Source organism: Salarias fasciatus, chromosome 18, assembly GCF_902148845.1.
Source record: "Salarias fasciatus chromosome 18, fSalaFa1.1, whole genome shotgun sequence".
Lineage (NCBI taxonomy): Eukaryota > Metazoa > Chordata > Actinopteri > Blenniiformes > Blenniidae > Salarias > Salarias fasciatus.
The window spans coordinates 12518298-12589499 of NC_043762.1; the positions used below are offsets into that span (position 1 = coordinate 12518298).

Below are 71202 nucleotides of genomic sequence, written 5' to 3' on the forward strand. Positions count from 1 at the left end.
AATTAGCTGAAAAATACAGTGCGTATGTAGATGTCCATATATAGGGAAAACTTTAAAACAAAATGTAGGGAGATACATTTGAAATGAGTTGAAAATTGTACAAAATGTGCACAGAATACTTGTTCAAATGCAGAAAGTTGTGCTTTGTGTGCACAGATGAGCAATAAGCTGCTTTAAATGTGTAGAAGCTCACAAAAATAAGCAATGTTACAACTGAATTAACAGAATGAGCATTAACAGCAAATTGGTGCACTAAATCTGCAAAAAGTCACACATAATACTCAGGAAGTTGCACAAAATTTGCATATAATACACAAAATGAGCTTCAAGTTGCGTAAGACATTCTCATAAGAAGAAATTTGAGAAGAAATTGGATATATACTTTGTTAAATGTGCGTAACAAAGTTTAAGTATAAGCCTACACAAAATACTGTGGAAAGTTTAATAAATGTCCAGAAATATTCAGAAATTGAGCAGAACATTGCTCTCAATATGCAGAAATAAAACTAAAATGCACTGAATCTGCAGAAAGCTCTTATAATTTAGATAAATGTGTATATAATGTGCATGTTGGAAGAAACTTTCACGCAAAACAGTAATTTCAGGCTGTAAAATCGTCTTTCAGTTCCTTCATCCATTTGCACTCTTAGCAGTCATTTGCAGTTATTTGACTCTTTTAGCTGCATTTGTTGTTCAGTCATTATTGCTCTTTTAGTTATTTTATTTTATTTATTTATTTTGCAGTTTAAGCTCCTTTTGTCCGATTAGATATTGGAGCTTTCAGCCATTTATTTAAGCTCTTTTAGAAGTTTTAGCAGTTTATAGTCATTCTTTTTTTGCTACTTTTTGCTCTTTTATTAGTTTTATCCATTTGAGGATGTGCACTTCTTTTAGCTGTGTTAGTGTTATGTGTTTACATTCAACCTCTTTTACTTCTTTTTGCCATTGGAGCCCTATTGGTTATTTTTACGTTTTCGCAGTTTTAGCTTAACACTTTCCGTCTTTAATTGCTTGGCTTCATGTTATTAGGAGGTGAATATTTTACTTGACTACTGAATCCTTCTTTTAAGATTAACATTCATCAAAACGTGGGTTAAGAGATCAGAACAACTTTAAGATGAGTCCAAAATAATTACATTCGTTTAATTTAGTGATAGCTGGATATTTTTCCGCCGCCGGTGTGCGACAGCGCTCCATGTGGAGAGTGTGAGGTACTGCTCCACAACACGCTGCACTCCCCATTGTTTATTTATCAGTCAGGCCTTGAATTATGGTGCGCTTGCAGTGAAGAATTTTAGACCGGACTACGGTGGCTGCAGGCCCCTTGGCATACACTGTACACTGAGAGGGAATCATTTATATTCTACTCCAGAGGTAACAGAAGAACATGAGATTGGGAAACAGCTCAAACACCACTCTGCTTGTGAGGCTCAAGGCGGAGAAAAGTCAAGCTGTTTCTCTCTCTTTTTCCTTTTTTTTTTTTTTTTCTTACTGGGGCAACTTCTGTTTTTCTTTTTCGATTTTTGAAAATAGTTCCTCCCGAAAAAAAAACAGAAAGAAAAACTAATACATATGTATATGTGTGTGTGGACAGTTGCAGGTTCGTGATTTACACTGAGGTGTGGAGGAATTTGGGGGAAAATCTGACCTGCGAAGCTGAGTGAAAAATGCTAAAGGTGCCACATTTAAACCTGGAGGCCGTTTCAAACCGCTGAGATAATTCAAATGTATTCTCTGGTAAAGTTAAAAAAAAAAAAAAAAAAAAAACCATCAGCAAATTTTTTCGCTCGCTCCTACAGTGGAGAATTAATAAGAGAGCGCTAGCCTTGATTAAAAAGGTTTTAACAGTACAGTATGGCGGCGGCACACCTCTGCATCAGCCTCTTGCTCTAATGATTGTTGAGCTCGCCATTCGAGGGCCACCCATCCATCATCGCGGTGAGGCCGGCGGCTTTATTATAATACAGAGGACAGACATGCTCCCGGGCTATGTGGGACACAATAGAGGTCTTTCAACAGACCTATAAATACATGATCTGTCAGAGTTGCTGTCCTGAGGGCGCTCTCAGCCGGGCTCCAGCCCTCCGGTCGCCCATCACTTATGCTAAGATATGCGCCGAGCCCCCCCCCGGGCTAAGGCTAAGGCTCAGTTCATTCCAGCCCCTCATCAACCACCACATTCCTCCTCCAGCCATGAGAATAAATAAGAACAAGATGAAAAAAAAAAAAAAAAAAGAGTGATTCATTATGATGGAGAGCAAAACCTTAACAAAACAAACAAATGGAGGGAGTGAAAATAAACAGCGATAGCCTGATATTGACTCTCTTCTGAGAAGCTGCTGCATGCTGCAATAACACAGGCGGGGTTGGGGGCGGGGGGGCGGGAGGGGGGATTCGATCCCACCACAACACTTCGATACGAGGGGGTCCAAAGCTGATCATTTGTGGATTAAAATTCAGGAAAACAACTCGCAGGAGTCTCACTAATGACAGGAAAGCGTCAAACCCCGATATTCCGTTGTGTGAGTGTATTTAAGAGTTGTACGCGGCTCTTCTCCTCCACTTATCTAAGGTGAGAATCTCTTTTCCTCCGTCGCCTCCGAGCCAAGATCAGCAATCTGGGAGCTGGGGGTGTGTTCTTTTAGAGATTAGTGTGGATGGAGGCTGTTGCATGTTCGAATAATAAACAGGTGAACACTTTCACTCTGCATAATTCTCTATCTCTGCGCCACCTTAATGTATTAAAATCGTATTCTTCCTCGGGGCAGAAAACCAGCAGCAGATTATGTCCAGGGCACGGTGAGTGGAAACCCAATGACAAATCCCACCGCACTCACAACAATGATCACCTGGGCAGGAGGTGGCTATTTAGCATGCTTTTCACCCCCATTCCCGGTGTTTAAGGGCAGGACTGGGGCTGTTTGAGGGCCCCAGTGAGGCTGTGTTTACATGTCACTGCATCCGAAAGCCTCCCTACAAACACCTGATAACACCTGATTGCTCATTATTTCTGTGAAAAGTCACTTTATGAGTTAAAAGTTAGTTGGGAAAGTCAATTTTGACCAAGGCTGGAGCCCCGGCGGGGTCCCGAACAGCTCCGATCATTTGGTTAAACCAAACAGATTAATGCTAATGCTGTGTACATTGGGGGCAGCGTTTATTTCAAAGGGTTCCTTCCTCCTCCAGTCAACAGGAATTGTGCGCAACAGCAACTGTTTTGTCTCATTAAGAGAACAGCTCACGAGCAGAAATGACAAAATTCAGCTCTGAAAGTACAGATGCAGGTACAGAAAACAGAAGTTTCCAAATGCTCACCTGCACAACCTCCTGGATGTTAAGGTCAACTCACATGTGAAACAGAAGAAACTCAAACAAAATGCACAGACAGTGTGAGTTAAGATGTTCCAATTGTGGAAAAATGCAGATGAAAACAGAAAGACACGTGCTTCATCAAAATATGCTAAGTTGAAAGTTAGAGAAATAAACATAAAATGTGACAAAAGGATCAACTAAAAATATGCAGAAATATACTTAAACCGAGCAAAATGTGCCAAATGTGCAGAAATGTGCAAGTGGATACTCTAAATTGGCAGAAATTTCAATAAAGAAGCCAAAGATCAAACAAAATGTGCTGAAACAGAAATTAATTTCAGCTGAAATGACACCATTTAGACATTGGATGATACCTCTGCTGAAGCTCAAACTATTACAATACAGTTTTGAAGATAATTATGTTTTACAGCTCCAAATGAACTAAAATGCATCTCAAAGATGTTTTGATTCAAGTCCTCTGAAACATGAGAAACTTTAAGTAACTCTAACTAATACAGACAATGTTTAAAGTGAAAACAATTGTGTTTTTGTTAAGAAAAGGTTTCACGCTTACATGGCAATGTTTAAAAAAAAAACGATGTCTGATTATACAGAAACTGCTAAAACCCAAAACATTAACAATGGAAAGTATCCAGAAGAATGGAATGGTTGGATTGCTGTCACAGTGGCTGTCAACTCTAAAACTACCCAGTCCAGGAGCGTTTGGACTGGGAGTCGCACACTCTGAAGGCCGATGTTGTTGCTACTGTCCATTTACGTTTTCGGAGTTGGAGCTTTTTCAAAAAATTTCCACCTTGGGAGCCATTTTCAAAAAGTTCCGTTTTCAGTAGCTTCGAGCAACGTTGTTGAATAAACGGACGCTTAGACACGGAATGAAAATTTGGAAACGTTTTCATGTAAACAGAGCCTGAGGTAACTTATAGTTCAGGCCAGTTGAAAATACTACAAAGAGATACTATTAGCGCCGACTAAATGACGGGATTCACCTGTTTAAAGGAGATGTGGGAGATCTTCGGAGATCTCGTGAACGCTTTGATCCAAACACATGGAATTCTTCACCCTCCCTCCCCGTCCAGGTACGGGTGGGGGGTCGTCTTTATACTGGTGTAAACGTCTGTGTTTGACACACACACATGCACACCAGCCTCATCCACCCCCCCTCCAGCACTCCCTCCCCATCTCCTTCTTCTCCTTCTCCTTCTCCTTCTTCTCCTTCTTCCCCCAGATCTCTCTTTGCCACAGCTGCTGCCCCCCGGCCTCACCGCCGGCCTGCAGGAGGCTTCCCAGCTCCCTCTCCTCCCCCCTGCAGCCAAGAAGGAAAAGCAGGCAGCGGAGGAAAATAAAACTTCAGGCGCACCACGCAAGGCCATCTGGGTAATCTTGTTCAAAAGGCTCGAGGTGATAGCTGCAATTTACACAGGCGAAAAAATAAGAGAGGGAGAGAGAGAGAAAGGAGGAGAGAGAGAGAGAGAGAGAGAGAGAGAGAGAAAAAAAAGAAAAAAGAACAGACCTCATTTCCATACCTACCAGCCTCAAGGAGATGAAATTGAATAAACTAAGAATTAGAAAAGAATTACAGTAAAACCAATACGGAATATTCAACATTAGTTCATTTTGTCCTTGTAACACCCCCCTCCTCACACACACACGCACACATACACACACACACACACACACACACATCCTCTGATTTCCAAAGAAAGAAACAGTTGGGCTGACATGAAGGTGCCGTGGACACACACACTCACACACACTCACACACACACACACACACCAGCCGCTCTGAGACACGTGCAGACACACACACAGCCGAGGGGAGAAACAATATTTGTGATGAAAGCAAATCAAACTGAAATCCAACATGTTAAAGTCAACTTGATTAGTGTGAAAATGTAAAAGCATCCTCAACTGGCATATCCCACAGTCATAAAGATATGTTAATTTGCAACTTAATGGCTGAGAGCATAATTTTGCTTATATAAACCTTGAAACACGCTGCGTTTCTGAAATGTGCCTTAATTTAATGGAGTAAACACCACCACAAAACAATAAATGCCCCAATTAAAGAACAGGCATGAAGAGAAGTGTCTATTTCCCCTCGGTTTTTTTTTTCTTTTTCTTTTTTTTTTTTTTCCTCCCTCTCTCGGCCCTCCGGACATATGTACCCGAGCGTGTCTGTACATTTACCCACACGCACGAGCATATGCATCGTGTGCAGCTCGTAAACATCATGCCTCGGCATTAGCATATGCGTTGTTTAAGATGTGGGTTATCTGGTGTGAGATCCAGGCTGCGCGGTTACCGCGGCGTGGTGTTGCACTGTAATCGGTACATCGTGCAGTCCGGGGTTACCGCTGATAATTGCATGCATGTTACTGGAACATATTGTGTGCATCGCAGGCAGGATGTGCCATCTTCTATTCTTCCTTCCTTGCTTTTTTTTTTTTTTCCTGCCCCTGCGTCTGCACGTCATCTGGCCTGCTTCGCACCCCTGGGGGGCATTTCCCATCAGGCTGCTGTGCTCCGATGTGTCCCGACAGACCTGATGTGATCTGAGTGGCTGACGGGTTTTGTCCCCGCTGCCCGCTGTGGAGCTGGGAGACGCCGGCCGACTGGAGTTTGCACCTTTGCATGTGCATGTGAGGGATGTGCAGCCGTCCACCGTGGGCGGCGGCGGGCTTCACTTCCACTTTTAGCATCTATTTGAATGTGTGCATAAATGTGAACGTTCAATTATGAAACCCCGCTGGAGAGAAACAATGCCCTCTTGGTTCAGTAGCCATCTTACACACACACACACACACATACACACAAACATACACACACACACACAGAAGCCTGAGGGGATGCAGAAAAGAGTGGGGGGTTGGATACCATGAGACGAGGGCATCAAACTGGGGCTTAGAGACAGAGATATACCAACTGGAACCTTATACCTACAGGGTGTGTGTGTGTGTGTGTGTGTGTGTGTGTGTGTGTGTGTGTGTGTGTGTGTGTGTGTGTGTGTGTGTGTGTTGACACAAACACACATATGGAGAAAGCAAGTGTCATACTGAGGAAGGGAGACTGCTACATAGTGGAGAATACAGTTAATGCAGGCTGTGTTTGTGTGTGTGTGTGTGTGTGTGTGTGTGTGTGTGTGTGTGTGTGTGTGTGTGTGTGTGTGTGTGTGTGTGTTTGAATATAATCTAATTGCTTACTAGTGGAGGACAAAATTGTTTTGCCTGCAGGTGGGAGTATGGGTGGTGCTGATGAGAACTGGTCTGATATCTCAATCCACCAATCAGCTGTGCAGAGCCGCCCACAGCTCACCTCTTTGGGCCCTTTGTGTGGAAACAAGGAAATGCTCACGACGCTCAGGTATTCAGTCACTGTTTTCCCACATATATTGGAGATGACGCCAGTTTAAAGTGCATCTGACAGGTTAGTGACTTCATGATTTAATACAGAAGATGAGAAAGAATCGACAGTTTGTGGACATACAGATGTAGATAAATGTAGTCAAAACTCCAGCTGACACGTGTTTTTAATAACATTTCTGTCCTGATAGTGTTGAAGGAAGATGCAGTGCCTGGGGTCTTCATGGGGGTGGGTGCTATAGGGGGCCCTCTGACTCCAGGGTGTGTTTTGGCCTCCCCCTCAGAGTCTGGGTGCGCCCCTCATTCTAGCCCGAGGGTGTGTGTGTGTCCTGCCCACTCCTGGCTGGAGGCTCATGGCCCGAGGGCTTCGTATCTCCACTGCCTCTCCCGTAGTTCTCCCTCTGGGTGGGGGTGGTCTTTTCTGCCTCCTCCCTCTGGGGCCCCCTTGGGTCAGACTGGGTGCGTGGGTGTTTCTGAGGGTCCCGGGAACCATGTGCCCGGGTGGAGTCCCCTGCTTGAACTTGGGAATGGGGGGGTGGTGGTGTTACTGGGAACCCAATACATTCTCATTTATTCACGTGAACTAAAACAGACCACTGTCAAGTCTGCGTCCTGCCATATTGTCTCTCTGAATTCTCTACGATATATCTCAACTTGATCTGAAATAAAGCTTCTGCATCCTCACAGCTCCGCTCCAGAAATCCCGGAGAAAAGCAGAGACACGAGCTAATGCTTCATGCTGTAGTTTGTGTGGATGAACAGGAAATGATCCAACATCCAACACAAGCTGAAGGAGTGCATGTTGTCAATACTAAATCAATTATATTACAATACATGCATACCGAGACAAAGCCATTGAAAGGTTTAGTTGAGTAACAGCTGTAACCAAATTAAGGTTAGTGATGAGCCTCTTTTTGTTGGAGCCGACCTACGTCTGTTATTACACACATTACCAGAGACAGCGCAGTCTGACAGTATCGTCCCTGCTTGGATATTTTCTTCAACCTGTGTATGATTGTTGGTGCTCAGTCAAAAATCCCACAGTACAAGAAGCATTTGTGGCTCCTTAGCGCAGAGACTCACTTCTCAAACTGTATTTCCACCTAAACGTCCAATAAAACAATTAAAATTCTGAAATAAGTTTTAAAAAAGTTAAAAAAAAAAAAAACAAACAAAAATAAAGTCTATTCAACATTGGCTATGATTTTTGTAGAAATTCTCATCTGTACGTTGCTCTTTAAAGCCTGCAGTCAACAAAAACAGAAAGCATTGAGCTTTTAGCATTCAATTAAAAAAAGATCAAGGGGACTTTTATTGATATTCCTCTGCACACTTCAGGCTCAGTACAATAATGCCCCAAGTCCACAGTAATGTTTTTTTTTCCTGTCTTTTTTTTTTTTCTGATCAGTGATTAACTGCCTCGGTCGGGATGTGAAATCACCTGAAGGTGCTCGACACAGCCCAGAGTGTCTGGCGGCTAAAAATGAGCCCCGACATGAAGGAAATGGCTGCGGAGTGGGCTCGGGGAGCACGGTGATGAAGCTCTGTTATTATCATGCTTGTACCCGCTCAGGCAGCACCGCTCACCACGCGCCCGCACCGAAAGGTAAAGGTTCAGCGGGACACCGGCTCTCCATCACCGGGCTGCTCTCAGTGACTGCGAGAGATGGATCGAATCTCTGCCGAGCTCAAACTTTCTCCGTTTGGACGAAGAGCTGCTGGTATTAGAAAGAGTGCGACGGAGCGGTGGTAGAAAGAATAGAAGTAAAAGAAAGGGGCAGTATTACCTATTGTAGAGGCTGTAGATGCTGTAAAATGAATCAAATATGAGTAGTGATAAAAGGTGTGACAGCATTACAAAGAGTCATATAGGTTCATTGTGAGCAGCAGCAGGAGCTGTATCGTAGTTGTGATGGGAGTAATGACAGTAATTATGATAGTTAACGGTTGTACTAGTCATAATCAAGAAAGTAAGACTGGAAGCAATAGTGGTAAAAGTAGCAATCATATTATCTGTTTGAGAGGAATCGTAGCAACATTGGCATCACAGAGTTATCACGGAATTATTTTACCAGTTTGAACCGCTCAAGATGAAATGTTAGCTGTATGAGACCGGTGAGATAAAATTGGAACGCCTCTGATCCGGACCATGTAGAGGAGTGGTAATGGTTGCATTGAGATTAATGCTGTTAGAAGAGCCTTCTTGAGAAGGTAATTTCTGAAGAACCGGTTTCCTGAAGGTCATCAATAGCCTCAAGGTCATAAGCCTTAAGGTCATAGTAGCTTCAACTTGAATACAAGTGTTATAAAATGTCTAGCAGTCAGACTAGAAGTGGGACTGGTGAGTCACTCAGATAGTCATGAGCAGGTTTGCTTTCAGATGAAACTGAAAGTTTGAAGATGGCCGCTTCTGATTCATGTTTCAGTTCTATAAACTTGTAAAAATGTTTAGGGGCATGTGTCACACCGTTTTGGTGATCACTATCACTGTCGGGAGGTCAGAAGTCACTGGAGTCACCCGAGTCACCTGACAAGCCCAGGGCGTTGTTGGGAGTGACGGTGGGAGCGGTGGAGTCAGGCGGAGGGGTTTGGTCGAGGGGGGGTGGGGGCGGTCACAGAATCAGAGCCAGCCGCAGAGCAGAGCCGCGAGCCCACGGGTGAAAAGGAGGTCAGTGGCCACAGGAAGCGGAGCACAAGCGCCCCGGGCCGCCGGCCCTTAATGAGAGCACATCCCCCGGGGTGAGTATCCCAGCAGCACTAACTGCCACATGAAAAAGTCCAATCTATACCCAGCGCTGCAGGCGCAGGGGAGCAGCCATTTTCATGGTCCATTCCCCGAGCCAGGAGCCATCTTGTGAGGTAAACAAACCCAAGTACAAAGATGTTCACCTCAGCATGGGGCCCGTGTTGTCCCATCATTCAACGCAGCGCTGCGTGGGCTCACATTTTGTCGGGTTCAATCAAACTTTATGTGTACAGCTCCTGAAGTTGCAGGTTTCGAACGATCAAAGTGCCTCACAAGACAAGGGTGAAGAAGGACGCTTTAAAACGATCAACAGAGTAGAAAACACAGAAATTAAAGGAGGAGGACTATTAGCTGAAGTATGAGTGGTGCAGTTAGTAGTTCTGAGGATCTGTTCTTCAACTTTTAGCCCACGATTAACCTTTTTAGTTTTGTTCATCACAGAAACAGTTTGTCTTTACAGCAGTCCCTCACAACTTTCTCACAGTGAACTCGTTTTGCTGCTCTCTTTCTGTTTTCTGCTGTGGAAGGTTTTCTTTTCAGAGCCTTGTTTCTTGTTCTGTCAGTCAGGAAGTTTTTCTGTGGCTGTAGCAGCTTTCTACTGTCATACAGTGACATCTAGTGGTAACAGGTGGTGTGTTCAGGTTCATTTGAGGCATTGCCTTTGCAGTTACCTTTCCATATAAGTTTCTTAATCAGCTAAACTACTTTTTGAACAGTGTGACTTATATTACAGAAAATTTGCTAATTAGTAGTAGTAGTAGTTCTGTCAGGTCAGTTCGATGTGGTTATATGAGTTTGAGTTTCCTGTTTTATCCTGAAGTCGCCTGTTTCCTTCTCTTCCCCTCCCTGTCTGATTGCTGACCGTGGTGAAAGCAGAATACATCGGTCTTCAGTTCTGTGTCTTGTTGCCATTTAGTTTGTTTTCTTTGTGCATCCCTGTGTCATTCCAGCGTTCCGTTCCGAGTTCCACGTTTCTGACCTGCTTTCTGTTCGACTACGATTCTGCCCAGCCCTGGAGTGATGACTGAATCTTATCCTTGCGCTTTGCCTCCCATTCCCTGTTCATCTTTGGCCCCGCCTCCTGCTGTGTCCGTCGTTTTAAGTCCACCCCTCCCTGCTGACTGGTCCAAGCTGCCAACAACAGCATTTCCATGACATATATTATTCTGTTACATTTCCATTTACCCAGTATGCATGTTGGTCTTCAAACTCAGGGCAAGCCTGATGAAGAGGATAATCCTGGTACAACGTGTTGATGAGCCGTCAAAGTTGAGCTGCAGAGCTGAAAACTACGACTGTAGTTTCTGCATAACTTCTTGTAGTCCTTGAAACAGAAAGATGAATTATAGTTTCTGTCTTTGACTGCTCGGTTTGCATTCAGGGTCTCCTCCAAAGCATTGTAAATTGATTTATTAATAAATGGTGAGTGTGTGTGTGTGTGTGTGTGTGTGTGTGTGTGTGTGTGTGTGTGTGTGTTTGTGTGTGTGTGTGTGTGTGTGTGTGTGTGTGTGTGTGTGTGTGTGTGTGTGTGTGCGTGCTGCAGAGGAACAAAGGCTAATAAAACAGGGCCCTACAGGGTAAGAGAGGGGGGAAATACATTTGAAAATAAACTTGGAGTAACTCATTAGATTAAGAAAATTATAAGAATAATAACCCCAAGCGAAGCCCGAGGAGGGAAATCTCATTAACAGGTTTTTCGATTCCTCCCTTTCAATACATTTGTTAAAAGTGCCAGAGAGTGTTCAATTATCACCCGCCCTCTCACCTCGCAGACACACAGGGTGACAAGAAGAGCCCGGAGAGACCTGCAGGGCCAGGGCCATGTCAGCACACAGACAGACACACACACACACACACACACACACACACACACACACACACACACACACACACACACACACACACACACACACACACACACACACTCACATACACACACACATCCCTGATGTGTGATGGACTTTCTTTGATGGACTTTCTGACCATTTGTTAAATACAGACAACAAACAAGACAAAAGCTGGAGGGTGCCTCAAACAATTTGATCCCACTACCAATAAATGAACACATGAAACACATATTATGTCATTTTTTTTAAGTGCTGTGAGTCCTCCATCCAACCCACAAAATCATAAAAGAGACGTCCATACGTTTTTTTTTTAATAATATTTCTTAAAAGGTTGTTAAAAAAAAAAAACAAAAAGACACATATATATAAAACAAAAGTATTTTTCAAGAAGAGTCACTGAAATCTAATCTTTGTGAACTCAACTCCCAATGTAGAACTTTTAAAAAACTGTCCGACTTCGTCTCCATGTAGATGGAGGAAAACGCAGCTTCCTGAAACGCTGCGACTGCAGGAGGAAATGGACAATAACAGTGTTTTCCTCCGAGTGTCATGACTCCCAATGCATATTCTCCCGGGACTCGGTCATTTAGAGTTGACCGTCAGTCCAACTTTACCGTCTGTCTAAATCAACGTCTGTGCACTCCATTGTGAATGTTTATAACTTATTTTTCTGTGTCTGGTTTCATTACAAAAGAAAACTGCAGCACCAACTTCTAGTCAAACATGCAAACTACATCATCATCATTGTTTCTGCCATTTCTGGGTAAATCGGCATCATTTTCAAACGTGAAACTTTTCAGAAATGCAAAAAACTATTTTCACTCGAACCACTGTCCTGTAATAGGGGTTTAAAGTTTTTATTTAAAAGAAACAAAAGAAAGGAACACTTTTTTTATCCTTTAAAGTCTTGAAGAAAGGCAGGAAAACAAAACACGTGTACTGAATGATATTTCTTGTTTACAAAAAAGAAACATGAGAAACATGAACAAAAAGAAGAAACTGTTTAAAAAAGAGAGAAAAGAACATTAAATATTAAAACTGACATCTTTAAAAACCCTCAAGAATCAAAATAGAGTAGTATAATAGTGAGTAAAAGAAAATCTCTTTTTCAAACCTTTTGTGTTTTACAGTCTTTTCAATAAAAAGAAGATCGTATTTTCAACAATTCAATACTACAACTACTAATAATAGTAATGTTTTTCAGGTTTACATATTTTAAGTATTAATATTAGGGCAAAAAGGAAAAGAATACGTATGATTCAAATGTTTGAAAGTTTTTGTTAACTCAGAAAAAATATTTTTATTCTTTCTATTTTATTCTCAACTATTAATTTTTATTCGTATGTATTTCTTGAAATCTTAAAAAAGAACTCCTAAAATAAACTTTTTCAGATTTTTTTTTTTTTTTTTTTGAAGTCATAAAGAAAGCAGGATCGTGCTTGAATCCTCTCAGGTCTGTACATGTCCGTGCACTAATAAAGAAGCCTTTTAACCTCCTGAAAGTCTAAAACGTGCCTTTCAGAGAAAGAAAGAAAGAAAAAAAAAAGCTCTCCTCTTTTCTCTCTGCCCGGTTTTCATGAGAACAAACTCTACGAGCCCCACCTAAGTTTCTTTTCTTTCATGTGTTTCCAATCTTGCCTCTGGCCTCGGGGCTCCATCCTGCAGGCGAGAGGCTTGGAAGGCTATATTTGCTCTGGAACCATTTACCGTGCCCTCCTCCTCCTTCTCCCCCCCACCCTCCTCCCCCCCCCTCCCCCTCCTGCAGACATGGCGGAGCGCCTCAGGCGGCCTGCGGCTCGGCCTACCTGGAGTCCCGTCTCCACCCAGCCCCCCTCTGGCGGTCGTCACCGACACTGTGCCGCATTAGCCGGAGCCTCGCAGGCCTCCGACTACAGCAAACACATTGCGATCCGGAGATCAAGAAGGAACAATAATGCCGGCATTGTGCTGAGAATGGATTCCCGACATATGGTGCCAATTGAGAGCTTGACCGCAGCTATGTTGGAAGGGCAGCTCCCAGCTTTATTTACAAGTCTTTCAAAGGCGGGGAGAGACGGAGGTGCCGCACCGAAAGACAAAAATGCTCCGAGTGCACACTGTAATTCTCAGGTTTATTTCGGGTATCAACTGGCTAACAGTTAGCGTAGCTGCAGCAGCACCTGGAGGTAACACCTCTTGCCAGCTAATATTCCTCAAAATAACCTCCGAGATCCATGCGGAGAAGCCATAAAAATGACTTGAAATCATAATGAATGAGGCCGCTAAGTAGGCTCCCAATTAGAAAAATAAGATTTAGGAAGTGAGGCTGTCTTTATGTGCCAAAATTCTGAAGATTATGCACGAACTCCACACCTTTAAGGGTGTACCAAAGGTTCAATATAGACCAAAGTGTTTATTTGAGCACACGTCGAACTTTTGATACAAATATAAATCATTTGATGAGAACTTTCTCAGCCCCGTGGAGATGTGTTCAATCCTTTGACCTCAAACGTTGCCAGTTTCAACCGCAGGTCCTCACACTGAGAATTGAGGGCATGCAGATCTTTTCTATTCGTGCTCCGGCTCTTTGGAAAAACCTCCCCGAGGAGATCGCACTGATTAACTGCCTATCTGCTCTCAAATCACTCTCAAAAACACACTGTTATCAGAAAGGCGCTCCAAAATGCCTTTTTTTTATGTCACATTTTACACGTCTTTATTTTCTCATCTGTTTTTATTTGTAATTATTTTGTTTATTCTGCAAAAACAACTTGTGTTCCGCATGAATAAAACTATTATGAGTTTGATTATTATCGATAGCAGTATTTGCTGTGGGTGCTGCAGTAGTTAAAATGAGTAATCTGCAGTCATGATAGTAGAAGTTGAAAGAATTGTATTTGCAATAGTGAGTGTAATAACTCAGTAGTTAGAATAGTAATAGTAGCGATAGTTGTATGATAAAGAGTAGTAGTACTAGTAACAGCACTAAACAAATGTTTCAGGGGTAATAGTGGTTGTCAATGGATTAGTAATAGTATTATTCATATTACTGATTCAGGAAACTACTTCAGTGACCATGTGAGTAAGACTAGTACATGTAATGATGGTAACTACACTAGAAGTAGCCTTCATAAAACTTACTATTAGTACTACTAATAGCAATAGTTGTGTTTATAGTGGTTTATAGTTTATAGTAGTTTATAGTACCAGATGTACTAATATTTATAGTACAGTAATAGGTAAAGTGGTAGCAGTATTAGTAATAGTCACAAAAATACCAAAAAACAGGAGTAGTACTAGTTGTAGTATAGTAATAGAAATAGTAGTAGTAGTGATAGGATGTGTAATTGCAAAATGAGTAGAGGGACTTGTATCAGCAGCATTGATAAACAGTCAAATTACTAATTGCAAAAGTATCAGCAATTAAAAACAAGTTTCAGTGGTGGTGGTGATAGTTCTAATAGTCACAGCAGTGATACAACTACTAGTACTGTTACTATTGCTCCAACTAAAATCTACTGCTAGAATAACTCTAACCACAACCATAATAAGTATCACTACTATTACTACTACTATTACTCATGTGAATACTCACACTGCTCCTCCTTTTACCATTATGGAGACTATTTTATGACTACAACAACTACTGGTAATCATACTACCACAACTATTATCAGTATTACTATTATGACTAATACTGCTGCTCTCACAACTATAATAAATACAAATGTTCCGTTTGAAATTCACTGCTGGTACTACTTTTATTATAAACACTACTTCTTCTATTACTACTTGTAATAATACTCTATCTCAAACCGCCACTGATGCAGTTTCCTCAGTCATTATCATTAAAATACTACTATTACTATTAATAATCCTCCAATTCTATAGTACCATTACTATTACTTATACAACTTCTGTTACTACTGTTATTAATTCTTATACAGCTTCAAGTTACGAGTAGTCACAGGTGTCATATTTTTAATAGTATTCACAGTAGTAATGGTCACAATAATAGTAAAATGATTGGTACTGATTGCAGTATGAGACACTACATTAGTAAATGTGATGTGAAAAGCAGGAGGAGAAATGGTAGTAGTAATTGTAATGGTACTAGTTGTAGAGTGAGAATAAGCACTAATAGTAATTGAATTAGTAATAGGTGCTGGAGTAATAACACTAGTGTAGTATAGCATGAATTACAATAGTATTAATGGTAATGCTACGAGTAGAATTAATAGTTCAGTATGAATTAATAGCATGAATAATGATTGTTGCACTCAGAGGAGTCGTAGTACTAGTAGTCACAATAAAGAAATGAGTAGCAGTATGAGTGATAATAGAATGAGTATTGGTTGTGGTAGCAGTTAGGGGAGTCGCAGAACTAGTCATAGTAACATTAGTAGTCTTATGGTTGTATCTTTGTGTTTTCAGTGGCAAAATGAGCGAAAACAGCATCTGGTCTGTTTTCTTTGGCGTTTGAGATCCTCGGAGAGAAAGAAGCAGCCTCCTGTCCTCAGGTGAGATATGAAATGTGACAAATGGATGCAAACTAAATCAAAAACCTCTGGAAGAAGAAGAAGAAGAAGAGGAAAAAAAGAAGAATCAAAGAGCCTGAGTGTCCCCGTACAGCGCAATGTGATTAAATGACAAATTGAAACGTGGACACAGATGTATAATGACTGCTCGCTGAGCGGCTCGTATACACATCTGTCCATCCGTAAAGACCAGAGATGATTTGCAGATAGTAAATATATACACATGTATATAGATATATATGTATGAAAACAGCAGAAAAGACAGGCTCTTAGTTGGAGGCGAGAGAGAAGTCATTTCTTTTCTCGCCCTCTAGCAGCAAACCTGGCATCATTCATTTCCATTTCTGTTGCCTACGCAACTGTTGAAACTGCGGCACATGCTTGGCTTGCCTCGTGGTTTCGTTTCATTTCCAATGGATTGACACTTGGCGTGACAGAGGAAAAGAGAATAAGTTAAAAAATCAATCCTTTGAAAATGGCTTTTCATCAGGACCCACAGTGTCTGCTGTTGTGCTATGTCAAAGAACAACAGCTCGCGTTTGGCAGAGCGCCGCTGATGCAAAGAAAACCCACCGCGACCAGAGCCGCTGACGACAGCTTCGGGCCCGCGGTGCCAGCCCGGCCTCGCAGCCAGAACACCAACATCAATTTTTAACCCGCACATGGAGATGATGTGCACAATGGAGACGTTTGTAGTCGTCAATGCAGCGAAGGCATGAAGATCGATCCTCACGGCCAAGGCTGAGTAGCCAGCGATCACTGAAAGTTTTTAGAGCTGCTCTTCTCACAGATGTTTACATCTAGATGTTTTGATGGCAGGTAAATGGCCACAAGCAAAGAAGATAATAGCTGTTGTCAGGTTGATGTTAAAACAACCTGCAGGCAACAAGCGCTATGACACTGTTTAGCTATAAAAGTATTTTAGCCTAAATTACAAATTAAAGTTATTCAGAGCTTGGCGTTGGTATATTAAAGGTATTTTTCTTTTTTGAGGTCATTGTTGTACATTCATACAGCTAGGAACTTTTCTTGGAACGTTATTGAGAAAGTCCCAATTCCAGGGTTGGAAGTGTGCTTAAATCTGCAGATAAATGAAAAATAGTGTTGCCTTCAAGCATAAACTAGAAGTTAGATAAAACCCTGTGAGGAACTTCAACTTTTTTTTTTTTGCAGCTGGCTAGCTTCATATGCTAGGCTAAATAAGTCTGTAGAGTTTCACATCATCCACATAAATGTTTATTTCAGATTATACCATTAAGACATAGACTGTTCAATATAGCTCCAGAAATGTGGCCGTGGTGTTGTTTTTTACCTTCTTATAGCACTTTTAAACATCCCACTTCATCAGTAGGAAATGAGATTTTTTCGACTCAACATCGATCAAGGAAATAACTGTATAACTCTGAAGGTACACTTCATAGATGTGAATTTGCAGGCTAGCTCACTCAGTCATTTTAAAGATGAAAGCCAACCAAATGTCTTTATTCCATAATAACAATGTGAATCTAACTCAATCGTATAATATATGTCGCTGTCTGCGTTTTAGTTTTTTTTTATTCTACTTCTTATTGTTGTCATTAGCGCCTAAATATGTTTATTTGAGGAAGCTCAGAGATTATAGAGCATCTTCCTCCCACTAATTGATGTGACTTCACATGACTTCATCTATAGCATCGACTATCAATTTCTAATTTTCGATATTTTGCACAACGCTGTTCACTGTGTATCTTTATCTGCCTGTGGGTAAAGCGAGGATCCCTGTGCCTCCTACACTGGAGAGTTTTGCTTCTTGCCATGTGCATGTTTGCGGGTGAGGTTCGTGTTTTTATACTTGCTCGACATATAAAACATGTGTGACATTGTCAGGCTACTGCACTTATATCAGATTTACAAAATACAGATGTGATGCATGCAAAGGAATAACAGCATACAGACCTTCAACTCAAATGTGAAATGATGCATTCCTATTAGACTGTAAAATCAGAAGGAATAGAGGCGCATGTGCGTACACACACACACACACACACACACACACACACACACACACACACACACACACACACACGCTTGCACAGTCAAAGTTTTAGTGCTTAGTTTTGATTCAGCTCTTTATTAGCCACAGGGCCCAACTCTGGTTAGCTCCAGTATTAGGCTCAATTAGAACAAGATCCAATTAGAGGGCTCCTTTCCCCTGGGGCAAGGAGAGGCAGGAAATGGAGACTGAGAAATGTATAAGTCGACAACATGCGGACACAGCCAACATAAACAAACTTACTTTGTTGATCTCTGCTGTTGCTACGCAGGAGTCCTCTGGGAGTTAAAGCCCTGCTAGTCTAAGCTATGAGATAAAACAAAATAAAAAAAAGCCCCGCAGCAAAACATGAACTCTGTGAACACAAGGGCTCCGACACCATGAAGGGAACGTCTGGGCCCAGAAAATGAAAAGCCCACAGGCGTTTTCCATTTACAGCTAAAAATCCAGCACTAGCTTCTAGCCAGGGTTAGTATCAGACTCTCAAAATGAACACTTACACTACGGGGGGAACAAATGAGTAGCTTTCTATTGTCGCTCTATTAAATCTGCCGGTTAATAGACATATACCTTACTACTGACAGAAATCAATAATGTGCAATGAGATAAAGGAGGGGAGGAATAAAAGGGGAAAGAAAAAGGGGACAAGGATGCGAGTGTGCGGTGGAGAGGCCGGGTGTTTCTGTCGGAGGTGGTGATGGCGGCGGTGTTGTGCGAGCTGTTTGGGCTTGCCCTTGCCTCGGGGCTCGAGTGTTCCTCCCCCGGGCGGCGTGTGAGGGAAATGGTGTGTGGTGCGAGGGTAAACCTTGACCTGCCTGCCAGGAGGCTGCACACGGAATGAAATGAGCACAAACAAAGCAGGGGAGGAGGAAGAGGAGGAGGAGGAGGAGGAGGAAGAGGAGGGGGGGTGTCAGGCAGCGGTGGAGAAGGAGAAGGAAGCTTATGGCTTGTATCATCGCTACTCCCTTTCTTTTTTTTTTTTTCCTTCTTCTTCTTCTTCCTGGTTGTTGTTTGATATGAGTCTAAGTGGCAGGATGCACATCCATGACAGGACACATGACTTGCTGATCGGGGGTGCTCAGGTGTTGTGGGTGGGATGCGAAATGTTTTCCCTTCATGCGCTGCCAACTTGCGTTTGGGGTGGGGGGAAAAAGCTGGAAATCCCATTATGTCACATGCCTAACTTGGCCCCGTCCAAACTCCGAAACTCATTTGCGTTCAGATCTTAATGAGTTGCAAAGTGGTTTTTGGTCTTATGAGTGTGTGTCGAGTACATTTGTTGGGTTGAAAATGCGGCTATGCATCATCCGCAATTTAAAGTACACTTGCAAACAACCTGCAGCCTGAAAAAAGTTACAGGCCTTTTTTTTTTCTTTTTGTTATCCTGAGAGGATGTAATATATTTAAGGATGGCTCCGGAGCAGTGTGTTAACTTAAGTGTGTATATGTTTGTGTGTGTGTGTGTGTGCCATATCACCCTGCTTACCTGCGAAAGAAAGCCCAGTGAAATCCATTACATACTTTAGAGACGACTCGTGAATGGAATAATTAGCACAGCATGCTTTCCGCCCGGCTGGAAGTCTCTCTCGATAATGAACAAAGGAAAGGAAATTAGCTTTTGTCTCATAAAGTCACAACTTCAAAGATCCCTGCCATTGCATTAATACAGCCATAGCCTGCAGCAGCATGGGAGAGAATAAAATAAGCACTCAGACCCTCATTCCTATCAAGGTCCTTCTCAGGACAAATACCAAGAGTTTGTGTCTCTGGCAGACCACACACACCAGAGAGCAGGAGCGGAGGGTGTGAGATCTTTAGTGTGGCAGTGTTTCTGGTTCCTTCATGCAGCTGGGTGTTCCCATGGCCACATCAGGTGGATGCTGTGACCCCGAGCTTCTGGAGGCTGTGACCCCGGGTTTCCCGCGGCTGCAGCCCCGGTGACCTGCGATGGCAGCCTCGCCTAAATGCAGCTTCAGTCAGCTGCCCTCCGGAGGGTGAGCCATGCACTGATCTGGTGCTGGGTCACCCGGCCTGGCGGTACTACTTTAAGGGAGGGGTGGTGGGGGGGGGGGGGGATCATGGTTTGTAGCAGATTTCATGTGATTAAAGGTGACAGATATAGTCTATGTCGCAGGCAAAATCAATGCAGATTTGTTTTTCTGCTGTGAGACCAATCTGTGCAGGGGTGGGGGCCAGAACATTATGACTGCTGACAGGTGCAGTGAATCTCATCAGTTATGTCTTCATCATAGAACCAATCAGGCAACAAGTGAAACCTTAAAAAGTGTCCTAAAAGTGTTTGAAGGAGAAAAAAATGGGAATATTTGAGCAAGTTGATGGTTGGATGAGTGGGTCACAACTTTTTTTCTTGAGAAACCCTCTTGGGCCTGAGGATTACAGAATCCAGTAATCTCAGTTCAAGTCTCAGTGGAGCCTGCTTTGCTATAATAGATTAGTGATTTAGAAAAGACAAAGCCTCTGGTACTTACTGTGTGGTTGACAATTGCAATGAGCTGGTCAATACAAGCAGGTGTGTTGAAGCAGGAAGACAACTAAAACACGCTGGATATAAGCTCTCTAGCATCAGGGTCAGTCACCACTGCAGAACCTCCAGATTGCCTGGACCACCTTCTTCTCCTTGTAATGACTTCTACGCACCCTGAAGAAAGGCTGCAGCTACTGTCTCATAATTGGTGGTTCCATGGTGCAATGGTTCGCACTCTGGACTTTGAATCTAGTGGTTGGAGTTTAACTCTCAGTGGAGCCATTGTTCCTTCTTCCCAGACATTGACCAAGAAAAGAAAATCCATCAAATCACAGTTAAGACACCTGAAGGTCAGTCCATCTAGTCTTTTATACATATGGAAAAAGCAAGAGTTGGTCACAAAATTATTGAAAGGGTCTTCTTTGGCTCAACCCATAGAACAGGCAAATCCTTGAACCCTCTTTGAGTGGTTCCCAACACAACCTCCAACACGATGACGCTAAGAAATACTGCAGACACTTATTATTACTTCACACTTGGACCAATGTACGTCGGCATTGACCATTCTGAACTCAACCATCCCCCAGATTATTCATCCGACCTTGTTAAGGTCCATCAGCCCTCCAGAGCCTTGAGGTCAGCTGACCCTTGATAGTCCTTGATCCCTCTTAAAAACCAGAAAGGATCGAGCCTTTGCAGTCGTGGCTCCCAGAATGTGAAATGCTTTGCCCTTCTTGGTGCAGTGCGCAAGTCACCTCTTGATTTTTAAAACCTGATGAAAACCTTGTTCACACTGGCCTTTGGCTGTGCAGATCACCTCTGGATGTTGCAATTTTGTATGTCATTGTTCGACTGCTTTGCTTGTTACTGTTCCTGGTTTTGTTTTTCTTTTGTTTCTGACTGTTTTTGACTGTTCCTGTCTTGGTGTTTTTACTGTCCTGTTGAGCTCTTTGGCTGGACAATTGCCTCGCTTACATGTGCTCTATGAATAAAGATGAGATACATGTGGAGTTCATGCTGTTTATGTGGTTCCATGGTGTAATGGTTAGCACTCTGGACTTTGAATCCAGTAATCTGAGTTCAAATCTCAGTGGAGCCTTTCTTTCTTCAGTAGTGTCCAAGGAAGGGTCTTCTTTGGTTCTGTCAATAAAATCCATGTTACTCTTTGGGCCTCCCCTGAGCAGTTCCCAGCACCTGGTCCAGATGATGATCTGCCGGACCATCATGTGGTTCCATGGTGTAATGGGTAGCACTCTGGACTTTGAATCCAGAAATCTGAGTTCAACTCTCAGTGGAACCTTCAACAACAGCTACCTCTCCTTCAAATCTTCAGGTGGTAACAGCTTCAGTCATAGGCAAGCCTGTACAAATTCTGAGGTCTAGACCACCTTATAAGTTCACAACTTGCCACACTGTACTACATTGATCTGAAAGTCTTTCCCATGATGTGAAGTTTGTTCTCTGTAGGCTATATAATGAAATAGAAAGATGAGTGCAGGTGGATGATGTGATGTTGACATGAAGAAGTGTGTATGCTCTCCAAGCCAACCAAAGCATCAAGAGTGCCAACATTCACATGAATGGAGCTCTAGTTTACGCCAGCCAAGATATCGCCATGATTCTCTCAAGACTGCTACCTTTCATCTGGGCCTTCCAAAAATCGCAGAGTCATTCAGGCCTTTACACAAAAGGAGATTCTAGGTGGTGTTTTATGTGGCAAATGCAGATTTTTCCCAAATGATGATGAAGAAATGATGTCCTTCAAATGTTATAATTTCAACTGCAAGTAGAAATACACATACAGAAGTATGCAGCATTCTTCCAAAGTAGAAGTGCCGGACAGTAACCACAGCCAGGTCTAGAACCCTAAATAACCATGAACGGATAAAGCCTTGGACCCTTCCTGAGTGGTTGACACCCCTTTTCTATTTTCAACTCCACAATGGTCTATAAGACGGTGATGTGGTTCCATGGTGTAATGGTTAGCGTTCTAGACTTTGAATCCAGTGATCTGCATTCAAATCTCAGTGGAACATCTTTTTACTCGGGGTTGAAGCGAACGATTGATCATTCAATTATCACAAGAAAGGTGACTGAAAGTCAGCAAACCTACACCTTCCAATGTGCATTTTTGCAACCAATGCACAGAGGTGGATACTGTATTTGAATATTGCAACGGATTTAGTATCTCTGCTTTGCTGAAGTTCTGCATGAGTGAAAGCAAAAGCACCCATCTACAAATCTATTCACATTAAAGTAAGAAACAGTAGTTTATTTAAAATGTACTTGTAGTAAAAGTTACTTGTGTAAAATTTCCATCTTGATGGAGGTCACTCCTTGTATAAAAAAGGATGAGTGGTAAATCCAACCCAACACAACTTTTAAATCAACTTTTAGTCCACATAAATATTAGGACCGTTCAGGAGGTATAATGTGCAGACTTTGTTCAGACCATTCCATAAAAAATTTTCAAGTTGTGAATTCTATGACGCACTGATTTTCTTCACTGACAAATGCTACAGTTACACTGAGAATGAAAGCCACTGAAGAAGTATTCTAAACGACAGAAGTTAAATCAATCAAGCTCAAAGTGTCCAAGACCCTCACAAAGTTAGAAATACAACTGCGCCATCTCTTTTTTTTTCAAAGAAAACACAAATGAACTACTTAATGTTACTGGCCTTTCATCAGGTATAATGTGCAAACTTTATTCATATCATTCATTGATCCCTCGTATTTCTGGGATGTGGCAGTCCAGCCACATTACAGGGAGCTGATGGTGATCAACGAAAGGAATCTCTGATTGTGATAAAATGTCACATGTCAACAAACACATTGTTTTTAGACAGAGTGTGACATACTTTGAATATGTATTAGCAGTAGTACTTTGTTTTGGCCGCCTGTCATCTTTCTGAATGTTTGACCTCTTCATCCTCGGCAGCGTTTTGTCCCAACTGTGGTTGTTGTTATCTGAGAACTAAAAAGAAACAGCAGCGACGACTCGGGCAAGGCCAGTATTGTCCAAGGCACTGAGTGCTCGCCTATCTGCTCCTTTATCTGCCAGGATCAGTTGTTAGTGCTGGCAGTTTTCCTCTCCTGTCCTCTGGAGAGAGGTGGCTCTCAGCTGGAGAGAGGCGCCAGAGGCGATGCACTGTCTCCATTGTGTGGAGAGACACACGGAGGCATTGAGAGACTCGGTGCAGGTGCAGAGAGGAGGAGGACGACGGAGAGGGAACACACCTGAGGGGGCAGCTCTTTTTTTTTTTTTTATCCTCACAAAAGTCAGACTTGTTTTTTGAGGGGCCTTTTTAGTGCAGGGACATTTGTTGTTGGGAGGACTTATTTACTGGAGGTACACTACACTGGAGGGAGAGAAGGCGCTCTCACTTCCAGCCTGGTCTGTCTCCACTGCAGAGATATTTGGTTACAGATACAGGCTGCTTGTAAATAATAAAACTTTCCATGTGGAGGACAGATTGCAGGACTGGGCTGTTTCTACAGGTGAAATGCGGCGGCTTGCAAAGGTCACCATCATATGGAAAACACTTTTACAAAACTGAGGCAAATACAAAAGTTTGCACATATTCGTGTTGACTAATGAATAACATGAGATCTCAGTTCACATACAGAGTGACTATATTCCACATTAAAGCACAAAGTCTTCATTTAGTCATTTGGGAAAATTTTCTGTCATAATGTGTGTCTTTTTTGAGATTTTTATTTGTGGCTTTTGCATTGTGGTGACCCTTCTGAGCCACCATACCAAAACACTTTCATGAATTTAATACTCAGTCGGTGAGAATCTACAGTGCAACGACATAACAAGGCATGAAAGTGGGCTTCGTGTGAGGTCCCACTCTTCAATCACAGACCGGGGTCTTCCCACACGGACAGGACGCCACAACCTGAAGCCGGTAACCTCGTCCCAGACTGGGAGGTTTCCCGTGAAAGCGATCCTTTTGCTAACTGTTTGTTTAAAAAGTGACAGGCTACAAGAGTCCCAGTGACAGCATCTATTCATCTCCGGGTGTCAGTTGGAGAGAAAAAGGGGGACGAGGGAGGGATAAAGGAACGGCGGATGAAGAGGGATGGTGATAGAAAAGCCCAGGAAAGACTAAGTGTGGAGACTGGTGTGTTTTAACAATAGGTGGGATTTTTTTCTGATTTTTTTTTATTTTTTCACCTTTTTGCTTTGAATCTTCTTCAGATCATCCTGGTAGCAATTTAGAAATCCGTCCAGCAAGTGACTGAGCGAGTGCTGATGTTTTCATCACTTTGGTTTTAATTATATGTCTCACTCAGCACAGTCTTCCTTCTACTCGGCTAATTTAGATTGAGATCCTTCCAGGCTTTCCCCTATCTTTCATTTCCCTCCCCTTCTTCTCTCCTCTCTGCATCCCATCAGCCCTTTGTAGAAAAAAAAGAGGAAGGAAAAAAAAAAAAAAACCTTCATGTCTGTGACTTTCTTGCCCTCCAGCGTATGAAGCCCTCTTTTATTTTGATCATCGCAGCACAATGGATTCATGCCATTCTGGCAACTTTATTCAGTATCAGCCCAAATTTACATACTGCTTAACAAGTTTGTGCGTGACTGTTGATGCCTCTGATCAAAGTGCTTTTGGAAATCTTTCTCATCTGATTTTTTTTTTTTTTTTTTTTTTTTTACCCCCCCTCGTCCTTCATTTCAAATGCATGGTGCAGACAGGCATCTTTAACTCAGGGGCAAAGAAAGGTAACCTTAGTGCTGCACAAGCCCAAATGTCATCCAACAAGGAGGGCTCATGTCCCCGGGATAAAGATAATGTAATCTAAGCAGTATACAGTGTGTGACTGTGTGTGTGTGTCTCTGAGTGTGTGTGTCTGTGCTCTCTCGCCTCGGTGTTTGTTGGAGGCTTGGGTTTGGGGGCGTTGGGAGACAAGAGGAGGGGTGTGGTGGTGGTGGTGGGGGGGGGGGGGGGGGGGTGGAGATGACAAAAGTCAAAGCAGTCATGTGTCATTTTGGGTGCTGAGGGGCTGGGACCTGCCTCCGGGGCTGTCCTCTCTGTCAGACGCACTCACATATCTGCGCTGTCTCTTTCCTTCGCTCTCTCTCCGTCTTTCTCTTCCGTCTTTACGCAGCCGCACGCCACGGCCAAAGCGACGCGGCGACAAGGTGGAACGCCGCGGCTCCGGACCGTACACATCTGCTTTGGATGTACAACAAGCACTGACTCACTCCGTATTTCCACGTCGCTCCGTCTTGACCGCGGCTGCCGCAGGGCCGAGACTGCGAGGGACGTGATTCGTTCCGTGATGCAACGCACCGTAGTGTCGGGGGAACGTTTTGACCAGGATCAAGCTGTAAATGGAGATATCAGAGGGCCGCACCGCCAAACCGATGGCCCAGAAAAATCCCCGTGAGGACGCGGCGGAGCCGTCCACCGCAGGAATCCAGCAGTAGCCTGCATTCACAGCACATTTTGTAAATATACCAGAGCAAACAACAGATTTGTTAAATAAGAAAAGGAAGACAAATGGATTCAAAAATACAATGAAAAGAGGGTGTGGGTGGAAAGAGAGGAATCGTGGGAATGCAAGATTGCACCTCCCTCAGGCAATCGAATTATCCTATGGGCCGATGGTTCCTCCTTATGCGTCGGCTGACATTTTCCTGTAACCCCATCCCGAGTAATGCTATGTGATGTGTGTGACTGGCTTCTGCCACGGCCCTGAGAGGCCACGGAGCCCCGGGGCCGTTCGTTTTTACCCCGCAGCATCCTGGGAATTGTTTATTTTAGCTCAGCCCGCTCCTTTCTGTCTCTCCCTCTGCTCGTCTCTCCGGCTCCCTCTCCTATCGGTGTCCACTTTCAATTAGAGACGGACGCGCTTGTATTCTTCTGCAGGACAAAAAAAAAAAAAAAAAAAATACTGACAGGTGCCTCTTGAGGGGTAACTGGAAACCATGCCTTCGGTTTCTGCAGACAAACTGCTCTGTGGTGAAGCGTAGATGCACGGCCGGCTGATAAGATGAAAACCAACGTGTACGAGAGAGAAAGAGATTTAAGGACATCGAAGATAAGATGTGTGATACGAGATAGTAAAATGATATTCAAACAAAAAAAAAAAAAAGTCCCCGGAGCAAAAAGTTAAAAGAGAACATTAAAAAGAAAACATATTTGGATCACTTATGGATGTGTAAGCCAGTGCACCGATATGCCCAAAGTTTCCTTGGTGCTGCTGCAGAGGCCTGCGGGGCAGAAGTGATGGTGGCGGCGGAGGTGGTGGTGGTGGTGGTGGTGGGCGGGGGAGGCGAATCTGCTATACACAAATAGTGTATGTGTGTAACTGTCGACATGTGACAAGCAGAAAAGGGACAGTGTTGAGAGCGTAGCCTTTTATGACCCAACACACTTTGACAGCTTGGCCATCGCTGCAGGACACGAGCAATGTTGCTTTTTCATCTGACAATTTTTAAGCAGAAACAAGTCTCTCCCTGGATTGTTCACAGGGAGCCTTTGTAGCCGTGCGTTAGAGGAAAGAAGGAAAAAGAGAGAGAGAGAGAGAGAAAGAAAACATGTCAGTGGGCAGCAGATTCTGCTCACTGTTTGCTAGGGGAGTCATACTGTCAATCTGTAGGAGCCAGAGTGAGAGAAAGTGTAAGTGATATGATAGGAGCTGCTTTTATGCAACACTGCACTCTGCTGGAGGAGCAAGCGATGGCAGCTGGATGTGTGTGTGAGGAGCCTCAGTCATCCAGGTCAAAGCATTCTTCCACTTGGTGAAAAGGCTTGGCGAGAGCTTCAAGCATGTCCCTCCTTCAGTTCAGGTTTAATTGACCAGGAATGTGGACTTGTGGCTCATCAGCTCCTTTTCGAGCGGCTCCGCAAAGCTTTCAGCTTTCCATTCAAGGCAGCGGTGTCAAACACGTTTCAGTTCAGGGGCCACATGCAGCCCAGTTTCCTCTTTAGAGGGCTGAACCGGTAAGACGATGCCATAATAACCTTCAAATTTAAACCTTAATGATTTCCTTTGTTGTGGTACAAAAGCATATGTGATGAAAATATCTATGTTTTTGAAAATACCAAAGTATTGTGTTGAAGTAGCCAAAACTGCCAAGATAATGAGTTAGATTACAACAGCTAATAACTACAAAACGGCTATGAAATCCTAAAAAAAGATAACCACAGCTATAATAGACTAGAACCATTACAACAGCTTTAAATAAAGTGCAGTCTGTGTTTAGGTGGCTAAAATTACTAGAACCGCTTAAATGGCAAACACTGCTGTCGCTGCTGAAATCGCTACTGTGGTTATATAGGAGATTATAACAGCTTATCGCCTCTAAACAGCTATAAAATCCAAAAATATTATGGTAAATATACCAAAATGACTAAAACGTCTAAAAACAGAATCAAAACTGTTAATTGTTTTTATAAAATTTCACAACAGAAACCACCGTGTTGGAATGGATAAAAGTTTTGCAGATGTTTTCTTGTGTCTGTCAGACTTTGGCTTGACTGTGAAGTTGTAGGCCAACAGGAGATCTGAGAGGGATTCCTCCGTCTTTCCAGTTGAGGATATTGTACTTTAGTCTGGGCGTACAGGTCAGTGCGCTCCTCGCTGCATTGATGACGCCTTTCTGTATGTGTTCAGGTGTTTCGTCCTCGAGGCGGAGCGGTTTCTGCCTCAGAGAGCAGCAGGATTTGAAGTGTAGCGGCATGCGATGTGTCTGGAAGATGGAGTCATTCAGTCGGTCTTTACAGAGGACTAATGTAACCTCGGCTCCCTCGGGGATGAAAGTGTCTCTGTGCCTCTACCCTTGAAGCACTCAGCTTATTTGGACCTAAGGACATTTTGCACTGACAAATTTTAAACATCCCAGGAGGGGCACACTTTGAAATATGGCCACAGGGTGGCACATTAGAATGACAAAAAAAAAAAAAAAAAATGGAGCTCCCTTAAAGTGAAATGTGACTTTCTAAATCAGTGAGAGCTCAAAACAGGGTCACACTGTTCACATTAGATCCAACCAAATAATTAAATCAGATCCAAACCGTGTATTTTTTTACCCATTATTTGTGTCATGTCGACCACAACATGAGAACACACTTTGCCTAAAGTGTGTGTGCATGATGGATGAAGAGATTAAAAAAAAAAAAGAAAAAAAAAATCTGTTATGCATTCACATTAATACTATGCTTTCTGTGCATGCACGATTGGCCCGCTGTGCGTGTGTGTGCGTGTGTGTGTCAGAGTGTGTGTGAGTGTGCATACAAACATGGCAGCGCCGACTGCCCGCAGCAGTGTGCATTCTTGCTCGGAGAGCACATGTCCTCGGGCCTTGTTCCTCCGTCAATGACCTCTGGTGAAGCCATTATTTTCTGCATTAATGATGAGCAGCAGCCAGCGATGAGAGAGATGGACTTTATCCTCGGGCGCAGTAGCGCTGATTATGGGCAACAACAATGCCAGCTCAGAAAAAAAAAAAAAAAAAAGAAAGAAAGAAAGAAGGAAAGAAAGAAAGAAAATTCTTCCCACAAGCAGTTCAAAGGACTACAAGCCTCAGCAGAAGCGCAGAATAAGCTGCTCTGGCTTTATTGACAAGATGGATCAGATAACCTCAGTAGCTGGAGGATTACACACAATAAACTTTAGTAAAGTTTACGTATAGCCTGTTTTGTTAACCGTCTATCACCAAACTCAGCTACAAACACAGAGCATGCCGTCGTTGGAGACAAAAGTGCATAAATGTGTGTTTAACGATGTGATGATCTTCCAGTAAACAGGAGTTCAGTGAAACAGTAACACGCTAATGCTAAAGACGGAACTTAGCGAAGTGAGGGAGACAGCGGCTCTGCCGCTCTTCAATCCAGCATCAGTTTCGCATCAGTAATCAGTGACCAGCAGGTTCCTGTTGAACGGCGCGGCCTTTACTTGTTATTTTAAAATGTGTTATTTCCAACACTGGAAATACATTAGTGAGAGGCAATTAGCGCGCGGATGAAATGGCTGCGAGTGAGTCCCACAAAGCCTCCATCATTACGGCGGTCCCAGGATTTAATGACGTGTATGGGAGCGGGTATCAGAGGCCTAATTGATGGCCCCACATCAGCCCAACACAAACCTATAAAGACTCACAAACAAGACAAAGTGCAATCGCTCTAGTCGAGCCAGCCAGGGCACCCACTCAGGAAATCCTGGCTCGGGGAGATGACTCTAAATGAAGGACTTTACCATTCACCATTATGTCTTTGGTGAGAGTCAGAGGGAACCCCCGGGGCTCTTCAGCACAGCACGGCACAACTTTTCAAAGGGCTCCAGATTAAAGTCACTGAAAGTTCCCACTGGGGTCTGAGGCCAGGATCCCATTAAGCAGCCCTACCACACCGCCGGCCATAATTGTGTCGTTGAGAATTCAGAGCAGCGGTTGCTTGATAAGCGAATTTAGGGTGAAATAAAAAAGGAGAGGCAAAAAGGGGGGGTCTCGTTGGGCCACCATTAGACACTTCATTCGCTCATCACTAATTTGTTTTAAATGACTGAGGGAAAGGTGAGCACTTTATAAAGCAATCCAAGTTACCTTCTCTCTCGCTCTCTTTTTTTTTTTCACGCCCTCCATTTCCAGGTCTGTGGGAGTGATGAATGATAAACATTTCACTTCACAGCCACACACTGCGGCTGCCAGTAGTGTTTTAAACTGTAGTTATCTTCAACACGGAGCTCGCTCGGCAGTGGAATAATCGATAAAAGGAGCCGAAGTCTTCTTACTGCTTCTAAAGTCCCTCTAGCATCACCAGTAATGACAGTTTTTACTTGGAATTTTGAACAGGGATCAACATGATGCAGTTAGAGATTTCTGTGCAGGTGAGAGGACGGTAGGTTCCTACAGTGGCGCACTGCAGTGGTTTCCTGAAGACCCTCAGATTCCCCCGAAGAAAGGCTCAAACCCCCAACTCTGACACGTCAGACACACCCACCCTCACGAAGATATCAAAGCCCCGCTCTTCATTCTTCTTTGACAGTGCAACAAACTAATTCCAACTCAGCAGGTCATCTTGGTCTGGCCCTACTGCCCGGATCTGTGAGCTTTGCCGTTTTAAGTTTCGTAAGCCGTTTCCTTCGTCTGGCGGTGTCAAACACATTTTAGTCCAACAGCCACAAACAGCCCAAATTCAACTTGAGAGAGCCGGACCAGTGAAACGGTGTCATAGTAACCCTTACATTTAAACTTTCTCGATAGTGGCAGACAATACATTTTGGAAAAAGTCTGTATTTTCCCAAATCTAAACAATGAGTTGCAAAAATGACTACAATCTCAACATAAAGCCAATTGGAATGACTTTTTTTAAAAACTCATTCTGAAAGCATAGCTTTGTGGATAACGGCTGTTTGCTGTCTTTCATAGAAGCATCACTGATACCTCAGCTTGGTTCTCGTGTTTTGTCTGCTACTCTAAGAAATTTCTTTAAAAATTTTAATAAATAAATGTTTTCTTTTCAATTTTCACAATTTGCTTGTTGGTTTGGCAGGCTGGATCGCAGCATCTTCCAGGACGACTTTGGTCCACGGACCTTATGTTTGAAACCCCTACATTAATCCAGCGAGCTCACTTTCGTGGGATGTGCCCGTCTCTAATATGTCACAAGGTCAAACAAGGTCAAGTAAAATAGCGACAACTGGTCAAGTCCAGACTCAACAACTCGATATTTGTACTTAAATTGATCAAAACACTTAAAACTGCACAACTGGCTACAGAAATGAGAAATATGTGAATGAAACAAAAAAGGTTGATGAAAATGAGGTACAAAAACTTGTAAAGTGTTTGAGGGAACACCAGTTGAAGCCATAGAGGCGTGACACTGCAGGTATAAATGATGACAACCCCATCCGTGCAGAAGACCGTTTCAGTCGCTTTTAGTAGAAAAATTTGACGACTTTTATTGACTTTTGAGTTTCATTTTGATTCTTGTTGCCATGTACAGTTTATTTCAGCATCTGAAGTTCATTACCATCTGAGTGAGTTGGTGAATGATTAAAAAAAAAAAAAAAATTGTAAGCAAAGTTTGAGATCTGAACCCTAACTCCACATCTGTGTGTTTACAATCAAATCAACAGCTGGAAGAGTTAGAAATACATCAACACAGTCTGAGCAACGTTAGCCAGTCTCAAGTTAGGATTCAGATCTTCACAATGACACCAATGAGCAAACCTTTTGAAACTCTCTAATATTGGAAACCGAGCATGTTAATATCTTCCAAGTGCAATAAAGCCCAAAAGTAGTAAACTGCTTCAAGTGGATTTCTTCTGCTTCTTTTTCTCTGCCTCTTCCTCCTTTTCCTTCTCGATCTCAGACACCAGAGTCTCGATCTCCTTGGACTCCAGAATCTGAGGAGGAACATGTCGCTGTTAACTCGCACGCAAGGTGGTTTGTCAAGCGAGTCTGCCTCAAATTGCTTTTTTTTTTTTTTTTTTTTACCTTCAATGGTTGATTTCGTCTGATGACGGCGAGCTCGATGTTTTTTCCTCCGGACTGAACCACCTGCCAACGACAAACAAGTCGGGAGCTTAAGATCACATGATGAAACCTGGAACAGGCTCTTTGATTCCAACAGAAAATAATCTATGGATAATCTAAAACTAAAAAAAATGCAATGTGTTTTTTTTTTTACTTTGTGGCGAAGTTAAAGAAATTACTAATTGTCAATAGATTAGATCGGCTTTTCACTTTTAGTACCACAGAGATGAAATTTCAGGTGTTGGAGATAATACAGGAGGACAAAATGTATAAACACACAAAAAACATTACATAAAATAATATAAAGTAATGTGTATGCAATGTAGAATAATATTTATACTGTATTCATAGTCTGCTTTAGAATTAAAAAAAAAAACAGTACAGGATTGAATATCTACCCCCAATAACAGAACACAGGTAGAGAATATTTGTGAAATATTACACAAGCATTGTATAAGCATATATATCTGTTTTTGCTGAAAACATTGAAGTCAACAAAAAACATCTACAACAGAGAACTCACTGAAATTCCATCTCACTCTGGGGTTTACTGACATCTTAAAGAGTTTTATGTCAAACACGCCCGTGTGATCTCACCTCCAGCAAAGCCTTGATGGCCAGCTTGATGGCTTCGTTGTCTCCGGCGATGGCTTCGTCTGTGTAGTTCTTCTCCAGGAACTCTCGCACGGTTTTGGCGCTCCGACCGATCGCATTAGCCTGGGTGGCGGAAGAAGAGACACATCTCAACACAAAGGTTTTGAAGGAATCTCACATAGAGGTAGATGGACTCTAAAGGAGCTGACCTTCCAGGCGTGGTAGGTTCCTGACGGGTCTGTCTGATACAGCCTGGGAGTCCCGTCGTAATCGAAGCCCACGATTAAAGCAGAGATGCCGAAAGGCCTGCGTCCATTGCTTTGAGTATAGCGCTAATAAAACAATCAGTGTGCAAATATCACGTCAGTCTCTGTTAAGAAAATATGAATGAATGAAACCATAACAAAAGCTTCTTTCAGCAAAAAATAGCCGTTTCTGACCTGTTTGAGTGTGGCGATGTAGCGTGTGATGTATTCCACTGTGACGGGGTCCTCCACTGTTAGCCTGTGGCTCTGACACTCAACCCGAGCTCTGTTTATCACGATGCGAGCGTCCGCCGTCAGACCTGGAAAACATCATTTCAACAACAAATATCTGGATTAGATCCGCCATGCCTGCTTCAAAGAAAACAAAAAAAAAAAACCCACTTCTTTAAACCAATAGCTTGTTAGTTTTACCTGCAAAAGCCATGCAGACGTGCTCATCTAGCGCGCAGATCTTGCGGACGGTTCGTTCCTCCTGTAACTTGGCCACAGACTTCTTTTCCACACCAAGGACAACAATGTCTTTACCTCTGATTCCCACCTGCAGTGAATAAGACACACATTGCAAGGTCAATTCTGAATATTAGTGACACAGAATTCCGTATAAGGTCACACTGTCCATTAAAGACGACTGAAGCTGAAATCTGATCTAGATCATAAGAAGAAATAACATTCCTGAACTCTACTAAGTGATCAACTCTCGAATCGAATATGCTGTTTTAACCACAATGCAACCTGTCATCAAGAAGGGAAAAGTTCATTTCTGTTTCTGAAATTTATAAAGAAACTGACAATCTCGTGTCTAAATTTACGTTGCCTAGACTATATTCAAAGCATTTACACAAGTCTACACTTGAGAGTCAGGAGACAGTGAAAATCCAAAATTTTCCCAAATGCAGTTTTAAAACAAACAAGACCAAAAGTGTGTTTCTATAAATTCTTAGCTTGACTGAAAGTTTATTTCCCAGATTAAACAGATATTTTGACCATAACGTTCAAGTAAGTAAACAGAACACAAAAATACATTAAGGTGGAAAAATATGATTTCAATAATTACACTCAGCTACTGTAAACATAAAAACAATGTTGAAAAACAATCTTCTTCGATTAAAGTTTGCAGAAAGCTGTTAAAATCTAGAACAACCAGCTATTTTGTGGTTGTGTATGAATTTGTCTGCATTATTAATAATCACTAGGAATGAAACTGAAACTGGTATAACAGTGACACAGCGACAAAGTGTTTGCTAACGGAACCTGCCTCGTCATTTAGCCTACTTAACATCTAATTTGCTTCTGAAAATCGCACTCTTTTGTTTGTAAAGTCACAACACAGTCTCGAATAAGTTGGATTGAGTTTGATGGGATAAACTGTATAAAAATCAAAAGTATTGACAGTGACTGTTAGCCGCTAGCATGGTTCAGCTTAGGCAGCGTCCATGTTGCTAACATTAGCAATAGTTTCATTTAAAGACTTACCGCCGTGGAACCTTTCTTTACGGCTTCTTGTGCATACTCCACTTGAAAGAGATGGCCATCAGGAGAAAAGACAGTAATCGCTCTGTCGTATCTCGCCGCCATCGCACAATATTACACGGAAAGTTACAACAAACGAGAGGAGCCGCAACCAAATGATTCAGCTAGTTAGCTTAGCAAGGGAGGGAGACTGCGCATGCACAGTGCACTCTGAACTGGGGGATACCAAAAATCTACGCTTCCACTGTAAAAGTTCCTTTTAAAGTCACAATACACACATAAATAAAATATGTGAAGCAGCTGTATTTTATTTTTGGTTTTCAATATTAATTAAATTAGATTTTATATTCATAATTATGTTATTAAGTCTGAAGTTGCATTCACGGAAGAGGGCGGTGAAACACCCGGAAAAAGCGGATATTAAAATTCATATTTAAAATGTGTGCAATATTTTTATGTGTGAATGCGAAGTTATTACTAATTTCTATTCGTTTATTTTACATTATTGATAATGTCATAGCATTTTGGTTTAGCTCTGGACTGTTCCACTTTTCAAAAAATAGGGTAAAATGTAATGGACTTATGACAAAAGCGTAGGTTTAAAGAAACTTATTGTGTATGTATGTTTTGCAAGTATAGTTTAAGGAAAATTTCATAAAATATTGCATATCGTTCTTTTATTTAAATGAATAGTGACAATTTCATAAGGGTTTAGAAGTGATGCAGCCCCCCCTTAAACGGGCTGTCGCATTACGAAACTGCACCGTATTCTGAACTGTTTGATCCGAGTTGTGCCGATTTGTTCACTTGTGCCAGCTACTTTTCACTTTTATGCTGTAGCTCACTTTAATATCTCGTGATATCACCATGTCGGTGGCGTTTGCTCCTCACAGACAGCGTGGGAAGGGCGATATAACGCCCGCCGGAATACAAAAGGTAATTCATCTTTTTGAGCGCGTCGCAGAATGGAGGCTGTGGTACCCTGCTAGCCGAGGAGCTAATCCGTGTAGCATCCGAGTCGTGAGTGCAGGTCGGGAACAAAGATTGAGGGTCAAAGCGCGGTGAATATGAACCTCTGCGGCCTCAGGACGCGGTGTGCACGCCCACACTCTCCTGCTTATCCCCCAAACTAACCTTTAAATGCATTTCACGTGAATGAAGGCCTGCGGTTTTGTTAGCAGGGGAAACAGCTAAGCTAGCGTCTTTTGTTAGCCAGTAACGCAAATTCACATTATATCAAAACATCTCTGAATACTTCTTTTTTGTATGATCATCCCAAAAAATCGAAGACAACCTCTAATATACGAAAGGCTTTTATTTGAATTTGAATGTATTTACTCTCCGTTTGTGTCTGCTTTTTGTAGTTACTCGATGAAAACAACCAGCTCATCCAGTGTATCATGGACTTCCAGAGTAAAGGCAAAACAGCAGAGTGTTCACAGTAAGTCAGCCTTCTGTGCTTTACATTGCATTTTAAGCGTAGCCTGTTGGTTTAAACAAATAACACTGTGCCCTGTGTCCTCAGGTATCAACAGATGCTGCACAGAAATCTAGTTTACCTGGCCACGATAGCAGACTCCAATCAAAACATGCAGTCTCTCCTCCCTGCGGTGAGTATCTTGTCCTGCATGTGTACAAATGTATAAAATCAGCTTTAATTGCAGTTTTCTTCAAAGAATAATATGTTTGTGCATATGTAGATTTTCCCATGTTTTATTTCCATCAATTTGCAAGGCTCATTTATTCCTATAAGACCATTCAAACACAGTGCTTTACAAGGAAGCACATTAAAACAAAGCAATTAAGAATATTAAGTGGTTAAGATTATGGCATACACTGAGGTCCCGTATACATTTACACATGAATGAATAGGTATAACCAATCCTACAGCTTGGTAGTTTTCAGTCACCCATAAGAGCAATTCAGTCATTGCACCTGTCTACATGAATGTCTGTGTATAAACCTGTGTTCAGGTCCTGGTGCCCCTGGTACTCTGTGCATGGGAAGCATCATGGAAGTGTGCAGTCAATTGTGTGTGCCAAAGCTGTATTATTGAGGGTGTGTGTAACTCCTGTCAGCTGTTCAAAAGTCTGATGACAGTGAGGAGGAAGTTTTTAAGTGTAATGATGATCCTATATTAAAATGCATCATGATTTCGTGGTCTCCCACTACCAAATCCAGAGAGAGGATAAAAGGCTGTTCAACGAGCACGCTGGATTACCTCCTTGTTGTAATCATCCTTTAATTTTGTTGCTAAACTTTGTTATTAAAGCTTTACTTTCTTTCTAGAGTGTTTATCAAGCACCTGTTCTTAACTCGACAATTATCCGTGCAATATTTCATTGCAGCAATACAATTACAGTTGATTCTATACAAGTCATTTTTATTTATAAATCTAGATACTAATGATGTGTCAATAAAATGTCAAGACTGATGAGTTCATCCGGTGTTTTAAGTGCTGCTCCTTATTTTAAAGGTTTGGCAAAGTTTGAACAAATAACCAGTCGTGCATATTTTTTTTTACCACAATTGTATTATGAAATCTGAAATTGTCATATTTCTGTCCTTCTTTGACCTCAGGGAATGAAATTAATTTTCTGTACAAATATAAATGGCAGATATGCACAACCGACAGCTGACGTGTCACGATGATCATGATTTCCAAAAATTGACAAGTTATGAGATTAGAAAACTCAGTTTCATCACATTTTAACTGCTTTTGTGGTCACAGTATAAAATTCAAAACTTTATTGAACTTTCCTTTAAACGATTTGATGATTCTGCAATGTCCTCATAGCTGTACGTAGTTTAATGTGAGTTCAATTTATTTTGTCCATGAACCATTTGAGAGTCAAGCGTTTGTACTTGACAGTGAGCTCCTCTGAACACATTAGAAATTTTAAAATAACTGAGATTTGAGTTTTTAGTTATTAAATTTAAATCATGTTGTTTAAACCCAAACCTAAGAAATTATGACCAATGAAGAAACTTCAGCATTTACGATGTTAAAATGACGTCTTCTCGGTTGGGAAAAGGTTTTTTTTTTTTTTTTTACTTTAATCAGCAGCTTGCATTTTTGTCTGCTTTCAAAGTGAATATAAATATAAAAATATTGTGTTGCTTTTCATGGGTGCACCTGCAGCATGAGCATCTTTATTTCTTTCAGATTCAATTTTCCTATAATTTAATTCCTACACTAAAAATTCAAGTGATGGTAGATTTGAGTACGAACTGAAATATTTCAAGTCTTTTTTTCTTATTCGTTTTTAATTATAGTTTCAAAGTCATGAAAATTACATCATCTCCAAATAATTAAATTTTTGAGATAGCCAGTATTTTTTGAACTTGGAGGTGATCATTGTCATGATTTAAATCCAATTTGAAACCTTATAGTATATATGTTAGTCGTGCATATTAAACTATGACTTGAATAACATTCTAAATAAAATTAAAAAAGATAAAATCAATGAATAAAGAAAAGGATTGAGACATGACTAGTTTGCTCCAAATATAAAAACGTTACTGATGAGTGTGAGATTTAACGTGTGGTGAGAGTTTGAGTCTGCTGCCTCTTCTGTCGTCGGCTCCGCCGTTGTGTCATCACGTTGTATTTCCGAGTGTTTCCCGGATCCTTTCCTTGTTCTCTGACTCCGATGTTATTTCTGTGTCTGCAGCCGCCCACTCAGAACATGCCCATGGGCCCCGGCGGGATGAACCAGAGCGGACCCCCCCCTCAGCCCCCTCACGGTCACAGCATGCCCTCTGAGGGGATGGTCAGCGGCGGCCCCCCAGCCCCACACATGCAGAACCAGATGAATGGACAGATGCCCGGTCAGTGCCCCCCCACCCCCCACTACCACCATCCTCCTCTCTTCTCTCCTCCGACTTCTGTCTCACTCGGGTTGCCTAGCAACAGTGAGGCTGAGAGTGAGGTCGCTGCTGAAGGATGCAGGCGGTTGTTGTTAGCGGCGGTTTCGGCCTCGCTCTGCCTTTATTCCTGGTTATTTCCGCACATGATGAAGTTTCTCTCTTTATATGTGAATGTATTTTCATGAGTACCTGTGGCTTTATTAAGAATTCCATAAATACTAACTTAAATGACCCAAATAATGCAGTGGAGATTGATTGCACATGTTAAATAATTCAGTTTCCAAAGCATCTGGAATGTTCCCTGCTGCTGTGTTCCAGGCCCTAATCACATGCCCATGCAAGGTCCCGGTCCAGGCCCCAACCAGCCCCCCAACATGCCCAGTGGCTCGATGAACATGCCCCCCAGCAGCCACGGCTCCATGGGCGGCTACAATCACGCCGTGCCGTCCTCTCAGGGCATGCCAGCGCAGAGCCAAATGAACATGACCCAAGGCCAGCCCATGGGGAACTACGGCCCGCGTCCCAACATGAACATGCAGCCCAATCAAGGTAAAAGAAAGATCACTTTTTTTCTTTTTTTTTCCCCAACAGGGTTCACTTGGTTGTATTGGTTCCTAAACCTGTGTGAGAGAAACTAAGTCAAGGTTTTTCCCAGAGTTTTTTTTTTTTTTTTTTTTTTTTTTTCTTCTTGTCCACATTTTAAAATGTTAAGCAAAATGAGCATCAGAACATTGGAGTCACTCTACAGCGGCTGAGAAAATGGTGGGGCTACCAAGAGCTACCAGAGCAGACAGGGAAAGCCTACATGGCCACAGAGTAGAACATGCAGACTCCATAGAATCGTGGTTTGGATTCGTATATACAGGCCAGAGGTTATTTTGCCTACCTTGACATGTTTCGGCTGCCAAGCTGCAGCCTTCCTCAGAAGTGTCACGTGATGTTGTCTGGTCGGCTGATTTATACAGGTTTTGGCGCCAGCTTCCTACTGGGTGCAGTAGGACGACAGCGCCATCTGCAGTCCGACTTCTTCAGAACTGTGTCCCAGGTATGGGAAAGTTGATACGCCCCCTCTGCCCGGTTCACAGTCTGGGGGGCTAAAGTCTGCCGTTTCCGAACACTGCAAGAGGGAAAACCACCTCATGGACTGGGATCATGCCCAGATCATCGGCACGGAAAGCAACAAGTACCACCGCTGGATCAGGGAGGCCATCGAGATCCGGAAACGTGCCCCCCAGACTGTGAACCGGGCAGAGGGGGCGTATCAACTTTCCCATACCTGGGACACAGTTCTGAAGAAGTCGGACTGCAGATGGCGCTGTCGTCCTACTGCACCCAGTAGGAAGCTGGCGCCAAAACCTGTATAAATCAGCCGACCAGACAACATCACGTGACACTTCTGAGGAAGGCTGCAGCTTGGCAGCCGAAACATGTCAAGGTAGGCAAAATAACCTCTGGCCTGTATATACGAATCCAAACCATGAATACAAAAAAAGGCCTAATGAACCTTATCGGACTCCATAGAATCGTTTTGGATTTTAACTTAAGCTTTTTTACAAACCCACTTTCATGACTCTGTGATTTAAAGCTAATTAAGAAAAACTAAAGGAAGACTAACATACTTACATGCTTACTTGAGAAAGTGGTTACATTTTTTTTCAAAAAACCATGGCAAGAATGTGTAGATCTTCCTGTTGTGAGATGATAGTGCCACACAAACTGCTTGATCTTTTTATTGGACTTTTTTTTCATTTTAACATTGTTTCACGCACTTTCCAGTTTAATGCGTGATGTTGGGCTAACTCGTAAACACACACAAAACGCATCTAGAATCCCCAGATGAGCCGGCTGTCCTCCTGCAATTGTAGGTGGGAGCTACTGCTCCTGGAGAAAACCTTGGTTGGGATTCAAACATTCACCTCCTTGCTGTTTAAAAACAGCAACATTATTTTACCGCCGTTGCAGCAAAGTCCTGTGCTTTAATGCTGAGATAGAAGAACCAGTGTGAAGCTAATGCTAGGCTAACAGCTGCAGAGAGAAAATGCAAACTCCTCACATGTGTCAGGATCGTTCTTGATGTGAGGTGGAAGTACAAATAGCAAGTCTTTCACCAGTCTGTTTGGAAGTACTGAACAGTACTTAAATTAGATGCCGAGTAGCTTTATAGAGGAATTGAAGTGCAATCAGCACTTTGCTGTGAGATAATGTCAAAGAAACAGAATGATGAAATGTCTGTATAACAGAAGAAAGAGCCCAAGCGTGTCTCTAAGAATCCCATTAAAGATGTGAATACATAGATGTAGCCTGTGATCACTACCTTTAAGGAGCTGACTGGAATCGTACAGGACTGGACGATCTGATTAATTCCCAAATCGTCTAACTTGACTAACGTCCTGCTCTCTAGACGAAACCCTGTGCTCATGCTGCCTATACTCTTTTTTTTAGTTTTTGCTGTCCAGTTTTAGAGAGATTACTGTGTTGGTGTGCCGCAGGCCCCATGATGCACCAGCAGCCCCCCTCGCAGCAGTATAACATGCCCCCTGGTGGTGGCGGTCAGCACTACCAAGGGCAGCAGAATCCAATGGGCATGATGGGCCAGGTGAACCAGGGGAACCACGTGATGGGACAGAGGCCCATGCCGCCCTACAGGCCTCCGCAGCAAGGTACGGCCCCCCTGTGTGCGACACTTCTGTGTGCAAGTCGTGAGTGTTGGTCTTTTCCTCTCAGTAACCCTCCCTCCATCCCTCCCTAATGCCTTTCTGCCTCCTCTTCCTCTCAGTTTCCTGTTCCCACCTCTGTAGCCCGCAGACATCTTGTTGAGTAAAGATGTGCCCTAAAGCCTCCAGCCTCTAAAAATTTTAGTCAAGTGACCGAGAGAAAAAGCTTTCTAACAAGAATCAGCAGCAAGGAATCCATCCTCTCTACTCTCCCCCTCACACAAGCGACCCAACAACACCTTGAATCTACTTGTGTGTATGTTGTGTGTATGTGTATGTAGGACCCCCTCAGCAGTACCCAGGGCAGGAAGACTACTATGGGGACCAGTACAGTCACGCAGGACAGGGAGCCTCAGAAGGTAGGAGAACACCTCCAGTCGCTTGGAGAAAAAAAAAACAAAAAACAAAAACCCAGGAGCTGTGTTAACACACAAATGATGTCAAGAGACTGTGACCCAGCCAACAGGAATGTCAGTTTCTTCATTATTTTCTGGGAAATTCAGGGCCAATTTGGACTCGGACAGACGTACCAGAGGTGCAACACTCTGTAAAAGTCAGGATCCCCCCCCCCCCCCTTCCGCCTCCCTTCGGAGTCACACGTTAGAGTGAATGATTAGTAAGGAGTCCGAAGCGTCGGGACTTAATGGTGAAGCCTGCATCCAAACTTGCATTAATTCCTCACATTCTCATTAAAAAAAAAACCCAAAAAAATCAATTCAGTTTCTACATGACGTGAAACCGAGGGCCTCTCTTTGTTAATCAACAGCTTTTGTGGACCCACAGTAAACAACAGCTGCAGATTGTCTTTATGTTGCTGTATGTGGGAAAAGATGCTGTTGGAGAGAGATCAGACTGAACTGCAACCTCTTTCCTCTTTCTTTGTCCAATTAACATTTTCTTTTTGTTTTTTTTTCCTCTACTGACTACACTTTTTTTTCCTTTGACCTCTCATACACAACTGTTTCAACTTAAAGAAAATCTTTTCCCCTCCTCAACAAAAGCTTTAATTATTGTTATTGTTTGACCATGGAAGAGTCCCTGAACTCCTCAGAGAGTGTTTATTTTGATGTGAAATGTTGAATTGTTCTTGATGCCGATGTAGGTCACCGTGTGTGTATTTCTAGTTTACAACAGCGACATTATAACTTGGTGTTAATGGGCCCCGAGAGACTTCCGCACCATGTCATTATGAAGGCAGTGCTCTTTACTCACGCCTCCAGTGTGTGTGTGTGTGTGTGTGTGTGTGTGTGTGTGTGTGTGTGGGGCATCGTTTTGTCCCTTTATGTATTAACTCAGGTAGATTATGATGCCTTTATGGTCCAGGTCTGAAGGTCAGAACATGAAAATCAAAATATAAAGACCCCATGAAATGAAAGGAAAAAAAAATTACCTCGTTTTTGTCGTGTTTCTAGGAGTCACTTTCTCTTTAATCTGAATGTAATGATTAAAAAATAAAGAAGTGATCTCAGCAAATTCACCATTTGTGTTTCTGTAAAACATGTTGAAGGTCTGATGATTTTATATTCACGAGTGGGCGTCTTTTAATCTTCAGCTAATAGATTTCTTGGATTTTCTAAGACCAATTGCAAGACAGTGTAAGCGCCAGTGGCTGCAGAGTGTCAGTCATTTTTTGGGACACGCCCCCTCAGAGTGTCAGTCTCTCAGTTGCTTTGAGATGTTTTCATTTCTTCAAACTTCCTTTCACGAGGTCTTTTACACTCAGTAGAATATCCTAAATAGAGTTTATACTTCCATTTCTTTGTGAAATTTGTGTGTTCGCAGACTTTTAAAGACTTACACTAGCTACGAAGAAGCTCAGATAGAAGCAGCTGCACCAACTAATAAAAAGTCTTGTCCGTGTGTGTGTGTGTATGTGTGTGTGTTTATATGTGTGTGCGTACTGCTGTTGTGCTGTCACCACGCGGCTCACATGTGGCGCTGTCCCCCCCTCCCTGAAGGTAACGCCCAGTACGGCCAGCAGCAGGAAGCGTACCAGCAGGGCCCCCCGCAGCAGCAGGGCTACCCGCCCCAGCAGCAGTACCCGGGTCAGCAGGGCTACCCGCCACAGCAGCAGGCCTACGGTGAGTCTCCTCCTCTGTAGTCCTGGTTCCTGGAGGAGGCTCCGCCTGCCTTCGGTCCTCCGAAGCCGCCGCTCGCCGTTACTGTGCCAAGCGCGTGTCACGACATCATCGAGAGCCGGGAATTAAAGGACCGCCTTAATGAACGGTTGGGGGATCGGAGCGCCGGTGGAGGAGACGTTTAATCAGTGGCGGCGGCAGCGGCGGCGACTGGCCCGGCATTAGCTTTTCTCCCGACGCTTCAGGCTGATATTACACCTGGCACTCCGGAGCCAGCGGGAGAGCACACAGTGTCTCCACGCCGCGAAGTTGTGATCACCTGGAACGAGTTATTTTTAGAGCAATTGACAGGATTAGCAAATTCAAGGAAACTGAGGGAAAAAAAAAAAACTTCCCTTTAAAAGTTTGATCTGTATTACGAATTCAGCACGTCTGAACTTAATGACCTTTGTCTTCTCACCTGAATTCTTAAAGATTGAACCATTTAACCAGAGTTCAGACGACTGTTTGTCTGGTGATTTAAATGTAGTTCTTGGAGTTCCCGAGGCGGCGGCGGCGGCGGCTGCTGCTGCTGCTTCTTTTTTCCTGGAACTTTCCATCAGTCGTCCTCAGTCTGAGCCAGAGCCGCTGTTAGTAATGAGCTGGAGCGAGAGGCAGAGGCTGTGAGGTGAGATCCATCTGGCACGTACACATGCTCGCTCTCTCAGGCCCCCACAAGGTTATGCTCAACGGCATCAGGCATTATGAGCGCCTAACGATGCTGCGTGGGCCTCATTTGACTTCAGCCCCAGTCAGGCTTTGCTCGGTCCTTCACAGCGTCTGCAGAGATAACTGCGGCGTACGGGGGCTGATGAAGTGATTTTTTTTTTTTTTTTTTTTGCTCGTCTCTCTCTCGCTCTCTCGTTTTTTAATGAAACTTGCTCCTCTAATGAAGACCAACAGAATCTCCTTGATGTCTCCTTGCATTAGGGAAGCTCTGCCTGGCTCCAGCCTGACTCACTTCCTCTCATTCATTACTGAGTCAGGCAGCCTTAAACAAATGTGTCTGACATGTGCTCCGTTTTCTTTTCTTTTTTTTCTTTTTTTGTACAGCAGCTCAGAAGTGATGGTAAACTAACAGGGATTTCCCAAACTTCTCACTGTAATGAGCCGAACTTGGAGCTGCTGGTGCTCCATGTTTAGGTTTCTTCTCATACAGGATCTGTTAAATATCTTCTGCTTGTACATATTTACACTTGAAACTTTCCTTTTGAATCTGTAACGTGTATTTCGGAAAAACTAGTGTATTTTCTGCACAGTAGATTTGAGTAACTAGTATTGGCACAGTGGTGCTGTAGCAGCTTCCTGTTGTCACACAGTGACATCCAGAGGTCCCGGATGCAGACAACTCAGAGAATTTAGATCCTAGAAAGTGTCTTAAAAGCTAAAACAGCTGAGTCTTTAATGGCCAGTTAATTTATACACACAAAGAAAGAAGAGTCCCTTCATGCATTCCGAATAAGACTGAGGCCTGAGGGCTGCTCGCACTGTGATGTGAGGTTGAGTGATTTTTTTTTTTTTTTTTTTCCATTTTAAAACTCTGCAGTTCAAAAGCACGTGATTTTTTTTACACTATTGTTTGCAAATTAAATAAATTTCTGCCTTTGAATCATATATTATTACATTTAGAATAAAGGTGGACATAGCCTGATTGAATTTAGTACTTTAACTCCACTAAACCATCTGAAGGATCCGATCTGACGCGTCTTCGGTTCACTCCCGGTTGACAACGCGCTGAACTCACACCGAGCGCTTCCCTCCTCGCAGGTCCCTCTCAAAGCGCCCCGGGACAGTATCCCAACTACCCCCAGGGGCAGGGGCAGCAGTACGGGGGCTACCGCCCCCCTCAGCCCGGACCGCCGCAGGGCCAGCAGCAGCGCCCGTACGGCTACGACCAGGTGAGTATGGCATGAATCCTGACGGCCGCCAGCACAGCGTTTGTACATCTGAGCTTAGTGTGGTAGAGTTCAGTAACTAAGCCGTGTATTTCTGTGTCGGTAAAACATTGTTGTGCATGCCGTCCTCATAGTGCTGCGCTTTAATGTGTTCCTCCCAGAAGAGTGTTAGCACTGTTTAGTACTTGTTAGCCTGAGTCTGGAGGGCTGCTGGTTGTTTTGAAGGGACCTGTGTTTCCTGTGGTCTGATGTGGGGACCACAGCTCCACTTTGATATCTTTATCTTTGAATATTCAGGGGCACATGAGGAAATAAAGACCCGGGGATTTGAACCCCTGACTAGCTCTGTAAGAAGCAAAGGTAATGGTTGCTGTGAAGACCTCAACGTCCAATCTAGACGCTTGACCACCTAGCCTTAATTTGCATTTGTTATGTTCCTTCTGTCTCTCTTTTGTCTCTCTCTTTTTCTCCATCTGTTTCTTTTATTCTCCTCAGTTTTATTTTCTATTTCTTTAGTTTTCTATACTCTTTGTTTTGTTCTTTTGATTTATTATTTATTTATTTTTTTAATAATAACCAGGGGTCGAACTGTAGAGTCACGAGGTCCAGAGACACGGCATGTTGACACACGCACCGGTTCACCACCACCAAACCTTTCTCAAATTGACCCTCCGAGACACAGACTTCGACCCCTGTTGAGGAATGCATCAGAACGTTCTCTCACAAGCCAATAGCATCCACCATTTTTTATTTTTTTTGTTTTAGTTGTTTTTATTTTTTTTTTAAATTGTTATGAAGGATTGATCCTCCTCAGCCATGCTGCTGCCCAAACCTGAGGTATCCAGCTACAATTTACAGCTCACAAGTTGTGCGGCCATGCTGCCACCTGCTGGTCAACACCAGTCAGCGCAGGCATTAATCATGGTTTGCAGTATATGGTTGAAACCACAGATGTTTGTTTGCACCCTGTTGAGATTTGTGATGCTGCGTGCGTGCGTGTGTGTGTGTGTGTGTTTTGTCTTGTGTTGGGAAGGTCACTAACGGGAGGCTGTCACACGTCTCTCCACAGGGCCAGTATGGAAATTACCAGCAATGAGAGATGGTCACAGCATTCTCCACAGCTCGGCTCTGATCTCAGTCCGAGCTTTGACCTCTGCTCCGCTCTAAAAGCAGATCCTCTCGGACTCAAACACTCAAAACAAAACAAACAAAAAAAAAAAAAAAACAATCCAGCTACACGCCCCTCCCCCCTCCTCCTCCTCCTCCTCCTCCTCCTCCTCCATCATGAGCGCCGGCATGATAATGTCAGTGTCCATGACTCACGTACGTCTCAAAGCAGCAATGCCTTAAAATAACGAAGAAAAAAAACGGGGGGGGTGGGGGGAGAAAAATGGAACTTGCCTTATAAATTTTAGCATTGCAGATTGTGAAAGTGAAATTTGGGCTCACAGAAGATCTAAAATGTACAGTTTCAACCTGCTCCAGGTGCATTGTTTCTCTCTTCCTTCAGCTCCCTGATCACAAGAAGCAATAATGCCAGCAGAGGGGGAGGGTGTGGGGGGGTGGGGAGGGGCGGGGTCACTGTTTTAGGGACTTTAAAAAGGTGAAATAATGCACCGGGTGAACTTCCAGCTAGGCCATGGTACACGTCTTGATGTATGTGATGATGTAAAAATCTATTTTAATGCTTTTTAGATCGAGCTAACTTTGTATCAGACATGGGAAACTAGTACTAAAGCTGTGTGGTTTATTTCATGAAGTGTATGTGTCAATGTTTGTTTGTTCGTTCGTTTGTTTTTTTTTTTATTTAATTTTTTAAAATGTTCCTCGATCCCTTCCAGCTCGACTTTATCAACAACGTGTAAAATCTCTTCAAATGACCCAAATTGGATGTTTTTCTGACAGAATAATGAGCTTCGTTTGAAGTCATATGTAGCAGGTTGTGGCGAAAAGCTTTGAAAGGTCAAACACGATAAACATCTCCTGTCTTGTTGGTCGGCCGGTAGCTGGACCCCCCCCCCCCCCCCCCCCCCCCCCTCCCCGTCCCTTCCCCAATAAACGTCTAAGTTGATGTCATTCGAATCGTGTCGTGTGTGAATAATAAAGATTGTTACTGTCAAATATGTAACATAAGATGTGAAAATAATGTTCTGAGATGGGTTTCCTTGGCTTCACAGTGCAGTTTTATATCACTGGCTTGATATCTGTATTATGGTGCATATTTTATTGATCCCACGTGTACAGCGGAGTAAAAGAAGAGGATCTCCTCTGCTATTGTTTATATGGCTGTTTTAATATTTTTCATTCTGCACCCCATTCCAGTGGTGGTCACATTTGTGTCATGGCAATGTATAACTGTACATTATAATAAAATGCAAGAATCTTTAATACACTCTGATGCGTGTCATTATGCGAAAACCTCCCAAAATGTGTAATTTATTGGTTTATGAAGTAGTGGAGTCACTTTGTACCATTACTACTCTGTAATCTGGATGCTGTGGATGCATGCTAATGCTAATCACAGCTAATGTAGGTACAGATTAATATGTGACGTGTGTGTGTGTGCACAGACGTTTTCCTCATGCTTAGCCACCAGTGATGCCCACACAAAACAAAGACACAATTCCCACGTGAAGCCGTTGACCTTTGACCTTTGGAGCTGAAGCTTGCCGGCGTCCATCATGGCGGCGCCGTGCCGCAGCGTCTTGGTGTGTCTGTTTAGTCCAGATGCATCCAGAGAGGTCCAGAATGACCCCCCCACACACACACAGAGGGGGAGAGGGACTACCTGTCACATGAGGGGGGGGGCAGTATGCAGATGGTGCAGCAGATGTGTGGCCGGAGCACGTGATGGGAGCGCGGCGCCGGCGTTAAAGATGGCGCACACGCACGTGTGTGTGTGTATGTGTGTGTTTTAAGCGAAAGCTGCAAAGTGTGAACTTTTTCCGCAGGTTTTAGTGGCGGCGCCCCGTCACCCCACCACCCCGCTGCTCCACAGCTGGCCGCCCCACCCTTCCCAGCTGCCACTGGGGCTCCCCCCGGCCCCGCCGCTTGGCAGAGCCGGCGTTTTGGGCGCTCCCCCACCAGTCCTCCCTGGCAGCTGCTGCCCTCAGCTGCGCTCTCGCAGACGGCGCCGGGGTCGGACAAAGTCACTCCTCCTGTGACTGTGTCTGGGCCGGCGTGGGAGGATGAAGAGGTGGCAAGGAGACTCTTACCTCCTCCCAACGATCCTTTAATGCTGCCGGATTCAAACCGGGCGCCAAGCGGCCGGGGCTAAGGACATTCATGAGTCTGTGCCGCTTCATTAATGAGCCAAGCGAAGGGATCAGCCTTTATTTCCATTAAATGAGATATCAAGAGAGCACAGCTCCATGCATGTTCTGCCGTGGCGGCCGCATCATTTAAGAGGATGATTATCTTGTTCAATATTTTGATAATTATAATTCAGGGCACCTTTCAGAGGAGGCTCCTAACCACTGAGGAGAAAATGACATTGTGATCATAGCTGGCAGGCAAGATGTGATCTCTCTCTCTCTCTCTCTCTCGCTCGCTCTCCTCCACCGGCTCTCCTTTTCACTCTCTCACACTCTCTCAGTGTGACAGAAAGTCTATGGGGAGGTATAAGAGGTAGTTATGGGGGGAATGCAGCAGCCTCCACAGTTTAATTGGAGATGTGTCACACTAAATAAATGGTGCAAAAACAAGCGCTGACTGGAGGCTTGAGGGAGGGGCCCTGGGGACGCAGCCTGTTTTATTGGGCAGGAGCTTTGCACCGCTCCAGGGTGAAACAGGGCTATGTGCTGCTGAGATACCCTCCAACCAGCAAACCGCCAAACCGCCGGGCCCGTCCAGAGACAGAGCAAAGCGTGAAAAAGAAAGAAAGAAAGAAAGGAAAAAAAAAACAGGACAAAGGGCCTCCATTTTACTCCGCAGGATTTAAAAAGCAGGACTGTTGGTGGCGTGGGTGAGGCGCGCTTGACCCGATCGTCCAATAAGAGGAGGGCACATCCTCGCCCTCATCTGCAATTTCAGTTCCTGCGCGCCGGCGAGTAAATCCATAATTGTAAAATCTTGAGTAAGCGATGTCTGCCTCTCTCTCTCTCTCTCTCACTGCTGGATCTTATGTTTGTCAATTTATGTTTTGAGGAGTCTGCAGCCCGCAGCCAATCCCGTCTCCTGTAATCCATACATGACCTCCCAGTTAGCAGCACAATGTCTTTTCCAATATTCTATCAATGCTGATATAAACTGCTGTCTGTGCATGAGTGTGTGTGTGTGTCTCTGTGTGTGTATGGGTGTGTTTTCAAGTGTCTATAGCTGTGTAGGTGCGTGCATGTGTGTGTGTGTGTGTGTGTGTGTGTGTGTGTGTGTGGGCCTAAACCTACATGTAATATATGAATGTGCATGTGTGCGTTATGTGTGTGCATGTTTACTGGTGAAGTCCTGGTACAAATGTGTGTTTTGAGTGTTTATGCATGAAGTTGCATGTGTGTGTATGACTGCATAAGTGTATTTTTCTACGTGTGTGTTCGTGCCTGGGTCTATATAGTATGTGCATGAGTGTGCATATACATGTGTGTATCTGTATGCATCGTGTGTGTGTTCATGTTTGTACATGTATACATGTGTCTGGTGCATGTGTGTGTTTGTGTTCTTGTGTTTTTTTCCCTGCAGCTATGAGTGTGTATCTGTTTTTACGCGTGTATATGTGTGTACAGGAATGATTCCATACCAAATTGTGTGTGTGTGTGTGTGTGTGTGTGTGTGTGTGGGGGGGGGGTCCACCATTTAATCTCTATAGAACCTGGCTGAGACTCGATCAGTATAGTTTATATCTCAACTCGTGCGGTTTTATTGCTTCACAAATCCATAATTTGGGACGTAATGTTGCCGTTTCCTCTTTTTATGTTTCAGACTTTAGAATGAGATAATTTCCTGGAATAATATATTGAGGGGGACAATTATCTGTTTTCTAGGGGTGCCCTCCTTTGCCCCCCGTGGATCCCGCCTAGGTGTGTGCATGTGCATGTGTGTGTGCGCACGCGCGCGCTTGTGTGTGTGTGTGTGTGCCCCTTGGATTCCAGAGTTCATGGCACCAGTTTTGATTTACCTCTACAGTGTGCTGCAGTAATTGGATGTGACACCATTCTCCCTGCTCTCCCCGGGGGATTTAACAGGAATCTGACTATTATGGCCCCAGTCATGAATATGTCACGACAGCTGCAAACAAAGGCCTGCGATTGGGCTAAGTCTCCTCTGTATGTTGTCTCCGCGCTGATATACGAGATAAATGCTGCGAGGGTAAATTAGTTTTCTGTGAAGCAATTTGCTGTGTTTACAAAGAGTGATTAATTACCATTGTTTGGAGAGGAGCTGAAACATGGCGGCGCTCGGCGTTACATGTTCATCATCGCCGCCGGATACGTACCTGCTCCTGGATCTGTTTGCGGCGCCGAGGTGCACGGGCGCGCCGACCTCACGGAAAGTCATTGTTTTGCACGGGCTTGCTTTGAATCCCATCGTTTGTTGAGGGTTTAGCCATCAAATGAAATCGACGGTGCTGTTCCGTATGTGGAAAAGAGGCAAAAAAAAAAAAAAAAAAAAAGTCGTCTCTGGGTAAAATAGCAGGTATGCTGATATCAGAATTCCCACAGCCTGCATAATTGCTGTAATTTGCTTTCCCTTTGGGTAATCTGTAAACATGGCTGTTTTGATGTTTTTGGCATCCTTCATTGGCTGAGCTCCCCGCTCCTCCGGTGGAGCCCCCCATCCCAGCCCAGGGTGACACAAATAGATCCTTCCCCAGAAGGCGCACGTAGTTCCACATGGGCACAATCAATACGGCCCAGTCATCGGTGGGACTGCGGCGGTATTAAAAGCGCCCCGTGAGCTGCTTCTCACCACGCCGGCATTTTAGGGAAATAAAGCTATTGATCCTCCGGGGCCTCTGGCGGAGCATTAACCTGGGCCCGCAAATTAGAACGTGCTCATCTGGACACATCTGCCCGCCATGTCGAGAGAAAGCCCGTCCCAGGGAGAGAGGCGCGGGCCCGCGAGGCCCGCTGCTTCCAGTGATGAGAAGAGCGCCACTTGACGCCCGTGTCGGAACGGGGGAGGCGTCTGGATGCCCGGGACTTCCATTAGAGGCCCAGGATGGCGGCGTGGGTCGATGTGGTAAGGTTTGGTTGGGGGTACTCCATCTCCGATCAGTGTGGTTCCTTCCCCCCGATGAAGGGAGGGGAGGGGGGCTGACCCGCAGCAAACCTGAGCTCCTGACTGGAAGCACAATGAAGCAAAGAGCCGCTGCCGCCGCCGCCCGCCCGCCCGCCCGCCGCCGCTGCTCCTGACAGCTTCGAGCAGATTAGAGAGCTTTCTCTTTCTCCACAATTTCAAACAAAAAAATAAGCTCAGTGTAAGATGTTTTCTATCCGGCTCCATTGAAATGTGAAGAAAAACCATCCTGAAGCGCAGTCCACACCCTTTAATTCATGAGTTTATTTAAATAGATCGAAATATGTCGCGGCGTAGAATGAATAAACAGAGGGTTATTGCACATTTCTCGACAAAGCTCAGTAATACTCTCCTCTCCAACATGAGCCTGCGAATCATATGTATCACTTGTTTGGGTGTCGCACCACTCCGTAATTAGATTTGCCTACAGGAGAGCCGCAGTCTGGATACACAGATATAGGAAAACAATCAGTGAGGTGCATCTGCGCTCGCACACATCGTGTTAATAAAGATTGTTTTTGTCCGCTGCCTGTTGCACCTTCAGTACAACAGACTGTATCTCCTGTAACTCTGCGTTTTGGACGCATCAGTGAACTGAAATTCACGTTTAAACGCCACTCTGACGGAGATAACTGCAGAGATTTTACAGCTTCAGGTGGGAGGTCACTTCCTCTTGACTGGAGGAAAAGAATGCTGGATCCTCAGCAGTGGATGTGTACTGTGTACTCGTCGGCATGAACTGAGATAGAAACATGATGTTGTCCAAAACGTAAGGAAGGAAGCTGATCAAGTCAAAAAGGAGAATGGACTGAGAGTCATGGCACTCTGGAGGCCGTCACTGTCCATCCTACTCTCATTTGTGCAGAAGAAGTGTTTCCTGTAGCTGTGGTGCGCGCACACAGCAGCAGAAATGTTGCGTTTTCACCTATTTCTTTAAAGACAGAGTTGGAGAAGTTCCACCTTTTGCATCCAGTGATTTCCCATTTAGCAGTTTTCACATTTATGAGCATTTTTGGTCAAGAGAAAACAGAAAACTTTCGTTGCATTTTGGGCGTCCATTCAAACGACAACAGCATTCAGAGCCGGTGAAAACATACATTTTTTTGAAAATGGTTTCCGAGGTGGAACTTTTCAAAACGCTCCGACTCCGTCTCCTTGGAAACGACAGAACGTGGAACTTTTCTGAAATGCTGCCTCTGCAGAACAACATCTCCCTCCAGCGTGTCATGACTCCCATTCCATTTTCTCCCGGGACCTGGAGGTTTTAGAGTGAAATCCATATGAATGTTCGTGTTCTTGCCACTATTCATAGTGTATTGTTCTCTGTGTGCATGTGTGTGTGTGGATTCACTGTAACAACAGTGTTAGCCTGGCATGCTAACCACATCATTTTTAATGTGTCTGCCATTTCTGTGTAAACAGACGTCATTTTCAAAACATTACCATTTAAACACAAAGCTTTCCTGAATCAGAAAAGCAAAAATGATTGGTTTTTGAATTCTCTTGTTTGTGCGTAACGCCGCTAACGGTGTCATTTTTATTTGACCAGCAGCAAAAATGCACGCAAACCAGCTGAGATCTTAGCAAATCAGGCGCACGGTGTTTACAGATCAGCCGAATGGGCGAAAACTCTTCTTCGCTCTCAGGAAACTTTCCCCCCCTTTTCCCGTCTCCGCCTGGCCTGACAGTGGGGAGCCTGGAAGTTCTCTGCCCCAGTTCTCCATGTCCTTGAGAGTTGTGCCTTCGGGCCGGGGCTGGTGGGGTCCCGCGGTGCACAATGTGTGCTTCTCACTCCGGCTCCCGCTGCACTCCGCCGCCCCTGCATGGCTCTGGAGAGTTGCCAAGCTCGGAGGGGTTGTCCGTGTGAGCGGGGGCGACGTGCTGCACGCCCCACCCGCCCCGCAGAAGAACCGCCCTCCCCTTCCCCGCGACGCCCCGGCCGGATATAAATCACTTTCCAGGATTGGACCGACGACAATGCGAAGCTCGGGAAGATGTTGTTATGAATAATCAGACTAATTGCAATAAACAGTGTGAAGTGATGTGCAAATGACTGACGATGTTGTTTTTCCACATTCTGCTCGTGCAAAGGTTAAACCACAGGGTGAAAGTGTGTGATATCAGCTGAAGCCTACCAGGAACCCATTAAATTACATTTAAGCCGTATTTCGCTTTTGTCTATTGGTTGAATTTGCATCTCAAGAAAAGGCAATTAAGGTGGTCATAATTTGTAGCTGCATTGCATTTGACAAATCTCTTCATATTTTATTCAGTACATTGTTTTTCCTTTTTTTGTAATTAATATGGATATTGGCCAAGAGCAAAGATAAAGATCCATTTTCTAATATTTTGTCCTTGGATTGTGCACTCGGGGAATTCACTCCCCTTCTTCTCTTTCCTTTCCCTGGCTAAGGCATGGGGAATTGGTGGGATGAGAGGCTATTCCCTAAATAGCCCATGGCAAGAGGTATCCTGATTAGCATGCTGCCTGCTCTCTGGCAGCAGTCCTCCAGGCCACCAGCGCTATCACTTATGTGCTGTTTGTATTTGTAGTTGATAGTGTGTGCTGTTATAATTGGAATGAGCTCAGGAACCTCGTTTGCTTTTGATCCGCTGCCAGCCACTCGGAGTGCTACTGGGCCACAGCTCTCACCTCAGCGCTCCCAGTGGATTATGGGAAACTGCAACGCTTATGTTCTAAAAAGCGCCTGACAGCATCTCACTCAAGGTCGAACAATACAATGGTAAGTGTGGAGAGTGGGAAAGAAAGAAAGGGAAAAAAAGTTGAAGTGATATTTGATGGAACAGTCGGTATTGAGTCTGTCAAAATACTATTTTAGACTTTTGAAATCTGGGAGGTGAAAAAAATGTTTGGGGACAATTTCAATAGCACACAGGAGTGTGGAGACTTCGAGGTAAACCCACATGTTTAGGAGCAGTGGGTCGAATGAATGGATGGATGAATGAATGAATGTGCACAATCCGACACGAAAACACAGGAGAAGGTGACGAAGCACAGACTGCACTGATGAATATTCAATCCCCTGATTACTGGGCTTCATTGTATTTCATTAACATCTCGGTGCTGCTTGATGTAGTGACACCTGTGGTTACAGATGGTAACAACACACACAGGTAAGGTTCAAGCTGGCGAGGCGGCTTGCTGGTTCAAACCACAGGAACAAACTGCAGGGGGGTATTTAGGACCTCAAATCTAGAATTTCGGTAGATAAACACTTAAAAGTAATTTCAGAAACAAGCTTAAATGCACAAATGTGAAAATCAAATCGGATAAAACACGTTAAACAAATAAAATGTATCAAAAAGTAATTATATTTTGGACACTAAATAATTGACATCGTTTTGAATTGTGAGATGAACAATATATCACAGTAAAATATCTTCTAAATAATTCTAACAGATCCACACAGGACAGCTGAAGCTGAAAGAACTTTTGCAACAAAGTAACACATTTAGAACTTTACATGGATGACGTCATCACCCCCCCCCCCCCCCCCCCCCCCCCCCCCCCCCGCGCGCGCGCTGGCTCACGGTGGTTTGGTCCGTTTTCCTGCCTGTGGATCATGTTGAAGGTAACTGGGCTCTAATTGATCATTTTTAACTTTAAACTGAGTCATTTCCTACAAACAGTCCAGCTCGTCAACATTTAGAATCACAGTTTTATTCTTTCTGTGCAGTTTTTTCTGGTTAAAGTTGCGAAACTTTGTTTCTAAAAGCTAAACTCGTTTTCACTGATTAATATTAATATGCTAGGAGCGATTCTGGGTGTTTTCTCGTTTTGTTTGATCAAGCAGTGATTAACTCTTTCGGCTCATGGCAAGAAGTTACCTCATCAAGATTTAAGAAATACAAACTCCAGGAAATTCACATTTATTTTACGTTAAAAAAGGGAAATACATCCATTGTCTATGTGATGCTGTTACAGTTTGTATGTGTGATCAGACAAAAATCTTTTTTTCCCTGTTTTGGGTTTATTTGTCCTATTTAGTCCATGTATAAAAGAAATAACCTTTTCCTGTGTGGAGTTTTCAAGTTCTGCCTGAGTCTCTGTGGCTTTTCTGCATCATAAAATCTTAAAATCCTTCTCTCCAGTGCTCGCTCTTCACTTTACTTCTTTATCTTGTTAAAACTAGAAGCTTTGTAAAGACTCTGACCCCGTCCTGACCCACGACTGTTTCTGCTTATAGTCAAAGAAGCCAGAAATGTCTCGCCTCCACCCCGGGTTTGCCACAATCTGATTTCACGCTTGACACGCCTGGAGTGGATTCGCAGGACTCGGCGAAGGAGCTGCTCACCTGCTGAGAGGGTGGAGGTGTGTTTCCTGCAGCTTCACATCACAACGGCATGTTTAAACCAGGCAGAATGCAGAGCTTTCACAAACTGTCAGTGTTCATGACAGATGGAGCAAACATATTCTATTTGAGGGGTTTTGAGAAACGCTTAGAAATGCGTTAGAATCCAGTTTGCGACTGACGCTTCAGTTTTAATTGTTGTGTTGCTGCTGATACGTTAGTTGAGGCAACACGGCAAGGCAGTACCACACAAATCTGCACAAATATGTGGACGATTCTGGTTTTCTTTCATCTGGCGAGCCGGGTCGAGACAGCAGCTCTGCAGCTCACCTCACAGAAACATTCAGGCCCTGTTCCCACGGCAACGTTTTCGATGTCTATCTCCGCAACAACGGTGCTCAGAGTCACTGAGAACTTTTTGAAAACGGCTCCCGACAGTAATCGAGGAAAACGCAACATTTCTTAAAACACTCCATCTACATGTAAATGAGGAATGCACTTATCTTCATGATAGTAATTAATTTCAAAGCTTTTTTTCTTTTTTTACCAAATTGCTAATAATAATGTGAATGTAGTCTTCACATAGCGGCGAGTTGTTTTCCCCGGAGCGGCTCCTCCCGAGCCGTCGGCCGCTTGATGCATGCCGGAGCTTCTTCTCCTCCCACACGGTGACATTTGTAGAGTTTGATCTGCCGCATCAGCACTTTCTCCCGACCGGACTAACTCCGGGGACTTATCGGAGTTTGATGCTCCCTCGCTGCCAAATGCCAGCAGGCCGATGAAAAAAGATATGTGAAACTCCGAAGCTCAATATTTAATCAGGCGCTGTTTGATGAGGTGAGAGGATTCCACCTCCCAGAGTCTTTGATTGCTTTGAAAATATTTGGCCCAAAAATTAATACTCCTTTTTTTTTTTTTCAAACTGTGTGCTCTCAGCACCAGCATCTCCTCAGCCGCAGCAACAGTTTATTATAATCATGACTGCGTTTGTTTTCTGTCGTACACCGACCAGCCATTACATTATGACCACTGACAGCTGAAGGATGACACGGGTTATCTCTTTGTCACGGGACGAGCTAGATGTGAGATGTCCGGAAGCAAATAAGCATTTTTTTTCCTCAATGCTGATGCTACAGTGAGGACACTAGGCCCTGTTTACAAAGCAGCATTTTGAAATCGATCTCTGTTTACACGTTTTCCACACTGTTTCCAGATTTAGTTAGTACTAGAAGCTCAGGGAGGAGGGCAGAAACAGTTGCTCTTAAACAAAAGAGATGCTCCTCATCCTGTCAACAGGAGTTGAGTGAAACTGAAACCAGTATTTCGACTGAAGCTGTCTGACAGCATCCGTGGAGCTCCTTCATTTTTCATGGACAACAACAGTATCTACAACTTGTTTTTGCACATTCCCCAAATTAAAGCAACCCGAGCTCACATAGTGTTGACTGAACGTAAATAAATATCAGCTGTAAAAAAAAGACTATCGATGGATAAAAATATCAATACGACACATCCTTAATTCAAAGCATTATTTTCCCAAAAGAAAGCTGATGGTTATAATGTTATGGCCGATTGGTGGAACTTACCTGCTTTCTTCTTCCTCTTTTTTCACTTGTGTCATGAATTCTGTGGCTGTTGCCGATATTTTTGTTGTTATTATTAATGCCTCTGTTTTCCTCCCCCTTTTGTCGCCGCCGTCTCTCCGCTCTGCAGCCTCATTAATGTCCATGTTTTTGACCACGAGTCCATCTTGTCGCATCCTAATCACACAGGACTGCAGAGGCTCACCTGAGAATACCCCTGATGAGCCTGTTCCAGGAGGGCATTACTACTGGTTAAGTACAAACACCTGCTAAAATATTGGCAATTAGGACATAATTAGCTGCTAATGTATTTCTAATCCGAAGCGGGCCCATAGATTTGTCTTTTTTTGCGTAGACTCCCCTTTTTTAATGTTCTCAGTTGTTATTGTTTTCCTCAGGTATTTGTATCCCGAGAACATTGACTAAGTGCCCTAGTTCATCATATGCAAATGGCTTATTAATTACACATGCATTATGCCCGTATTCAGGAGACATCAAAGGGCCTGCGAGTCTTCAGATGGTCCCCCTCAGTACCGCGCTCAGGTTACAAACGCCTGCGTGTGCACTTTCCTGCACGCCTTTTCGGGCAGAATAACTACATCCTCAATTAAAAATCTTTCTTACAGGAACCTCTCCCTCTCTCTCTCTGCCTCTCTCTCTCTTTCTCTCTCCCCCGTCTTTTCCTTCTAATATTTGAAAAACACCTCCGGTGGTCTGTGGTTGTCTGGTAACCACAAATTGCAAATAACCATTTGAGCCTAGATTACATCGCATTATTAGAAAGCCAGCGAGTGCATCTTCGCAGGAGCCAATATTTGCTTTAACTGAACGAGGAATCATTTCATCTGCTTTTAGTGGCGTGACCTACCTAAGATCTTTCCCAGCATCTCCCTCCTCTTTCGTTTTTTTTTTTTTGTTGTTTTTTTGTTTTTTTTCTTGGTCACCTTTTAACGCCGCGGCCGCTTTCCGAGCCTCAGACGTTTCCGTTCGGCGTGTCTGCATGTTTGTTCTGTCTATTCCTCCCTGGTGATTTCTCTGTTAACGACCCATACAGCAGGTGTCAGAGTGTGATTTATACAACCTATAATGCCTCACATTGATTAGCAATAGTGGTCTAATGGGATGCCAGCTCTGAAACTCGGGGTTAAGAAGAGAACAAAACCACAGCACATGCACCACACCTTTTTTTTTTTCCCCCTTTTTTTTTTAAAGTGCTGTTTCCTATCATGCATCATATTATTGCATGAGTACAAGCAACCTGTCCAATAAGACAGTGAGGAGTGTGTGTGTGTGTGTGTGTGCAGTCGCTGTAACCCTGGGCAGTGCTCTGTTATCAGTCTCTGGTGGGCTCTGACTGGGTGCTAGCAGCATAATTAGCACAGCGCTCACTTTGATGATAAAACGGGTAATAGAGCATTCCTTCCCTCCCCTGCCTACCTGATTTCACCATCATTTATTGATCTAATTAAAATAATCCAGCTGTTAATGGCGCTTTCTTTTTTTTTTTTTTGGGAGGGAGTTGTTGATTTTACGCCCAGGAAGTTTTGATTAAAAGACGTCGGAGAGGTAGTTTTAATTCAGACGAAGGTTTCTGTGTCTGACTTCAATAATCACTGTGATGCAGAAATGTATGAGCAAAGTGAAAATACTGCAGTGCAATGAGGTGCTGTGGGTAACTGAACTGGAAGTAATGCTGAAAGTAATGAGCTACTTTTTTTTTTTGTGCCTTCTCCTTTATAGGAGTGTCTAGTTTACATCAAAGCCACCAGGTGGGGCTGATTCACACACGAGCTCAATCCCACTTCCTGTGTGCTTCTTGTTCAGAATCACAGAACAAAATGCTTAAGCTGTGGCATTTTTTTTTGTATGGCACATCCAAAAACATCATTTCTCATTAGGAGACCAAACTGTTTGTGGTTGTCCTCATTACTAAAAAGGTAGAGCTCTACCCCCAAAGGTAACTTCATCAACACCAGAGACAAATCTATCTTAGGTGCTCTATTTATATTTCTGACTCACTGCCACAAAGATTTATTCTGCACTCCTGTCAATCCATCTCTCTAATGGGCAATGGCATCCTTTTTAGTTTCGACGTGCTGGCGTGTGTGTGTGTGTGTGTGTGTGTGCACATGCATGTGTGCACATTCTTTAGCACCGAGATTGTCTTTTTTTTTTTTCATCAGACGTGCGCACAAAAACAAGCACCTCGAAGTCACAGAGCCTGTCTCATCTCTAAAGAGAGCCATCTACAGATACAGAGCTCAGATGTCATGTAATTAAGATGATAAAAAAAAGCCCATTTGCACTTGCATGGGTTATTAATGTGGACTAATGATGCTCAGATCAGCTCTAAGATGTCTGCTAGTTATGGGGTTAATCTCCTCGTTCTTGCAAAAAGCCATAAAGATAAACATCTCTGCACAGAAATGACTCGGTGGAAATCCCCCAGAGAACTGGATCCCAACTTCATAAGAAAAGTTTGAAGGACCAAAAATAAAACTGCTGTGAAGACGCGCATGGTCATTTTTTGCAGATGGTTGCAGGAAAAGGGAGTTTTGTGAGAAAAGGTAACAAAAGATACTTTTTTATTATTCTTGATCATAAGGTTTAAGCAGTGCCCTATATACGATGCACAAAATGATAAAAATGTAGTTTTTTTTTTCATAATTTAGAAATGAATATAATTATCACATCATACATTTAATAAAGTTAATATTAACTTGTTCGGATGAATGTTGTTTTATTTGCGAGTATGAAAAGTAATTCTAAGTTGTCCCAGGTTAGATCCCTGTGGAATGCCCCATGCCAAACCACTTGTGTTTTCCCCACGATAAACATTTGTCATTGTATAACTTAACTTTTTTTTTTTTCGATCTGACTGATTGATTGTAGTAAATAAAAGATTTACAATGAACAAATGACAAAAAGGCCAATTTGAACTTGCATAGGTTATTTAGGAATTTGGGACTTTCTGAAAGTTAACTAAGATTTACTCAAAATAACTTTAGATAATTCATGAATTTTCCAGTTTTTCATGTCACACAAGTTACAGGCAGCTGTGGCTCAACCGGTCGAGTGGTCGTCCCTCAATTGGAACATTACAGGTTCAGTTTCCACATGCTGAAGTGTCCTTAAGCAAGAAACTGAACCTCAAACTGCTCTCTATGGATGGATTGAGCACCTTGCATGACAGCCACCACCTCCACTGGTGTGTGTGTGTGTGTGTGTGTGTGTGTGTGTGTGTGTGTGTGTGTGTAGGTGAATGTGATTAGCAGTGTAAAGCGCTTTGGGGACCACTCAAGCGGAGGGAAAGTGCTATATAAGTGAAATCCATTTACACAAAACATGTACAGGAAAAATGCCCAATACCTACATGTTTTGATTGAAACAGGGTGTCCAAGTTTTTTGCATAGTTTTCAGAATTTGAATTACCAAAGTAAAGCAACATATTTTATTCATGAAAAAAAAAATACAGTTTCAAAAAATATTTTTTAGCCTGTTAACAGTATAAATATAAAGTTGCCCCAATATCGATCCCTGTGGAACACCACACATATATAACATAATATGCTTTTGTTCTGATATAATTTGGCATATTTTTTGTTTCTTATGCCACTAAAGTTTTTATGAAAGGCCACTTAAAGGTTGCATGGGTAATAATTGTGGACCTGATGCTCAGATCTGTTGGTTAACATCCCCATTCCTGAAAAAGCCATAAAGAGCTGCACAGAGATAGATTTGAGAAAATCCTTCAGACAAGTGGATGTCAGCATACGTATATTTTAGGGATACCACAATCAATCCCTGTGGAACACCACATTCTAAACTCTTTATTACTGTAAGTGTATTAACCCTTGGTTATATTGTGCTCTGTCACTTTTTTTTAACACAAAGTAACATTTCAAATGCAAAGAACTGTTATGATGGACTGCTAATGAAACTAAAGAATATGAAAATATCACATTTCAAATCCTTAATGTTTTTAGCCTGAGCCTTCAGTGTTAGTAAGAAGTTTGAGGGTCTCAGAATCTATCCTTGCGTAACGCCAAACATTAAATTATCTGTATTTTAATCATGACAATTGATTAGTTTATATTTTCGCAATGTTGTTTTTTTCATCATTAATAAACAGGAAATCTTCTGATAAACAAAGGCTAAATAAAAATGCACCAAGGACAAATTCATTGCAAGATTGCCAAATGAAGCAACGGCTATTTTATTAATCAATTGAACCTTTTGTCTCTTTTCTTCCACGTTTGCCTCAGAGAAACGTCAAGGAACTCTCCTATGTTAAAGAATAAGCCCATAAAAACCGTTCAGCTGTTTATAGGTGTTTACAGGGTGCTCACTAGGACCTGCACTGTATCTCAATAGAGCTACAAAAGGGCAGTCTTTGCACTTATGAATGAGATTTAATCATAGTTTTGTTCATCTTTGGGGTTTTAAAAGGGTTTCCATGGAGCCAGTGATGTTTATTAACTTCAGGGGAGCTTGTTTTCCTAACTCACTGCAAGTGAGGATGCAAAGTTTTGTGCTGGGAAGTGAGGAAGTGATAAATTACTCGCCTTCACAAACGGCTGCACTGACAAATTTAAATTCTTTAATCACTTCTGAGGAGGACTCCATGGTTCACCTGCGCGCACGGGTGGCACAGACCCTCCTAATACATCAAATGTGTAAGTGTCATGCCTTCTGATGACTTTATCATAAATGCTCTGATCATTACATCGTCATTAGTCGGCAGGCTTGGCTGCACCTCGTTAATGCTCGCAAACAATCCGAGCAGCGGCGGATAATGTGGTGTGGTGGTGCTGTTTAATGAGGGTCCGCATTTGCATACTGGCCTCCACCCCCACTTGCATTCCCACCCCACTCTCATTTATAAAAATAAATCACATTAGAACATCAGCAGCTAATAAAGTCGACTCCGGCCCACATCCCACGTCCCAGTGATAGCCAAGTCTCAGTGCAGGAAATACACAAAGCAGTCTCTCAGGACTGGAGAAAACCTATTATAGAAAACTCTCTGATGGCACTGGAACATTCTTCATATTAACACTACTGCTGGAGTAAATTATGCCAGTTGTTGTGCGCAGTACAATCAAACAATCTATCAAGAATCTCCTCTGGAAGTTGAGGCAAGTGTTGAAAGTCAGCCTATCAAATAATACCGCCACTTAGAGAAGTCAGATTTAATTACACATCCCATCACTGAAAATAGAAATAAAATAGGGGTGCGTTTGATTTTGAAGTAGTTTGTAATCTTGATTGCACATAATTGTACAGGATACCACCCGAGGCGAGCCGGTTTCGCTGCCATTTCTGCGTTATTGAGACGCTTTGATTTCGTGAAGGAAAGATTGAGCTTTGATTATGAAACAAATGCAGCTAATCGCAAAAAGCTCACGTTCTGAAGCGGGAGCGGCTGAGCCTGTTTAATATGCCTCCCCGCTATCATGTAGCGCTGACTGCAAACATCACCGCCCCAAACCGGGGAGGTCAAGAGCTGCGACCTCGTAAGAGTGCTTTGTCTGCTGCGGGTGTGCGCGCGCTCGTGGCCCCCCGATCCGCGGCCCACTAAATAAACAGTGTGTTTCCTGATGCCTAACGGTGTGCACGGCCCATGCACAGCTGATGTCAATCCACCCAGGACTACCAGCGGCCCCACTTTGCTCACTTACTTACTCTTTGGCTCACTCCATCCTTCCTTCATGCTCAAATTGACACTTGGTGCAGAGGCAGGCAGACAGGGGGCCTCTTCGCCCCGCGCCTCCAGAGATGTGGCCCAGCTGTCAGCCGTCTAATCCAGTCCAACCTCCCCCTGAGCCAGGCGGGAACTCCAGGCTGCACCCCCTCCGCCGCCGCCGCCGCCGCCATCCTCACGCCTAGAGGCACAGCAAACAGCTCAGCCTCCGTCAACACCACACACAGCAGGCCGGGAGGGGAGCACTCTGCGAGTCAAATCACTCTCCACTATTCTCCATAAATCAAGCACTACTGTGCGGTGGCACACTCCAAAAAGCTGGCCGGTCCTGGAGGACGGCGGTTCCCAACCTGGGGTTCCGCAGCCATGAAATCTCCAGGGGAAGGGGGAGGGCTTTTAAGGGCTCATCTGATAATAACACACTCGGACTTCAGAAACTCTTCATGGCTTTTTATTTTCCAGCCTCTTTGTTTTTGTGTGTTGGTGAGAGTCACGGACTGGTTATCGCAACTGGTTCTGGAGCCACATGTGGCCGTTGAGCCAATCTGTGGAGGCTCCCCGAAGCCTGCACAGAATTATTTGAAGCTTCATAAACATTCAGCGTGGAGAACAGTGTCTTTCACTAATATTATCTCACTCTTTAAAGTGACACATGTGACCTCTTAAAAAAAAAACTGTCGTATTATGTTTCTCTTTCCACCATTTCACCAACACTTCAGTTTCCAGATGTTAATTGCAAATAAAATGACTCAAAGAAGAAGTTATAAAGATTTACATGGACAGACTCATTTAAGTTTAATGCCAGTAATGCTAGTTTTCACTCATATGATATATGAGAGAAATAACTGCAAAAAATGATTTTGAAAGCTGAAAAACAGCTAAAATAATAAAATAATGGCTGAAATCAGTGAAATTGGTCTAAAATGCTTAAAATGGATGAAGCATGTTAAATGTCTTAAATGGCAAAAATGATTAAAATTGCATAAACAGCTTCATAACCGTTTTTAAAAAAGCTTCAAAGCACAGCTACAACAGCTCAACAGCTAAAACAACAACAAAAGATATACTTTATAATACAGCACACAGCTAAAACCATAACACTGACAGGAGGAAGATGCTGTACAGTCAGGATTTTAGCTGTAGCTACATCATTAATGGACAGAAGACGCTCCATCATATGAATATTAACACTTAAAAACCAGTGACAACAAGATGAAGCAGCAACAAAACAGCTGAGATAAACGTCCCACGTCCAGACGGCACTAGATATGTATGTTTGTACTTTTAAAGATCTAAAGTGAAATTCATTCTAGTGGAATGTTAACCCCCCCCCCCATTTTCAGTCAGCTCTCCCAGTCTGAACAAAGACTCCTCTGGCTATATCATCTCCTTTAACACCATGGATGTGACTGTTGGCATCGTTACTATGGAAACAACTGTACAGGCACAATGGCATATTGGCAAATTTAGATACACTATCCAGCACTCTGCAGTCATTTAACCTGACCTGATATACAAGCTCGACGCGCCGTTTGGTAACGCTTTCTTCTTTTTTTTTTTTTGGGGGGGGGGGTATTTTTTGTGTGGTTTGTTCTCGTGGCGGAGTTGTGGGCATGTGTGTTTTTCAGGACTACGTCTCTACCTTTTTTTTTTTTCCCCCTCCCCACGGCATTCCCAATATCAGTATTCCTGTAGACGTGTTTGATGTGTTTGAAGCCACGCAGCATACCTGGGAACATGACAGTAAACATGGCAGAGGCTCTCCCTCAGTGGAGCGCTGATGCACGTCACCCCCCTTCAGAAGTGTGTGACGGGTGTACAAACCAAACCCGCCGGGCCACGAGGCCCCCCGGGAGTCTTCCCTCACTCCGCTGCGCTGACTGGCTGCATGTTGCACCGTTCAGAGAGAGAGAGAGAGAGAGAGAGAGAGAGAGAGAGAGAGAGAGAGAGAGGAGGTGGGTGGAGGAGGTGGGGGGAACAAAAGAGCAAAGTAAAGACAGTAGACAAACAAAAGAAAGATGCAAAACACTGACTTGTGACAAGTTGCGGAGCCCACTTAACTGGTTATCTGACCCAGCAGCAGCGGTGTCATGATATATCGAGGCCTGATGCTTTGCCTGTGTTTCATCCCTGGAAAATCACTAGTGTATGTTTCCTGCATGCATCCCGGGGGAAATTAAGAGGCGCACTATGTATCTCTGGAGAATCCCCCCCCGCCCCCCACCAGCACCTCCACCTCCTCAAGAATGAGAATAAAGCAGGCGGCATGAAAGAGTAGTGTTGGTGTGAGGGAGTTATTGGCCTGGCAAAGGAATTGCCAACACATCAAAATAGCACGGGTGTTGAACAAGACAGAAACTTGCACCATTTACACCTGCCAGAGCGAGAGAGGGAGCGGGCGTGACATGATGGAGGATTTCCATAGCCGCGCAAAACGCGCCCGCCGCGCCGCGAGTTGCAAGGAGTCGAAGCCTCACGTCAGGCTGGATTTCACAAAGTGACACCAGCAGCATGTTCACATGACAGAGGCGCTTTGAACGCGCCGATAAGAGGAGTGGTTTGTATACAGGAGCAGCCTCACAATGTCAAAGCTTTGAAAAAGGATAGCATAAAAGAATCGAATGCATGAAAACCTGCTGCTGACAAGCCTTTTCACTGTGTTTCACTTTAGATAAACAATAAGGTGGAATAGTGGGATCAAACTTAATATATCAGGAGGTCAAATCACTGATAATTGCATCATTTGTCAGTCGTGCACAAAACTGTGTGAAGTGCTGAAAAAAAAATGGCAAAAATGTTTTATTTTCAATGTAAAAATCTTGCTAACCCTAACAAATCACCGAGTCCAATATGTAACAAAACTTAACTTTTCTTATTTGTATAAATCAGTTTCACATCATAAGCCCAAAAATGACAAACATTCAGCCAGTTTGAAGATTTTAACCTTTAAGTACCAGCTCAGATTGCTTCCCATCACTGTTGAGTTGAAATGACTTTTAGCTATTTTCCATATAACAAAGATTAGTGGTTCTATAATTCGTCACCGTCAGACAAAGCTTCAGCTTCGGCCCCATTTATGGGGCCGACGTGTTTTTCATGTGAAAATGTGAAACTTCCATTGCATTTCGTGGCTCTGTTTCCAAGACAATCCTGCTCTGAGCCACTGAAAATGCAGCTTTTTGAAAACTTCTCCCAAAGTGGACCTTTTTGAAAGTGGAAACTGGGGAAAATGAAACTTTTTGAAATTGTTTTTTCTTTTTCACCTTGGAGGACAAAACAACTTTTGTGAAATGCTGCCACTACACGTGCGCGCCACGGCTGGTGTGCACTTTCCTACTGCACAGGCGCGATTAGATGGACAATAACAAACATGACTGTTTCTACAGTGTCGTGAGTCCAAGTCCTTATTCTCCTGGACTTGGCGGTTTTAGAGTTCAGAGTCGCCTGCACCAATCCAACATGTTCATCTGTCCATATGAATGTTCGTGTACTCGCCATTCTTATTGGTTATAGTGCGTGTTTATAGCGCATGTGCTTGCGTGTGGTTTCATTACAACATGAAATCAGAGTATTCAGCGTTTCTGAATACGATGATACGATCTGAATACGATTCTGGCCAAAGATTTTTAGATTCATGTTGCACAGTGTGGCAAGTTGGGAACTTATAAGATTGTTAAAATTGCAGTGTGTCCTGGGCCATGTGGACGGCGGGTTTGTGGCTCGCAGGCCACATGTTTCATAGCCTGCTTTAGCTTTTAAGGGAAAATGGAGTGACGAGAAGTTAAAGCAACACTAAGGAACTTTCAGTTTTCGTTGATTTTGGCGGCGCCAGTGGACAAAAGCGGTAGTGTTTTGCCTGACCGAATACTACAGTTCCCATGAGGACTAGCGCGGGACGTCGTAAATTGCTGCTCCCGGTGGGCATGCTGTCGGATTGAACTCGCCTTCATTTGTTTCCAGTGGCTGTGTGAAGGACGGATAGCGATGAGGTAATGAATCTAAATGAATCTAATAGTGGCTAAACAATGTTATATCGTGATGTGACGCATGCCGTAAAGCAGTCCGCACATTTGGAGCTTTTTAGTGTGCAGGGTTCCTACCACCCTCCTCACAGCTGCTTAGTCCAAGTGAAAGCAATACTGACGCCCTCAGCCCGTGACAGAGGGGTCATTCAACTAGCTGTAAGTCGAAGTATCATCACAAAAGATATTAAAATGTTTTATTAAGGTTGAAAAGTTCCTTAGTGTAGGTTTAATTTGTCAATTAATTTTTAAATAATGAGATGAAATGTCAATTGAAAGTTTTCATAGTTTTTAAAGTTTTGAAAATGTCACTCAGACATCACTGTGGACACCGTAGCAACAGTTATGCAATTCATTTTTCATTTTAGTTCATATTTCAGTTTTTAAGAGTTAAAAAAAAACTGTAAAGAAAATGTCATCCTCTCTGAAGCCATTCAGGACAAAACAAACGTCTGTTTCCAAATAACTGCAAGGGAAACTTTACAGATATTTTTCAGTTTTTTTGGTTCTCGTCTCGTCTTAAGTCGTTGTTTAATTCTTTAAAGACGTTTTTTAATGCCTGGGTTTCGTCATTTTCTCATTTGTCTTATATTTGTTTCACTCTTTAATACAGTCATAGGATTCTCTATCCGTTCCAGTTGAGCTCATGTTGGGTGGTATCTAGGACTGAGTTCAACACTCCTGCTTCAGCCCAACATCGAGGACTCTGTTCGTGTTCGTGTGTTTGTATTTCCTTGTGTTCAGACCTGATTCAGTGTGTGCCGTGAGCAGTGTTTACTGTAGCTGAGCAGAAGATGACCTTCCATGATTCCAACATAGAAAAAGAGGAGCAGAGAACAAAGTGAAGGCGAGAGCGGAGTGGAGACGGGCTGAGGTGAAGGGAGGAGGAGGAGGGCGGTTCATCGGGGGGCAAAATGACAGTGAAGAACAGATGAGATGGGGCGGCTGAGGAGTGTTTTGTAGGTGGGATGGTGATGGTGGGAGAGGAGGAGGAGGAGGAGGAAGAGGGGGAAACTAGGCCAGTGTCCAGACTCCGAGCACCAAAGGCCCCGTGTCCCTGGATGCCCCGTGTCAGGCCTCTCTGACAGGAGAGATGGGACTCCAACACAGAGTTTTTCAGCAGCAGACGTCTCCTCTGAAGAATACCCTCCTCCTCCTCCTCCTCCTCTTCCTCCTCCCCGACACACTCACCAGTCAGAGTTTGAGGAGAGAAAATGCTCTCGTTACAATAAGGAGGGCACATGGCATGGGACCGCGGGCTTTGAGTGCCGCCTCCTCCTCGCTCTCTGTAGGTTTGGGATCTTTCCTGCAAGTACTGTGCATTTCTAAAGTTGATGTGCAGTAAATAGAATATTTGAGGCGAGCTCACACCGCCGAGGTGCCTGGCCACACCACGGCTCCATAAACAACCGGCCAAAAGAAAATCTGAATACCCCACCACCACCACCACCACACCCCTCCTTTCCCAGCCCCCTCCTGCAGATATAAAGCAGACTTATTGTCAGGCTTAATCAGGTGGTCTGTTACCTTGGCAATTAAAGCCTTGTTAGAGATATAAAACCTTGAGACTCAAATGGAGAGTCCCCGGCGAGTCGAACCACTGAGCAAATCCTTAAACCAAACAACCTTCCAGTGGGAACACTTCTTCTCTGAGGATAGATGTTTAATTATCTCTGCTTGTTTGGGGGGGAAAGGAAGGGGAAAAAGAAAAAAAAAAAAACAGTTTCACTCCCTCTTGTTTGTCTTAAAAGCTCGTGTGTATTCATCGGAATTAATTTACGTGCGCCGTGTTTTGACTGTCACGATGTATTGACCTGGAGACGGTGAAATTCCTGGAAGTTCCATCTGAAGGAAAGCAAATCACATCCTGACATTTACCGCTAATAAACAGATGCAGCCTTCTTAATTCACCGCAATGAATTAATCTGTAAAATATTGCCGTTAATGCGATCCATTTATCATTTATTCCCAATTGATGCCAAACACCTATTTCACTGTTAACGCTGCTAAAGTAGGCCAACGATTTCCCCAAATGGATGCGCTTTTTTCCCCATCAAAAAAAAAAAAAAAAAAAAATTGCTACATATTTGAGCAATATGAAGAGATAATTTATCATTATTTAATGGTCTCCCTCCGACAGAACGTCACACATGGTGCAGTCAGCGACAACAGCTGTGCCGGATGTTGATGGGCTGATTCCCGGAGACGGCTCGGTCCCACGTAACCCTTTGACCCTTTTCTTTTTGTGGATCCGAAGTCTCTGTTTCTCTTCACCTCAGGTTTTTGTCTGGTCCTCCTTGCTGACATCCTTCTGTAAATGGACCTGGCATGTATCCCGCTGTCTAACGAAGGTGTGTGTGTGTGTGTGGGTGGTGTTTGGGGAGGTGAGACCTTCTCTGGGACACACTAATCAGCTCCAAGCCGAGGCCCAGGCAGGGAGGCTGTGGACAGGTGAGCCGAACCACTCGCTACACCCACCGGCTGACCTTTCAGCGTGAAGGGTCGCGCCGCCCTCATCCTTTATGCCCCAGTCACTCCTTCATCCCGCCGGCCCCCCCCTCTCCACGGTGGCCCGTCCCGAGGCGCGGGACGGAGCCTCCCGGACGCGCCTCCCGTGTGCTAACCTTTCCTTTTAATTAACACCATCCCAACTCCCAACTCCTGCCACCGCGGTCCAGAGAGGGCTCCCTCCGACTGTCAGAGAAGCCCGGGACGTCACCGGGGAGCGGAGCTGGGGAGGGCGGGCGGGCGGGCGGCGGTGAAGGTGAGCAGGGTGAGGAGGAGGAGGAGGAGGAGGTGGAGGTGGAGGGATGAATAATGCGCGCGTGGCCTGGGAGCGAGGGTTCCTCTAATCCTTCTCCACGTGCCTCCGCGCAGCTACGACGCAGCACTCATGCTGCACAGCTGTCTGTTTTCCCGGGACAATCCTGAAGTAAATTGGACATGCTGATGAGAAGATAGCTGCTCTTAATTTGCACTACAGCTCATTAGGCTGAACGCGAGTCAGAAACCTTTAATTCCTGCTCTAGTTATCGACTCTGCAATTGTAGACATTAAAAAAAAAAAAAAAAACTTTACAGGCCCTGAATGCGAGGAAGCGGTGCATTGAGTTCTGTTTTTTTCTTCGAGATTACACAAAACTGAATTAATGTAAGTTTTTTCAATGCACTTTACTTGAATTTTACAAATTGATCCACTTAATGCTTTAGCTGTCCGTCTTTTTTTTTGATTCATGATGCCTGAATTTGTGAAGGATTTTCTGTACCTTCAGGTGGTGGTTAGCATCATTTCTTATCACATTTGAACTCCATTACTTTACAGCAGTTATTAGAAATAAAGAGCTGTGGTCTCTATTTCTTCCTCAGAAAAGGACAGTTAGCTCGAGCTTTAGCATAACATAAGTAGTTGTCTTTACTTGAATTGATGTTTAATAGAGGGGAAGCTCTTCAAATCTTCTTCCAGCAGAAGGAAATATGTCCAAATATAAGTAACATGAGTTTTTGATTAGGCTAGCTTGTCATTCAAAGAGTTGTCTTTTGGCTGTAGTGCAGGAAGCGGGGCTGCTTCCTCACCAGGAAGCTGCTTCTTTGCATTTGAACAACAATGACGAGAGACAGGAGGCAGAAGAGAATATCGGATGTTTTCACAAGTATGCTTCTAAAAAAAACAAAAAAAAAAACAAAAAGAATGTTACCGAGGATGATAAAGGCTGAAACTGAAGTCACTCCTGCTCCTGAGGTGGGGCGGTTTGGAGTACAGACTCATCTGATTGTTTGCTACATCTTCAGCACCAAGGACAGCGCTTAAAATCACGATTATTGAATGCTGTTAAGGTGGTTTTTTTTCTAGTCTGCTATTATCATGTGGTGAATTCCTGTCAACCTCCTTAAAAAATAGAATAAAATGTGAATTTTTTAGAACTTCTTAATGTTTTATTTTCGTGTAGCAATTAGCAGTAGCGGATAGCGGTTAGCTTCTTCCTCCCACTAACTGATGTAACGTCTAACATCCTGGTCGGACCTCAACTCTCAGCAATAGTGGAAAAACATGCTCATAAAACAAAGTCTTCATTCAAAACATCTGTACGATAAATCAATATGAGCATTTTCATTTCAAATAAACCCATCATGAGTATAAGTGGGAAATGTAATTAAGATGTTTTCACTTGTTTTTGTTTTCGTGAAACTCTGGTGAATACATCTTCCAGAGGTGCAAACACTAATTAAACTTATCTGGACCTGCCACCTTTCACACCAATCACATTAAAATGATACCTTTTAATTACCACAGTTTGCTTTTTTTCCATGTTAAAGCCAAAAGCGATACCTTTTTTTTTAAAAAAAAAAAAGTACAAGAAACACAAATCTGTGTCCAGTGGGGTTAATAAGGAGATGAGTCTTAAAGTGTTAGCAGACGCCACATGTCCTTGATCTGGTGCCATTTGTCATTAACGTATATACGTAAAATAAACGTTTATATATGTGTGATTTAATAAATGAATATATGAAGCACCTGCATACAGAGGAGAGCAGGCTGAAGAAATCCTAATGAGCGAAAGAAGAACAAAAAATCACTCGTTCCGTTTAAAAAAAAAAGAAAAAAGGGGAACG

General features: G+C 43.5%; 2 protein-coding genes and 2 non-coding genes across 8 annotated transcripts; 3 read left to right on the top strand and 1 right to left on the bottom strand.

The window, feature by feature from the left end:
- The first annotated feature begins 21346 nt into the window (after positions 1-21346).
- trnaq-uug (transfer RNA glutamine (anticodon UUG)) lies at positions 21347-21418 on the top strand. The gene has a single exon. It is a non-coding gene; the product is annotated as a tRNA-Gln (tRNA).
- A 129-nt stretch (positions 21419-21547) lies between these two features.
- trnaq-uug (transfer RNA glutamine (anticodon UUG)) lies at positions 21548-21619 on the top strand. Its single transcript has one exon. It is a non-coding gene; the product is annotated as a tRNA-Gln (tRNA).
- A 9596-nt stretch (positions 21620-31215) lies between these two features.
- Positions 31216-34358, bottom strand: psma8 (proteasome 20S subunit alpha 8). Its single transcript, XM_030114445.1, has 7 exons — positions 34147-34358; positions 33085-33211; positions 32848-32972; positions 32617-32739; positions 32411-32530; positions 31775-31837; positions 31216-31683 (listed from the first exon to the last, which is right to left on the bottom strand). The coding sequence occupies exons 1-7, from the start codon at positions 34246-34248 to the stop codon at positions 31588-31590; spliced, it is 756 nt and encodes a 251-aa protein (XP_029970305.1). The 5' UTR covers positions 34249-34358; the 3' UTR covers positions 31216-31587.
- Positions 34359-34900: 542 nt separating this feature from the next.
- ss18 (SS18 subunit of BAF chromatin remodeling complex) lies at positions 34901-47125 on the top strand. Of its 5 annotated transcripts, XR_003933412.1 has the most exons (12): positions 34901-35079; positions 35508-35584; positions 35669-35753; positions 37818-37974; positions 38332-38562; positions 40503-40673; positions 41009-41086; positions 42686-42808; positions 44612-44742; positions 45037-45099; positions 45809-45926; positions 45961-47125. XR_003933412.1 is itself a non-coding variant. In XM_030114438.1 (11 exons), the coding sequence occupies exons 1-10, from the start codon at positions 35011-35013 to the stop codon at positions 45052-45054; spliced, it is 1140 nt and encodes a 379-aa protein (XP_029970298.1). In that variant the 5' UTR covers positions 34901-35010; the 3' UTR covers positions 45055-45099; positions 45809-46192. The 5 variants fall into 5 exon arrangements, 4 of the variants coding, with proteins under 4 accessions (XP_029970298.1, XP_029970297.1, XP_029970296.1 ...); XM_030114438.1 differs by having other exon boundaries at positions 45809-46192; XM_030114437.1 differs by having other exon boundaries at positions 45037-46192.
- Positions 47126-71202: the final 24077 nt, after the last annotated feature.

What these genes read in the sequence shown, in the direction of transcription:
- psma8 (XM_030114445.1), bottom strand. Translation starts at nt 34,248, where the DNA reads ATGGCGGCGAGATACGACAGAGCGATTACTGTCTTTTCTCCTGATGGC. An exon ending in TAAAGAAAGGTTCCACGGCG is followed by an intron (nt 33,212 to 34,146) that starts GTAAGTCTTTAA and finishes TATTCACTGCAG; the next exon opens with GTGGGAATCAGAGGTAAAGA. An exon ending in GACGAAATCAACCATTGAAG is followed by an intron (nt 31,684 to 31,774) that starts GTAAAAAAAAAA and finishes GTTCCTCCTCAG; the next exon opens with ATTCTGGAGTCCAAGGAGAT.
- ss18 (XM_030114436.1), top strand. Translation starts at nt 35,011, where the DNA reads ATGTCGGTGGCGTTTGCTCCTCACAGACAGCGTGGGAAGGGCGATATA. An exon ending in CTACAGGCCTCCGCAGCAAG is followed by an intron (nt 40,674 to 41,008) that starts GTACGGCCCCCC and finishes ATGTGTATGTAG; the next exon opens with GACCCCCTCAGCAGTACCCA. An exon ending in GCCACAGCAGCAGGCCTACG is followed by an intron (nt 42,809 to 44,611) that starts GTGAGTCTCCTC and finishes CCCTCCTCGCAG; the next exon opens with GTCCCTCTCAAAGCGCCCCG.